The 68,807-nt window shown below is 49.1% G+C and overlaps 4 protein-coding genes across 27 annotated transcripts; 1 reads left to right on the top strand and 3 right to left on the bottom strand.

Annotated features, from left to right (window-relative positions):
• Positions 1-10,496: 10,496 nt before the first annotated feature.
• On the bottom strand, positions 10,497-21,573 carry TFE3 (transcription factor binding to IGHM enhancer 3). Of its 2 annotated transcripts, none has more exons than XM_072818041.1 (10): positions 21,213-21,573; positions 18,766-18,879; positions 17,385-17,623; positions 16,495-16,740; positions 16,308-16,412; positions 14,551-14,668; positions 14,165-14,221; positions 13,899-13,974; positions 12,794-12,941; positions 10,497-12,335 (listed from the first exon to the last, which is right to left on the bottom strand). In XM_072818041.1, exons 3-10 carry the CDS (start codon positions 17,601-17,603, stop codon positions 11,895-11,897), a joined length of 1,410 nt encoding a protein of 469 aa, XP_072674142.1. In that variant the 5' UTR covers positions 17,604-17,623; positions 18,766-18,879; positions 21,213-21,573; the 3' UTR covers positions 10,497-11,894. The 2 variants fall into 2 exon arrangements, with proteins under 2 accessions (XP_072674142.1, XP_072674141.1); XM_072818040.1 differs by having other exon boundaries at positions 17,385-17,679; positions 21,213-21,572.
• A 9,108-nt stretch (positions 21,574-30,681) lies between these two features.
• CCDC120 (coiled-coil domain containing 120) lies at positions 30,682-46,466 on the top strand. 15 transcript variants are annotated; one of them, XM_072817963.1, is made up of 13 exons: positions 30,682-31,011; positions 36,349-36,408; positions 39,120-39,189; positions 39,663-39,762; positions 39,935-40,025; positions 40,173-40,306; positions 40,984-41,124; positions 41,519-41,813; positions 42,170-42,232; positions 42,474-42,648; positions 42,796-42,894; positions 43,877-44,794; positions 45,299-46,466. In XM_072817963.1, exons 5-13 carry the CDS (start codon positions 39,977-39,979, stop codon positions 45,411-45,413), a joined length of 1,989 nt encoding a protein of 662 aa, XP_072674064.1. In that variant the 5' UTR covers positions 30,682-31,011; positions 36,349-36,408; positions 39,120-39,189; positions 39,663-39,762; positions 39,935-39,976; the 3' UTR covers positions 45,414-46,466. The 15 variants fall into 15 exon arrangements, with proteins under 15 accessions (XP_072674064.1, XP_072674069.1, XP_072674062.1 ...); XM_072817968.1 differs by having other exon boundaries at positions 36,244-36,408; positions 39,663-39,705; XM_072817961.1 differs by having other exon boundaries at positions 36,244-36,408.
• A 435-nt stretch (positions 46,467-46,901) lies between these two features.
• Positions 46,902-49,752, bottom strand: PRAF2 (PRA1 domain family member 2). The gene is made up of 3 exons (XM_072817277.1): positions 49,450-49,752; positions 48,129-48,346; positions 46,902-47,706 (listed from the first exon to the last, which is right to left on the bottom strand). Exons 1-3 carry the CDS (start codon positions 49,626-49,628, stop codon positions 47,567-47,569), a joined length of 537 nt encoding a protein of 178 aa, XP_072673378.1. The 5' UTR covers positions 49,629-49,752; the 3' UTR covers positions 46,902-47,566.
• Positions 49,753-50,078: 326 nt separating this feature from the next.
• Positions 50,079-55,334, bottom strand: WDR45 (WD repeat domain 45). 9 transcript variants are annotated; one of them, XM_072817270.1, is made up of 11 exons: positions 55,266-55,334; positions 53,694-53,765; positions 53,490-53,564; positions 53,296-53,400; positions 52,288-52,396; positions 52,070-52,164; positions 51,520-51,599; positions 51,196-51,404; positions 51,014-51,115; positions 50,785-50,930; positions 50,079-50,541 (listed from the first exon to the last, which is right to left on the bottom strand). In XM_072817270.1, the coding sequence occupies exons 2-11, from the start codon at positions 53,746-53,748 to the stop codon at positions 50,432-50,434; spliced, it is 1,086 nt and encodes a 361-aa protein (XP_072673371.1). In that variant the 5' UTR covers positions 53,749-53,765; positions 55,266-55,334; the 3' UTR covers positions 50,079-50,431. The 9 variants fall into 9 exon arrangements, with proteins under 9 accessions (XP_072673371.1, XP_072673374.1, XP_072673369.1 ...); XM_072817273.1 differs by having other exon boundaries at positions 52,288-52,393; positions 55,266-55,332; XM_072817268.1 differs by having other exon boundaries at positions 55,200-55,327.
• Between the last annotated feature and the right edge of the window lie 13,473 nt (positions 55,335-68,807).

The following is a 68,807-nucleotide window of genomic DNA, read 5'->3' as shown; positions in this document are numbered from 1 at the left end:
AAAAGGCCCCGAATAGACAAAGATCTTGAGAAAGAAGAACAAACTTGGAGGCATCACAATCCCAGATTTTAAGATATACTACATAGCTGTAGTCATCACAACAGTATTATACTGGCACAAAAATGGACACATAGGTCAATAGAACAGAATAGAGAGCTCTGAAATAAACCCACACTTATATGGTCAATTTATCTATGGCAAAAGAGATTAGAATATGTAATGGGGAAAGGACAGTCTCTTCAAGAAATGGTATTGGGGGTCCTGGTTGGCTCAGTCACTAGAGAGTGTGACTCTTGATCTTAGGGTTGTGAGTCTGAGCCCCATGTTGTATGTAGAGATTACTTAAAAATAGGTCTTTAAAAAAAGAAATGGTGCTGGGAAAACTGAACAGCTATATGCAAAAGAATGAAACTGGACCTTTTTCTTACACCATACATAAAAATAAACTCAAAATGGTTTAAAGACCTAAATGTGAGATCTGAAACCATAAAAATTCTAGAAGAAAACATAAGCTGTAATTTCTTTGACATCAGCCATAGAAACATTTTTCTAGATATGTGTCCTTTGGCAAAGGAAATAAAAGCAAAATAAACTATTGGGACCATACCAAAATAAAAAGGTTTTGAATTGTGAAGGAAACCATCAACAAAACAAAAAGGCAACCTACTGCAAGAGAGAAGACATTTGCAAATGATATACACAATAAGAGGTTAATAGTAAAGCTATGTAAAGAACTGGGACACCTGAGTGGTTCAGTGGTTGAGTGTCTCACTTGGGCTCAGGGCATGATCCCGGGTCCTGGGATCGAGTCCCGCATCGGGCTCCCCACAGGGAGCCTACTTCTCCCTTTGCCTATGTCTCTGCCTCTCTCTCTCTCTGTCTCTCATGAATAAATAAAATATTTTAAAAATACATGTAAAGAACTTATACAACTCAACCCCCAAAATAAATAATCCAATTAAAAACAGGAAGAAGACCTGAATAGAAATTTTTCCAAAGAAGATACACAGATGGCCAACAGAAACATGAAAAGATGCTCGGCACCACTAATCATTAGGGAAATGCAAATCAAAACCACAATGAGGGCAGCCCCGGTGGCACAGCGGTTTGGCCCTGCCTGCGGCCCAGGGCGTGATCCTGGGGACCCGGGATCAAGTCCCATGTCGGGCTCCCTGCGTGGAGCCTGCTTCTCCCTCTGCCTGTGTCTCTGTCTCTCTCTCTGTGTCTCTCATGAATAAATAAAATTAAAAAAAAAACACAATGAGATATTACCTACACCAGACAGAATAGCTATTATCAAAAAGACAAGAAATAACAAGTGTTGACAAGAATGTGGAGAAAAAAGGAACCCTTGTGCACTGTTGGTGGGAATGCAAAGTGGTGCAGCCACTATGGAAAACAGTATGGACGATCTTCAAAAAGTCAAAAATAGAATTACCATATGATTAAGTAATTCCACTACTATGTATTTACCCAATGGAAATGAAAACACTAATTCAAAAAAATATATGCACCTCTATGTTTATTGTAGCATTATTACAATAGCCAAGATATGAAAGCAACCCAAGTGTCCATTTATAGATGGATGGACAAAGAAGATGTGGAATATGGGGCACCTGGCTGGCTCAGTTGGTGCAGCATGTGACTCTTGATCTCAGGTTTGTGCCCCATATTGGGCACAGAGCTTACTTAACAAAAATGTTTTTAAAAAATAAAAAATAAGAGGTGATATAATAGAATATTACTCAGCCATTAAAAAAAAAAAGAATGAGATCTTGCCATTTGTAACAACATGGTTAGACCTAGAGGGTCTAAATGAAGTGCTAAATGAAATGAGTCAATCAGAGAAAGACAAATACCATGTGATTTCACTCATATGTAGAGTTTAAGAAACACAGAGACCAAAAAAACCCAAACAAACCCAAATCCAGACTCTTAAATATAGAGAACTGGTGGTTGTTAGAGGGGAGTTGGGTGGGAGCATGGGTGAAATAGATCAAGGAGATTAAGAGTACAAGTATCATCAGGAGCGCTGAGTAATGTATAGAATTGTTGAATCAGTATAGTGTACACCTGAAACTAATATAACACTGTATGTTAATTATACTTCAATAAAAAAACCAAAAGACCATTAGAACTAAAAAAAATTCTCAAGGCCATTTCCAAAACTGGATAAGATTGCACTATGTAAAATTGGTAAATCAATTTTGGGAGATCTAAACATAAGGCTGAATTTTTAAAAAAGATTTTATTTATTTCTTCATGAAAGACATAGAGGGAGGGGCAGAGACATAGGCAGAGGGAGAAGCAGACTTCTTCTAGGGAGCCCGATACGGGACTCGATCTCTAGACCCCGGGATCATGCCCTGAGTAGAAGGCACATGCTCAACTGCTGAGCCACCCAGGTGTCCCCCATAAGGCTGAATTTATATTACAAATTTTCATATTGTATGCTGCTTCAAACTATTTTGGATAAATTTCTGCAGGATTTACGTGAAAATATTAAGAGCTAAGTCAATGGCTGCCTTTTGTTAATCAGACGTGTTTGTAGGAAACAACTTATCTCTGGATAAAATCTAAAATCTAAAGCCACTAATTTTTCCTATAACAATTTGAAATGTGAAATCAGAGTATCTATGATCTTGTTAATTTCTGATATGCACTTTTCCCATAGTAAGTGATATTCTCACAGAGTGATTCATACATTTGCGATTTGCAGTTCTTTTTTACATTTTCAAATTGTTTCCTTTTTATTTTATTTTAAAGATTTTATTTATTCATGAGCGACAGAGAGAGAGAGAGAGAGAGAGAGAGGCAGAGACACAGGCAGAGGGAGAAGCAGGTTTCATGCAGGGGAGCCCGACGTAGGACTCGATCCCTGGTCTCTAGAATCACACCCCGGGCTGCAGGCAGTGCTAAACCGCTGCGCCACCAGGGCTGCCCCTATTTTAAAATTTGATAATTATAGGGGTGCCTAGCTGGCTCAGTTGATGGATTGTACAACTCTGGATCTTGGGGTTGTGAGTTCAAGCCCCACATTGGGTGTAGAGATTACTTTAAAAATAAATTTTTAAAAAATATTTTATTTATTTATTCATGAGAGACACACAGAGAGAGAGGCAGAGACATAGGCAGAGGGAGAAGTAGGCTCCATGCACGAAGCCTGATGTGGGAGTCAATCCCGGAACTCCGGGATCATGCACTGAGCGGGAGGCAGACACTCAACCACTGAGCCACCAGGTGGCCCTTAAAAAAATAAATTAAAAGAATTTTGATAAGCATATTGATATCTTATTCTACCATTGTACATTCAGCAAAATTTCTTTCAAAGTTACATTCTTTTATTTGTTGCAAGCAGATGAATAGGCCATCTATTATGCATGTAACTTTTTATATAGTCTTTTTTTTTTTATTACAGAGCTTTACTAACTTTTCCCACTTGGCTCAAAATATTACCCCATACAAATAAATCCCATACAAATTTGTAATCGATTTTCACCAAGATGCTTTCCTTTTAAGAATAACATGTTTTGTCATTTCATAGCACATATTTTAATACATGACAAACATTTTTGATTTGTGAGCAAATGCCTTGATTATATTCTATCTTGGTCCTTATCAAATATCTGTACATGTTTTTAATGTTGTTTTTAGGGCAGACATAAGAATATCCCAAATGCTAGTTGAATTCACAAATCATTTCACAATATATACACATAGGACATAATCATGTTGTATATCTTAACATACACAGTATTATATGTTAATTATACCTAAATAAAGCTGAAAGAATTAAAATTAAAAAGTCATTTTCATTAGATGGGAGGCTGGATTTTACAGTAAACATTATAATTGCTCTCTATAATTATTCATTTCTTAACACATTTTTGTTCTTCCTAAACATTGCACCACTTGGCTTTTTATTTTTTTTATTTTTAAAAATATTTTATTTATTAGTGAGAGACATACAGAGAGAGAGAGGCCGAGACACAGGCAGAGGGAGAAGCAGGCTCCATGCAGGGAGCCCGACGTGGGACTCGATCCTGGGAATCCAGGATCATGCCCTGGGCTGAAGGCAGTGCTAAACCGCTGAGCCACCCGGGCTGCCCCCACTTGACTTTTTAGATGCCATATTTGTCTAGAATATTTTTAGTATAAATTTAAAATGTATTTATTTTTACTAGCACAATAATTCAAGTAAATATACATAATAAATGCTTTATATTAAGATCCTATAAATTGTAATATTTAATAAAACAGATGTGCATAAAAATTTATATAAAAAATACAAATATCAATCATTACAAGCAGCAGAAAACTATGTACCTGATTTCCAGGCAAAATTATTGAAAAACAAGTATTGAAAAATAATTTTTTAATATTTATTTATTCACGAGAGACACACAGAGAGAGAAGCACAGACAGAGGCAGAGAGAGAAGCAGGCTCCATGCAGGGAGCCTGAGGTGGGACTCGATCCCGGGACTCCAGGATCACACCCTAGGCCGAAGGTGGCGCTAAACTGCTGAGCCACCCGGGATGCCCCAAATAATTTTTTTATAAAAGAATTTAATGATAGCAAACTATCACTATTTTAGGGGAATACATTATAAATTTTTCCTGGTCAATTTTTTTCCTGGTAAAAAACAATTTCTTGTTTGTCCAGAAAATGTTTATATTTGATCAGATTTAAATTATGAAAACTCACATATATCCATAAATCAAATTTGTATTACTTACCTAAGTGCTCTTAATATTTAAAAAATCACACATACATGTTTGTAATAAAGTAAAATTTTCCCTTTTACCTTGAAATACTGTAGATAGCAGCTATAAACAATGGAAAAAACTTGTCAACTTCCCTCAGGATGAACAATGACCTTCAAAAGAAATTGCAAGTAAGTGTTTTTTTTTAAATCAAAGTATGGTTGTTATATTTGTTTTGTGTATAATAGTGATTCGACAATCCTATACAAGTCTCATCATGATAAGCATAGTTATCATCTGTCACCATGTTATTATATTATTGATTATATACTCTATGCTATACTTTTCATCTCCGTGACTTATTTATTTTATAACTGGAAGTTTCTTTTTTTTTTTTAACTGGAAGTTTCTACTTCTTAATCCCCTTCATCTATTTTGTCCATCCCCCTCCAACCCATCTCCTCTGGCAACCACAGTTTGTGAGAGATTTTTTTTTTTGTATTTATGCCTGCCCACCCCCCGTAAGTTGTATGATTCTTGGGGTAGTACAAGTGCAGGGTAGAGTTCTGTCTTGATGCAAAATTTTGATATTTTGTGTATCATGGATTGCTTTGCATTAATTTTCACTTTTTTGCCCCAAATTGCAGTAAAATGTTAGTTATCGCTATGTTAACTATACTGGAATTAAAATAAAAAACCAAAATGTTATTCATCTTGGTTACTGACTTTTTTTAGTAGTTTCCTTTTTTTTTAAAGTAGGCTCCCTGCCCAGCATGGAGCCCCACACTGGACTTGAACTCACGATCCTGAGATCAAGATCTGAGCTGAGATGGATTTGGACACTTAACTGACTGAGCCACCCACGCATCCGTACTGACATTTTTTTGACATCCCTTTAAATTTTGCAAGTGAGACACTTGCCTTATCTGAATCCCAGCTCTGGTTGGATTTTGGTTTTTTGTTTTTCTGGTCTTAAAATCCTTGCCCTTAAAGAGGGTTTTTAATCCATTTACACTTTTTGGAGTTACTGATATGGTCAAATTAAGCTCTATCATATTATTATGTGTTTTCTATTTGTTCCTTCTGGTTTTTGATCCTTTGTTCCTCCTTTCTTCTGAGTTAACCAAATATATTTTAATATTCAATTGTTACTCTTCTATTGGCTTTTCACCTGCCCTGTTTTCATTTCTTTAGAGCTGGCCCTAAAAATTACAAAATGCATCCTTAACTTATCACAGTCAACTGAAAGTTAATGTTGTACCATTTCACATGAGATGCAAAAGCCTTGCAACAGCATAATTTCAGGGCAGCCCAGGTGGCTCAGTGGTATAGCACTGCCTTCAGCCCAGGCTGTGGTCCTGGAGACCCAGGATTGAGTCCCATGTCAGGCTCCCTGCATGGGGCCTCCTTCTCCCTCTGCCTGTGTCTGTGCCTCCTCTCTCTCTCTGTGTCTCTCATGAATAAATAAATAAAATCTTTAAAAAAACAGTATAATTTCATTTCCCAAATCCTGTTGTTTGTGTCATTGTTACGTATATCCACATACATTGTGAATTCCACTATTCAGCTTGATACTCTCTTTTTTTTAAGATTTTATTTATTTATGAGAGAGAGAGAGAGAGAGAGAGAGAGGCAGAGGCACAGGCGGAGAAGCAGGCTCCATGGAGGAAGCCCAACGTGGGACTCTATCCCAGGTCTCCAGGATCAGGCCCTGGGCTGAAGGCGGTGCTAAACCACTGAGGGACCTGGGCTGCCCTCTTTTTTTTTTTTTTTTTTACAGAGTAAATTCTATGCCCAACGTGGGGCTCTAACTCAGGATCCTTCAGGAGATCAAGAGTTGCATACTCTACTAACTGAGCCAGTCAGGTGCCCCCAGCTTGATCCACTTGAGACATGTTTTTTTTTTTTAAGATTTATTTATTTATTCATGAAAGACACAGAGAGAGAGGCAGAGACATGGGCAGAGGAAGAAGCAGGCTCCATGCAGGGAGCCCAATGTGGGGCTTGACCCCGGGGCTCCAGGATCACGTCCTGGGCCAAAGGCAGGCGCTAAACCGCTGAACCACCCAGGGATCCCCTTGAGACATGTTTTAATGATTTTTTAGAGAGGATCTACAGTAACCCTTATTCTAGTTAGGGCTGTAGTGGCCTACTTTTAAGGCATGGTCTTTCTGGGTGTTTGTTTCTCATTAGGGTATTGGATGAGGATTCTACTCAGGCTGGTCAAAAGATCTATGTCTCCCAGAATGTGCAAGCATCCACATAGCTCACAGAATCCTAGGATTGATCTCTTCTTGGCCTCCTAGTTCTTTATTGTAAGCCTGCACAGTGTAGTATTTGGCCAAAAACTATAGCCATACCTGTGGTGATTTCTGGAAGTCCACCTCTAAAAAAGATTCTTTTTTTTTTTTTCTCCAGTAGAATGAAATCTCAGCAGCCCCATAATCTGATCTCTCCCTCCCAGCTCAGCTATATTGCTGTCTTCTGCTTGGCTCTACCTCCCTACAGGGAGGTCCTGAAAATGACCCAGGTGGAAAGAAGGTACAGTCCAGGCTCACTGCGTGCTTCCCTTGTCTCAGCCATCACATTCCAACCAGTGGAGCATAGGACACCAGATAGCCTTGATAAACTTATCTGTAGAATGACACTAACTTTTGGGTCTCAGCCCCCTCACGCCAAAAAAGCCAGAACTGACAGATGGAGACAAAAGTGATTGTGTTTGAGTAAATATACAGACAGTCCTTCCTTGTCTCATGTAGTTTCACTTGAAGAATACAGGTAAAATATTTTGTAGGAGGTCCCTATCCCGATTTGGTTTTCTCTGCTATTTTCTCATGATTACACAAGGATTATGGGGTTTTAAGGAAGAATACTACAAAAGTGAAATTGTCAGGGTGCCTGGGTGGCTCTGTCAGTTAAGCATCTGCCTTCGGCTCAGGTCATGATCCCAGAGTCCTGGAATCGAACCCCACATTGGGCTCCCTGCTGGATGGGTAGCCTGCTTCTCCCTCTCCACCCTTGTGCTCTCTCTCTCTCAAACAAATAAATAAAATCTTAAAAAATAAAAGAAAGAGGGACACCTGAGTGGCTCTGTGGTTGAGCGTCTGCTTTTGGCTCAGGGAGTGATTCCAGTCCCAGGATCAAGTCCCACATTGGGCTCCTTGTGAGGAGCCTACCTCTCCCTCTCTCTGTGTCTCTGCCTCTGTGTGTGTGTCTCTTGTGAATAAATAAAATCTATTAAACTTGATGGGATGAGCACTGGGTGTTATTCTGTATGTTGGCAAATTGAACACCAATAAAAAATAAATTTATTATTTAAAAAAATAAATAAAACTTTTTAAAAAAAGAAAGTGAAATGTCCTCCTCATTGCATCACACTGAGGGGTACATGATAGCAATGTGTCTTAGAACTGGTGATGTTAACCCATTTCTTGGTTAAAGTGCTGTCAGCTTTTTCCACTGCAAAGTTACTGTTTTTCACTTTCCATGCTCTTGTCACTTGATGCAAGTGACTGATTCCAGCTCAGATTCAAGAGGAGAATTAAGCTCCAACTTTTTTGATGGGGGGGCAGAGGATCAACCATTTAATACAAATCTTGGAGGTGCTACTTTAAGGCCATGCAACTATCATGTTCACCTTAAAGTTTTGCCCACTAATTTTGGCATTTAGTGGATCAGGTCTGCAGCAATTATTACAGTGTTTTAACAATAATTTTCTGTTTCCCTCATTCCTTCTACATTTATCATTATTATTTGGAATTCTTATGTATGGAGCTGTCCAGTATCCAGCATTCATTTATTCAGTCATATAACTGATTTATGTAAGTATGGAAATTACAGGTATTTAATTGGGTGGGCTGTAAACCAATACTATCATTATTTTTTGTTGCTCAAGTTGTCCCAGCTTTGGCCATTGGGAGCTTTCAGGATGGCTCTACTATCCTTATGACATGTCCCTTTTCTTTTGTACTTCCTTACTCTCTGGGACTATAGGACACTCCAGGCCCATCTTATACTTCCCTACCCTGGCCTTACAACCAGCCATTTTTCCAAGGATCCCTGGTTTCTTTTACTGGAGAAATGTCATTTAGAAACCAAGATCTTGGTACTAAAGATGCTCATTGTTTTTTAGAAGAGCAGAGCCTACACCTCTTCAGTGGACAGATCAGGAAACTATCAGAGGAAACCCAGATAGGGCAGCTAAATGCAACGTGGCAGGGAGCTGCTAAGAGGTTCCCTCAGTGCTCCCTGCCTAAGGATAGGCATGGTCTTTTGTAATCACCTCCCCTCGAGTGAGTTGATTCTGAGAAAATACCTCGCCTTTGAGGAGATGTCACCTCCCAGGATTAGATTACAAGAGACTGTAACTTCCATTCTGGTAGTTGACTCTCTCTCTTGCTGGCTCTGACAAAGCTGAACTACCATGCTGTGAGCTGCTTCATGGAAGGAAAGGAACACATGTCAAGGACTGAAGGCCTCAGTTCAACAGGTTACAGAGAATCAAATCCTGCCCAACACCTTCCTTGATGGTAGCCTGGGGAGAGCCACTGGAGTAGAGGACCCAGCTCAGCTAGCCTGGATCCATGACCCACAAAAACTAGGGGAATGTGAATGTGTGTTGTTTTTCGTCACTGAGATTGTGGTAATTTGCTACACAGGAAGAGATAACAGATAGAGTTTCCTTACTTGGATCCTAGAACAGAAAAATAAAATCATGGAAAAAACAGTCAAATCCAAATAAAGTCTGAAAGTTGAGTTCTTGGTACTGTGCCAATGTTATTTTCTTAGCACTGATAAATATGCTATGGCTATGTGTTCATGTTATCAGGAGCTGGTGGACAGGTATGGGAACTTTACTGTCTCTGCAACTCTTCTGTAAAGCTAAAATTATTTCAGACCACAAACTTTGAGAAAAACACTTTTGGGTGTTGCATGTTATGTTTACAAAATTAAAAAGAGAATGGTGGCAGATTCAAAGAGAAAAAAGTTAAGAAGAGGTTATCAGGGAATCACCAGTCTGGCGGTAGAGACTTGACAGCCAGGCCTTATATGGGACAGTGTGATGGGACACAAAGGAGTAGCAAGTGTGGTGGTTCCCATCTGCTCGGGGAGACGCAGGCCTGGGCCTGATGCCCATTCTGAGAGTCAGAGTCTGGTAGAGGAATTCCAAAAATAATATTTTTCCCAGTCTTCAAGAAGACATTTGTGTTTGTTTATCTCCATTTAAGTCCTACCCCCCCCCCAAATGTCAACATTTGTCCCAAAATGGAACCACCTCCCTGTCCCTCCACCTTGATGGTTTTTGTTTTTGCCCTTTCAGCCATCTGGCACACCTCTATTGTCTGCCAGGAGACAGCCTCAGAGGTTTCATTATTAGTTTCCAAAGTGAGCGTGCAAGGAAATCTTTGCCCCCTCGGCCCTCAGTGACATTCTTCAAGCCAGATCTCTCACTCACCTAACTTTATCATTTAGCTCTTCATCCATTTACCAGCTGTGCATCTTCAGATAGTTAAATTCTAGTGCTCAGCTTCTTCCAACATGAAATGGGAATAATAATCAGCACTTTGAGAAATAGTCCATAGATTAAAAAATTAGGTGAAACATTTGTAACAGGAGGGTGCCTGGCAGATAGTAAAGGAATGACTGCCTTTGCTTACAGGTGTTTTCTTCCAGCCCCTCTAAATTCCTTTATCCATTCCCTCTTAAGTCCGTTTCTTCCAAGAACCTTTCTTCCTCCTGGCCAGCCATGGACCATGCTCACTGGACGGTCAAAAGCAAGGACAGGAGACTCTTTGCCAAAGTTAAAAGCGCATCAAACACGCCTAGCATTTATTGTTTTAATCACAAACCTACAGACCCCTTAGTACACCCTCCTTGGGGCTTGACCCCAAAGATCCAAAGCTGACAACCTTGGGTGTATGTGGTAAGAAGGATGGGGATGGGCAGGGAGTGTCTCTTAACAGCTCTGAAATGGGGGAGATTCCTCCAAATGAAGAACCAGGTAGAGGCCAGAGGTTGGAGGTGATCTAGCTTCTGAGAAGGGGAAGGGGGGGGCCAATAAAAAAATCAGATAAACAAAAGAGGGGTACATATGCTTTTGCAACCCTCCCTCCAAGCCTCTGCTTTGGTGGGGTAAGCTTCCACATCTTCCTGGGCTTGGAAACTCCCCCAGAAAGGCCCCTTCCTTCATCCTGTTCCTCTACAAACTCAAGAGTGCTGGTTCTGGGAACCTGGACTCAGTGCCCCCTAATCCCTATCACCTCCCCAAACTGCCCTTCATGGAGGCAGGACTCTGCCCAAGGGTAAGGGTCTGTCACTCACTCCTGATCTAGGTCCGGAATGTCGACCCACAAGATTTCAAGATCTGCCCCTTTCCCTAAGGGCAAGGTAGGCTCAGAGCCCTCCTAGGTTAAGCCCCGTTGGTCCCAGGTTAAGGCTGGGGAGCTTAAGTACCACTCCCCCCTGCAGTGTGGAATGCTTGGATGGGATGTTGCTAAGGGATAAGGTCTGTGATCTCCACATGGTGGCCAGATCTTTCTGAGTCCTCCATGCCAGAAATACCAGCGCTCCTGTGCCTATAAGGGAAGGGGCGGGGCCTGGCTCCTGGAGCGCTAGAAGGCCAGGACTGAGCTCCCAGGTAAAGGGGCTCTCATCTTCACTTCTGTTCCTAGGCTGGACAGGGCGAGGATCATGGGAAAGGGGCAGGGCTTAACCCCTCAGGGTGGGACCTCTACTATTTTGACTCCTCTTCCTTGCCAGGATGGAATAGACCAGCAGTTCCAAGAGAGGGGGTGGACCAGTATCTTGCTACTTCCTTATCCTAGGAGACCCAACTAGGGAAGTCCCTAAGTGACAGGAGCCTAGCTCATCCTGCCTCCTTCCCTCACCTCGGCAAGGGCAGGTCCCATGGAGCAGGGGCGAGGCTGTGATATCTAGGGGACAGGCCCCACCGTTACTGCCTTCTCCAAGGCTAAAATACCTCACCGGCTGGTATTGTGGGGGAGGGGGCGGGGCCTCATCTGACTCCTCCTCCTTGCCTGGTTACAGGGGTGGGACCTCATCACATCTGCTCTTTCCCCATAACACCTGGGCAGAGCAGTCTCACGGAAGGGTGGGGGAAAAGGCGGGGCCTCATCCTGACGTGTCCTCCTTTCCTGGGTGGGGAAGTCCCAGGGGAGGTGAGGCCTGATCAGGACTCCTCCTCCATGCTGAAGCTGCTGCGGCGACTGCTGGCCTTGGAGACAGCGGGAGATACCGATGAAAGCAGGGGGTCAGAGGCAGCCCGCAGTGGGGACAGGGCGCCCGACAGTCCCCCCACCACCCCTTCCTCCTCCTCCATCAGAATGTCCTCCAGCCCCAGATGGAAGGGGTCCCCCAGATCCCCCAGGTGGTCGCTGGGAAAGTGCAGGTCCAGAAGGGCATCCGAGGGTGGCGCTGGGGGATGCTGATGGGGAGCACTCTGGGCAGATCCCCCAGCTGCGTGAAATGTTGCTGTGCCTGGCCTGCTCTCCTCCTCAATGTCCAGCTGCTCTGGCTTGAGGCTGTCAGAGGCTGAAGTTGTGGCCAGGGAGAGCAGCCCTGGGGTGGGAGGTACTGGCAGACCATGGATCTGTGCCTGCAATTCTAGCTCCTGCAAAAAGTAGGGGGTGGGGGTGGGGGTATCAGATGGGGTTCATAGTTTCTCAGAGGCAGAGAAGTGTAATGGTTAGAAGGGCAGGCTGCCGGGGTGTGAAATCCACTTCTGCTACTCATTAGTTGTGTAACCTTTAGGCAAGTTGCTTAACCCTGCTGGGCCTCAGCATCCCACTCTGTAAAACGAGTATAATAATGGTCCCTGCCTCACAGGATCACCATGAGGGCTAACTTTAGCACGTGGAGATAAGGCTCCTGTCACAGCGTGTGGCTGGAGACAAACACCATATACTTTAGCTGCTGTTCATCACTAGTCTCCTTAAGGTTACGATTCCTACTTATCGTCACCATCCGTGAGTCAGGAAGCCCGGGGATCCCCCAGGTGTTCTGCCTCTGCCTCTGCCTGCAGGAAGCACCCTCCCCAGTCACCTTGGCCACTGCCTTTTCCTCCCAAACCTGAATTCGGAGCTGCAGGCTGCGGTTGGTTTGCTCCAGGGAACGCTGCCGGCTCTCCAGGTCTTTAGAGCGCTGCTGTTCCTTCTGCAACTTGCGGATATAATCCACGGAGGCTTTCAGGATGGTACCCTTGTTCCAGCGCATCTCTCTGTAGGGCCCGGAAGGAGGGAGTGTTGCGTCTGGGTTCTCTTGGGAGCTGAGGGGGGCAACTGCACCAGGCAGAGTGCCCACCACAGGCCTAGGCCCAGGATGGGGGGGGGGGTGGTACATGAAGGGTATGGAATGCCCTGCCTAGGTGTTCTGGGGGAAGAGCAAGTCAAGGCTCCTAGAACATGGAAAACTATTCCCACCTCAGGGCCTCCAGGCCAGCTGTGCCCTCACCTTGAACATTCTTTGCCAGACACCCACATGGCTCCTGCCTCACCTCCTTAGGCTCTTTATTCAAATGTTCTCTTGTCAGCCCAGGCCTGCCCTGAGCCCGCCCTCTTCACCCGGAGTTGTATCCCTCGTCAACCTTCCCCCATCTTCTTTATTCCCTTTTTCAAAATAAACTCTATGCCCAACGTGGAGCTTGAACTTACAACCCTGAGGTCAAGAGTCGCACACTCTACCGACTGAGCCAGTCAGGCACCCACCCCCCAATCTTCTCTTCTTTATTTTTCTTTGCAACACTCATCACAATCGCCCAGATTTTACTTATTTATCTTGTGTGCAGTCTGTCTGCCTCCACTAAAATATCAGTTCCAGGAGCTCAGGGACTTTTGTCTGTTTCGGCCCTCTGGTGTCCTCAGGGCCTAGTGCGGTCCCTGACACAAAGCAGCCCAATGCGACTATTGAACAAATAATTCAGAGGTACTAAATGGACAAAAAACTAAGTGCCTCTGTCATATGGGGACCAGATGAGGCGCACACACTGCAACATCATGCATCTAAAATTTTCGGTTAGGGACAGGTAAAGGCTGCACCCCTACTCATAATGATGAAACCTGGGTGGGCAAGGGCCCGGGGCAGGAATGCTGGGCAGTTCCTGCTCAGGAACAGCTTTAGAGGAATGGGGTCCTTGTCCCACCTTCTGTCAGCCCAAAGCTCCCAGGCCCAGACTCACGGGTCACTGGACTTGGGGATGAGGGTGCCCAGCTCCTTGATCCTGTCGTTAATATTGAATCGCCGGCGACGCTCAACTTTGGGGGTGGGGGTGGCAGGGAGGAGAGAAGAGTGGGAAAGTTGTCAGTAGGTTGGGGGGGGGAGAGCGGGAGCTGGGTCAGGGGGAGGTGTTGCGGGGACAGACTGCCACCTACCCCTCCCCAGGGAAGGCCAGGGTGTGGATCGAGGCAGGGCTGCATGCTGTCAAGGGCACATCAGCTCACTCACTTAGGTTGTGATTGTCTTTCTTCTGCCGTTCCTTCAAAAGGGCCTTGGCCTCCGTCTCTGGAAGAGAGTGGGGAACAGTCAGGGCTTCTGCACATGGGGAAGGCAGAGGGCAGCACATACAGCTGCCAGGGGTAGGGGTTGGTGGGTACGGGCAGGGAAGTGACTTTTGAAAAAAGTGCCACTTTCAGGAGTTTTTAAAGAAGCCCTGGTGACAGGTCATTTGTTAAAATCAGGAAGAGAGAGGAAGTGGGGTCAAAGCTGGCCAATGGGCCATGTGGAAGGAGAGGGCAAAGAGCCCCCTCCCCCAGTATCAGGCCCACCTGGTTGACAGGGGGCTCACCCTGGGGCACAAAATGGGCACATGAGGCCAAGACCCTGGCCCTTACCAGAGATCTCCCGTTTGATGTTGGGCAGCTCAGCTGGGCAGGAGTTGCTGACAGTGATGGCTGGCGTGGCCACACCCTGACCACTGTATACATCAAGCAGATTCCCTGATACAGGCAGCTGGGGGCAGGGAGGGCAGAGAAATGATGGCTAGGACCAGCCCTGGGCTTGGTCCCTTCTTGGAACCAGATCCCCAACCCTCTGCAAGCTTCACAGATAATCTCTTGTAAGGACAGGCCGATTTGGCATAGGCACCCTTCCTTCTCTTGCAGGGGAATCTCACATGGCAACTCTAGGAAGGACAGGATGCAGGGGACCTACCCTGCTTCACGAGGGTACCTGAGTCTGCCAGGGCTGTTCATCATGCCCTCAAATCCCTCAGCAACCTCTGAAGCCCCCCTCCCAAACTCTGGGATTGGCTCTGAGAAGAAAGGCTGGAAAACCACCCTTCTTAGATCTTTGTGAGCTACGACACAACATTCCAGCCCGTTAGCCCCTCCTAGCACAACATTCCAAGTCAGCATTCTTGGAACACTCCAACTCAATCTCAGACCTTGGGAAATTGTCATGGTAACATTCCATCTAAAGTCTGACCTTCTGGAGACTTCCAGCCCCATCTCTAGTCTTCACCGTGAGCATGTCGCATCAGCTCATGTACATGGTCACACACCGAGCTCCTGACGCTAGTATCTTCCTATGTGTTCTGCTCTCTCAGGATTTCTTGTCCAACTACTCAACAAGCACTGCTTTTATGCCAGCCTTGACTTTTTTCTCTCCTTCGCACTCTCCTGGCTATACTATAGGGCAACACACTCATCCTTAAGTAATTAGTCCCAACTCTTGATGAGTTATCATCTCTTGAAACCCCTGCCAGTCTACTGGATCCATGTAATATAAGGTCCCAACCTCGGGCACCTGGGTGGCTCAGTGGTTGAGCATCTGCCTTTGGCTCTGGTAGTGATCCTGGAGTCCTGGGATCAAGTTCCACATTGGGTTCCCCATGGGAGCCTGCTTCTCCCTCTGCCTATGTCTCTGCCTCTCTCTGCATGTCTCCCATGAACGAATAAATAAAAATCTTTTTAAAAATGTTCCAATCTATAGCTGTGTCCAAATCAATAACAAGTTCTGAGAAGCTAGTGCCACTTTTATACCTGCTTGTCCTTTTGGTAAGTTGGAAAGAAACAAAGCTATAGCCACTCGGTATGTCCCAAAGCAAGTTATGGGACTCCTGAATGTTCCAGGACCAGAATGGTATAACATATTAGTACATCCCTTGTTCTAGAGAGTTTTATCCACTCTTTGCAAGGACCCAGCCTCTTGGCATGGTTCACTGAAACAGATGTTGTACATTCCAATCACTCCCAAGGTTCAACCACACCGTGTTTTGAGACTTTTGACACATTCCAATCACTACATGGTCTGGGTATGTCTCAATGACCCAAATCTATTGGTACATTCAAATTGCTATAAGAGTCCCATTTCTTGGTCCCTCCCACACTGAAGCTTGAATGCTTTGGTAGGCCCTGATATTTTCATGAAGTCCCCACCCTTGTGTATATCAAAATCTCCAACATCAACCTTTCTATGCAGCCCAACACAAGGTATCAGGGCGCTAGTATGCTCTAATCTCCTCATGTGGCCTCCTTCTCTTAGTACAATCCAAAGTAAAAGTCTTATATACACAACCAGCCTGAGTGTTGTCTCAGTGACAGAGGGGTACAGCTAATTGTCAGACCAGCCTCCCATCTCAGGGTCTCACCGTGCTGGGGAGCTGCAGCCCTGCAGTGCCTCCGGGCAGGTAGCTAAGCATCTCATCATTGTAACTGGATTCCAGGCTGATGATCTCATCAATGACATCATCAATCTGGGGGAAGAAGTGAATACAGACGAGTGTTAGAACAAGCTAGAGGAGGGGGAGCACAGGAAGATTGTCTGCAGCCACTTACCTCCTTCTCTGAGCTGGACCCAATGGTGAGTAGCGCCATGGGGCTGTTGGGAGCGCTGCCTGTGGGGCCAGTAGCATGGGCAGCCTCAGGGGCAGGGAGTGGCTGGGCACTAGCAGCCCCTGGTGGTGGGGTGAGGGCCTGGGAAGCCAGCTTGGGGCCGAGTGTGGTGGACAGGTACTGTTTCACCTGCTGCCGGCGTGCCTGCTGTAGGTGGTAGCGTGTTGGGTTCTCTAAATGGGTCTGCACCTGTGGGATAAGGGTGAGGAGGGATGGAAGGGGACAAGGTAGGATGGGGTGACTTGGAGTCCCAGGCTGACCCTCAGAGGTTATCTGCTTCTAGGCTCAGGCCAGCAAACCAGGCCTAGAATCTGAGACATGCCCCCCTCCCCAAATACTGGTAAGTCTCCCTCAGGACCCAAACTCTCTTTCTCAGAAATCCCTCAGAGCCCCACAAGAGCTACCTAACACTGACAGTATCCTTCAGTTTCTGGAGCACCTTGTCACAGTTCCCAAGACTCCCCCAGCCCCTGTCTCTGACACTACCTAAGAGACCTGAGAACCACATGTAGCTTCCCAAGTCACCCCAATGGCCAAACTCCTAATGTATTACACATACAGGAAGCTCTTCCTACAGAGTTCTTCCTGGGGTTACTTCACAGGCCCCAGAGCCCACATGAGGCATTCATGAACTTCTGTGGTCCGCCAAGACTCCCCGTGGATCCCAAGAACCCCTTACCACTGTACAAGAACACCTTGCAACCCCTAAACACAGCCTATTTGAACAGTAACTGGAACCTTCCTTAGAGCCTCTAGGACCTTGGCCCAAAAGCCACCAGGACCACTCCTCAGTCACTGAGACCCTTCCCAGGGCCTCTGAATGTCACCCTTACCTTGAGCACCTCCCTGGGCACCTGAGCAGGGGGAGGACGGCCCAATGTGTGGCCCCCCGCAGAGACGCCAACGACAGAGATGGCAGGAGAGGCAGGGGCAGGGCTGGGGAAGGAAGAGGCTGCGGCCTGTTCCCGACGCTCACGCCTCTCCTGCTCCTGGGCCTGGGCCCGCATTAGCTGCTGCCGCAGCAAGACCCGCGATGAAGAAGAGGACGACATGGCAGGGGTCCTGGAGCCCCCTGCAGAAGATGATGTAGAGAGTGGAGCTGGGGTGGCTTGCAGTGATATTGGGAGGCTGTGGAATGGGAAATATGGGGCCACAGGTAAGCTAAAAGTCTCATCCCAAGCCTAAGGAGTCATCGTGGGATGGAGCAGATGCTGTAATTAGGTCCGCTCTCTGCCTTCAGGGGCCACAATGTGGAGCGGGACACCCAGGAACCAGGCCTGGTCACCGCTCCCAGGGGTCACAGTCTGATAGGAGAGACACTGTAACTGAGTCCAGGCCCAGCCCTCGAGGGTCACTGTCTGATGGGGTAGGCACTGGAACCAGGCTGAATCTCAGCCCTTAGCAGTCACAGTCTGGTGGGGGAGCTTTAGCCCTGGGTCCTTATGGTGAAGGATCTGGGCCCGTTCAAACACTGAGGAGAGATGCCATTGCTAGGCTCTGGAAGAGGGAGTCATCCTATTTACAAGAGAGCAGAAGGATGCCAAATTGGAGCTGTGGCAGCAGATTGGTATACAGAGGGCTCTCAAGCTCAGTTTGGGGCTGAAGATGCTCCCTGAGCTCCTGGTTGCAGTTGTCTGGCTACAGGGGCAACTGCAGGCCCTTTGTACCCGCCCCCCTCCCCAGGCCTCTAGTCCCAGGCTAGCCAGTCTTGAAAATCTCAGAGATTTCACAATCCTCTCTTCCAGGTCCCCTCCCCTCTCTTAGAGCCCAGGCCGATGACTCAGCACATTTAGACTTCCAAGCTTGGGGAAAAAAAAAAAGAGACCAGCAGGGGTTCCTCAAGGGTTGGGGGCGGGTAAGTCTGTTGAGTGGGGGAAGGGGTAAGCAAAGGTTATGGGTATGGCTCTCCCCACCTGGGGGCTGCACACTAGCAGGCCATCCTACTTCTCTGGGGCATTCTAGGCTCCCTGCAATATTTGTGGATGAATGGGTATGCAGGTTTTGGGTGGGGGAGGCAGGGGAGTTCTGGTTCAAGAGAATGGAATCCCAGCTTGGCCACCTGCTTTCTCGTTTGACATGTTCTTTCTGGCCCCTCACTTTACTATCTGGAAAATGTAGGCTGGCAGAAGAGTTGGCCTGTCACTGAGGGCCTCTGCCCGTCAGGAAGGAATGGAGGGGCCTGAGGAATTGGGAGTGGAGTCAGAAGAGACAGACCTTGAGCGTAGTGGTAGTGGTTGGCTTTTGAGCTCGTAGAAGCTGTCAGGATCAAGAACGCTTTCTAATTCGATGTCAGCAACGATCCCAGATTCCGGAAGCAAAGAGTTGAGGCTGAGGGTGGAAGGGAGGTAAGGGTGATGGTCAGTTAAGTATATGGAGACTGCACTCCCCTCTAAGAGAGAAAGAACAAGTGGGCAGTGGGAGGAGAGAGATACACACAGGGGTGGGAGGGGATAACACAGAGTGCATCCCTCCCAGGAGGTGACCCTGCTGGGTACCACCACCAGGACTTCCCAGATCTTCCCTGCCCATACTCCTCTTCCCTCCCCACTCTCTTTTGCTCTGTTATCCAAAGTCCCTTAGGATTCAAAATAGTAAGAGTGCCCAGATCCCAACTCCTCACTCTCACATAATCATGTTAACAACCTAGGTTTGAGGGAAAACAGAAATGAAGAATTCAGGAATGACAATTCACTTTGCAGGAGTCCTGACTTTGCATTCAGAGTTCTTCCAGCCCCCACACCCCCTACTGGGGTCCTGGCAGCTGAATGTGAGCCCCCATTTGTCTACACATAGCAGGGTAGGGGCAATCTTCAGCACAGCAGTCTATTGTAACACAAACTGAATGCATCACAAAGAACTGGGGTCGATGATTCACTTGACGGAAGGATCCACGACTTTGCAAATTAGCCCCCCCACCCTGCCCCCCACCTCGCCCCAGCCAGAGTTGAGGGTATGCCTGTACACACCCAAATACAAAATGGAAATATCAAGGGCTCCCCTTATTCCAGCAAATTGGATTTAAAAGAGGGAGAATTTGGGTGGATGATCCGCTTATACAAGCATTCTTTTCTTGGCGGGAGGAGCCTGTCCAGCATTCAGCTGTTTTTTTGGATGGAACAACACACACACACACACACACACACACCTCTAATACCAACACCCATTGACATGAAATAAGAACCCATGTACACCCCTCCCTTTCAACTATTTCCACTACTGTGATGAGCCAGGTTGTTATGAAGGCATCAGAAGATGGGGAAGCATTAGATGCAAAGGCTCCTGCTCAGCCCTCCAGGCTGGGGGCATTCACACACACGTGGATGGATATGCATCCTGAATTGAGTCAAAGACTGAATCCTGAGTGACTATGGGTCACTTGGCTTGACAAGAACTCTCTTCCCTCCCCAACGATCTGTGTCTTCCTTCCTTTCCTCACCCTCAGATGGGGACCTAAAACCACCCAGGAAGTAGGGAAGAGGAAGCTCAGGGAGCCGCTGAGCTCAGCACAACCCCAGGAAGAAAGCAGGCAAAGCCCCAGCTCATGCTTATGCACCCATTGCACAGAAGTTAGAAGAGATGGGCTCTGGGGTGGAAAGGGTGTGGAGAGAGGGCTGGGGCTTACAAGTCGGCTGATGGAAGTGAGGATGGAAAGAGGACCCAGAGGACCCACCCAGGCAGGGATGGTGCAATTGGTGCTCATTCCAGCTCCAGAGACAGCTTGGAGAGTATTTCCAGGGTCTGACAGACAGACTGGGAGGGGGAGAAAAAGAATACGCGTGCATACACGCGCGCACGGGTGTGCGTGTGCACGTGTGTGCATGCGCGCAGGGGTAGAACCTGGCTGGCTGAGAGGCTAGGATGGGTGGCAGCAGGAACAAGACCCTCCTCTGGGTTCCCAAATAAGGTCTGAGGCCTTCTCTGAGCTAAGAAGTAGCACCATCTCTTTTGCTTCTGTCTGCCTCACTGTCTCCCATTCAAGCCCCTATGGGGCTGTGGGAAGAGGACTTTTCCACTATCCCTGGGATCTGACCCAGCTGGGTGGGTGGGCAAGGATTAAGTGATTATTCTGGTCAGGTCTTGATGAATGTTGTTTCTCTTCCTCACTCACACACACAAAGCTGGTCCCATGTAACATATCTGAGATAGCCCCAAATACTTCCAGATTCCTGTTATCCCCAAACATAGCCTCAAGCAACCGGCCACTGGGAATCACCCAGCTTCCAAGACAGCACTTCTGTCTCCTAGGACCCCTTCTCTGACACTGAGGGGAAAAGTCCTTCTGATCAGTGCCTCACCTACATAGTACAACCTCAAATTCATCTCCCTCATGCCTGACTCAAGGACCCTAAATTCAGCCTCAGTGCCCCAAGTTCAGTTACCCTAGACTAGGCTCTGGATACAACAGAATCTTCCCCACAAACCCAGTCAAGAGACCCTCAGATCGGAGCCAGCCCTCCCTTAATGCACTTCCATGACTTCTTTAAGCCTCAGTCCAAGCAGGCCACCGCCGGATTCCTTAGGTTCCCCCCCAAGACCGGCGCCCCGACGTCCTCCAAGCCTAGGCCGAGGGCCTCCAATCCCAGTCCTGGGCTCCCGTTGTCCCCCCAGATCAGACCCCCAAGAACCCCAGTCAGCACTACCGGCCCCAGGCAGCCCCGCACCTGAGCAGCTGGGCCGAGTCGGCTGGCCTGCGCTCCTCCAACAGCACGAACACGGCTCGAGGGCCTTCCGCGCTGGCCTCTACGCCGTCCCGAGCTGGCTCGGCTGCATGAGACATGACGCCCGGCCCCGGGCGAGCCCTGCCAGGCCGGTCGGGCCTCGGCCCGGTCCCCCTAACAAAATAAGAGTCCCCCTCCCCCCGCTCGCCACCGCCTCCTCCGCTAAGCCATGGAGCGAGCTCTGCGCGGGCGGGCGGCGTCGGGGCGATGGGATGGGCCGTGAGTCATCCCCCGCCCTGAACAGACCAACACCCCCCAACCTAACCCCGGACGACCGCCCTCCTCCCCCTCGTCCTCTTCCCCCTCCTCCCTGAGCTGGGGAAACTCCACAGGAAGTGACCACACGGAGGACGGACGGCTCGCCGGGCCACCCCTCTGAGTGAGGCGGCCAATCATTGAGGGGTGGCTCGAGGGCCCGCCCTAAGCTACGCCTCCGACGCGGAGGGAAAACTAGATTCGGCCGGCCCTCGTTCCGAGAAGGACGCATTTAGGCCACGCCCCCAGAGCCAGAGGCAAATCAGCGAGAAGTGCTTTGATTAAGCCACGCCCCCTCCTCGCAAACGATCCCTCCGCAAGATTTTTAAGCCGCTCCTTGAGTCCTCTGCGCCTGCGCTCCGATGGCCCGTCAGCGCAGAGGGTCTCCAGGCCGCTCTTCTAGCAGCAGAACCGCGCCCCCTCTTGGCCAATGTTTATAATATCAGCTCCCTATGTTGCGCTGCAGCCTCCATCTAGCCCTGTCTCAGCCAAAATCAAAAGCAGGCCTAGGCAGCTAGGTTCCCTGGAGGTGCGCACCAAAAATCCCGCCCACAAACTAGCCGCCCAGCTGGTCTTCCCGGGAGCACTCCGCCTACTCTGTGTCACCCAGAGCACTTGTTGTACTAGGTCGTCCTGCTCACGTAGTAAGTGCTTAATAAATCCTTGACAGATAGATGAATGAGTGGAAGGATGGAAATTATATCTGGTACCTTCCGTGAATGATTTCTAGAATCATGAAGACCCGGTTTGGATTTGAGGAAGGGATTGCCCCTCTCAGAGCTTCAGCTTTCCTGGCCTGTCAAATGGTGGTGGTGGTGGTGGTGGGTGCCTCATAATACCTGTCTGACAGGGTTATTATGAGGATTAGAGATAATTTATGAAAAGTGCTAGCAGGTGGTTTGGCATACAGTAAGCTCTCCAAAACTTGATTCACACATTTGTGCACTGATTCAACAAATATTTATTGAACTCCTCTGTGTGCCAGATACATGCAAGCTAGCTTGCACACAGCAGAGGATCCCCCACACATACCTTCAGGTGCGTAGTCAGCTCACAGAAAACCTAGACCTACGACCTTACCTTCCTCCTTCTAACATCCCAAAACCCTGCCCAGCAGTTGGACCTCAGGGAACTTCAATGAGGTCTCATTTGTCTTGCACGGTCCTGTATTGACACAGGAAGTTGGCTTGGTAAACATGCACATCCCCACAGGCCCTTGCAGCCCCATTATCCACACAATAAAGAAGATAATTCTTGGGATCCCTGGGTGGGTCAGCGGTTTAGCGCCTGCCTTCGGCCCAGGGCATGATCCTGGAGTCTCAGGATCAAGTCCCACATTGGGCTCCCTGCATGGAGCCTGCATCTCCCTCTGTCTGTGTCTCTGCCTCTCTCTCTCTCTCTCTCTCTCTCTCTGTGTCTCTCATGAATGAATAAAATCTTTTAAAAAAGATGATAATTCTTTCCCAAATTAATCCCTTTTTAGATTTATTTATTTATTTCAGGGGGAGAGAGGAGAGAGAGAGAGAGAGAGAGAACGCACCAGGGAGGAGGGGCAGAGGGAGAGGGAGAAAGAGTCTCAGCTGGTCCTGGGCCTTGATCTCAGGACTCTGAGATCATGACCTGAGCCCAAACCAAGAGTCTGATGTTTAGCTGACTGCACCACCCAGGTGACTCCACCAAATTAATCTTTTTAAAAAAATCAACACTTTACCAATAAAAATTCCAAAATGGAACTCATAGACCTGATGTTAAAATTCCTATGGTGCCTTAAATATGTGAAAGTATCTAATTTTATAAAAGAGGAAGAAAGGGGGGAGCCATTAACTTACTAGATTCAAAATATATCACAAAGCACTAGTAATTAAAACACCATGATATGGGAGTAGGACTAGAAAATTAGATCTAGGGGATCCCTGGGTGGCTCAGCGGTTTGGCTCCTGCCTTCAGCCCAGGGCATGATCCTGGAGTTCTGGGTTTGAGTCCTGCATTGGGCTCCCTGCATGGAGCCTGCTTCTCCCTCTGCCTGTGTCTCTGCCTCTCTCTCTCTCTCTCTCTCTCTCTCTCTCTGTGTCTCTCATGAATAAATAGATAAAATCTTAAAAAAAAAAAGAAAATTAGATTGATGTTACAGGACAAGTCCAAAAATCTACTTAGGTACTTGGAAAAAAATTTTTTTTAAAGATTTTATTTATTTATTCATGAGAAACAAAGAGAGAGAGAGAGAGAGAGACATAGGCAGAGGGAGAAGCAGGCTCCATGCAGGGAGCTCAATGTGGGACTCGATCCCAGGACTCCAGGATCACACCCTGAGCCAAAGGCAGCCGCTCAACCTCTGAGCCACCCAGTTGTCGGTACTTGGAAGAATTAATAAGCAATATTTCAAGAATGATATTTCAAATAACTGGGAGGTAGATGGACTCATTTACTAAAATGGTTTGGAGAGAAATAACTATCTTTTGGGGGGAGGGATTAGACTCCTAATTTACACAATTCAGAAAAAAAAATAATTCCATGGGGCTTCACCTTGGTGGAGCATGCAACTTTTGACCTCGAGGATGTGAGTTCAAGCCCCACGCTGGGTGTAGAGATTACTTAAAACTAAAATCTTTTTTTTTAAAGGAAAAAGAAAAAGAATTTCAGATTAGTTAAAGACCTAAACATTTGAAAAGAAACTATAGGGCAGCCCAGGTGGCTCAGCGGTTTAGTGCCACCTTTAGCCCAGGGCGTGACCCTGGAAACCCGGGATCAGTCCCACATCCGGCTCCCTGCGAGGAGCCTGCTCACTCCCTCTGCCTATGTCTCTGCCTCTCTTCCTCTCTGTGTACACTCTCATGAATAAATAAATCTTTAAAAAATAAATAAATAAAAAGAAACTATAGAAAACATCAGAACAGGGGCGCCTGGGTGGTTCAGTTGGCTAAGCGTCTGCCTTCGACTCAGGTCATGGTCCCAGGGTCCTGGAATCCAACCCTGCATCGAGCTCCCTACTCAGTAGAGAGCCTGCTTCTCTCTCTCCCTCTGTCCACACCCCCTCCCACAAATTCTCTCTCAAATAAATAAATAAATCTTGTAAAAAAAACACATCAGAACCAAATAATTTTGGAGAATATATTAACAACTTCAGCGAAAATAAGGACTTCTTAAAACAAGATATGAAAGGCAAAAGAGCGACGCCTGGGTGGCTCAGTGGTTTAGTGTCTGCCTTTGACTCGGGTCATGATCCCGGGGTCCTGGAACCAAGTCCCGCATCAGGGTCCCTGCAGGGAGTCGGCTTCTCCCTCTGCCTATGTCGCTGCCTCTCTCTCTCTCTGTCTCTCATGAATAAATAAATAAAATATTTAAAGAAAGAGAGAATAAGAAAGGCAAAAGATATTTTAAAAGTGACAATAAGCAACATTGACCATCCAAGGATGGTCAAGTACTTTATCTGTATTAATTCATTTTAATCCTCACAACAGACCTCTGAGTAGGGTTCCATTTATTGTCCCAACTTTTCAGATCAGGAAACCAGGGTATACCTAGGTTAAGTCATTTGCCCTAGGTCACCCCAGTTTGTAAAACCTGAAAATAAAACCCAAGCATTCTTTACCACCCTGCTGCACTGTCTTTCCAATTTGATCACATGAAAATACAAAACTGTAGTCTGTTGAAAGATGCTACAAAGTTAAAAGACTTGCAGGGGACTGGGAGGGGAAAAAAAACTATAGCATTAGATCCACAGGTTCATTATCCTGTCACACATCCCAGTTCTACAAACACCAGCTTCACACACACATTCCATATATGTCCATGACAAGTGCTTCCTCACCACATACCCTGCACAATAAACCCATCCTTCACGTCTCAGTTTCTTTCTTAATCTCCTGCTCTCAACTTTACAACTTTTTCAACACTGTGCTCTCTCGCTCTCTCTCTCTCTCTCTCTCTCTCTCCCTTGCTCTCTCTTGTGCATCTGGGGTTTCATTGCAAGGCAACTGTGGAGTGCAATTAACAGGGAATATGCAGGGAGAAGAGAGGGCAATTGGATGGTGAAGTTGGGGATGTTTAGGGATAGATGTGAGTGAAGATCAAGGGTGGCTTGGGGTGAAGTTGGGATCTATTACAGGACAGTTGACACGTAACTAAAGGATCACGTGAAGGTCTTCAAAAGGATTGGAGCTGCTAGAAGGCAGCTTACGAGTGCATGTGGGATGGGACACCTGGGTTGCTCAGTGGTTAAGCACCTGCTTTCAGCTCAGGATGTGATCCTGGAGTCCTGGGATCGAGTCCCACATTGGGCTCCCTGCATGGAGCCTGCTTCTCCCTCTGCCTATGTCTCTGCCTCTCTCTCTCTCTCTCTCTCTCTCTCATGAATAAATAAATAAAATCTTTAAAAAAAAGAATGCAGGTGGGAGCCACAAGAGGGTAAATTAAGAATACCATTGGGGGGTTGGAAGATGGTCTGGGGTGCAGTCGAAGGGACTATGGGAAGATAGCGAGTGATTAGAGACAGAGTCTGGTCTTCTGTGAAGGTTGTTAAAGCAGTAGAGCTGTTCACTCTCATTGGATGTGTGGTCAGCTGTCTAATGACCCCCCACCAAAGAGGTCCATGTCTTAATCCCTCGTACCTGTGAATGTTACCTTATGTCACACAGTAGGGGTTGCAGATGTGACTTAATTAAGGATTTTGAGATGGGGGATTATCCTGGATTATCTCAATGGAATGTGATTATAATCACAAGCATCCTTATAAAATGAAGGCAGAGGCAGATTTGACAGAAAAGAAGGCAGTGCGACCACTGAGGCAGAGATTGTAGCGATGTGGCCACAAGCCAAGGGATGCAGGTAGCCACCAGAAGCTGGAAGAAGCAACAAGAAGATTCTCCTCTAGAGTCTGCAGAGAGTACAGCTCTTATGACACTTTGATTTTGGCCCATTGAAACTGATTTTGGACTATTGGCCCCCAGAACTGTGAAAGAATTTACTTCTTTTATTTTAAGCCATCAAGTGTGTGGTAGTTAGTTACAGCGGCCACAGGAAAGGAATACAGATTTTGGTACTTGGATGCAGGTTGTTGCTTTGTCCTCTGCTTGGGCTGTCATAACAGAATACCACAGACTGGGCACATTAAACAACAGAAATTTATTTTCTCACAGTTCCAGAGACCAGAAGTCCAAGACCAAGGTGTCATCTGGATTCGTTTCTGATGAGGACTGTCTGCCTCACTTGCACACAAACACACAGTGGAGAGGAAGGAGTAGAGGGAGAGAGAGAATCTCAAGCAGACTCCCCACTGAGCAGGGAGCCCACTCAATCCTACCACCCTGAGACCATGACCCAAGCTGAAACCAAGAGTTGGACTTACAACTGACTGTGTCATCCAGGCACCCCCTCTTCTTCTTCTTATAAGGACACCAATCCTATTGGATTAGGGCACCTCTTATGACCTCATTTAACTTTAATTACCTCCCCAAAGTCCCTATTTCCAAATATATTCATATTGGGAGTTATGGCTTCAACATATGAATGGGGGGGCACAACTCAGTCCATAACATGTTGTAATAAATCCTAAAAATGTTGAAATGGCTTTGGAACCAGATCATGTACAGAGGCTAGAAGACGTTTGAGGTACACAATAGAAAAATCCTAGATTGCCTTAAACAGACTGTTGTTAGAAATATGTATGTTAAAAGCACTATTGGTGTGGTGCCTTGGTGGCTCAGTCGGTTAAGCATCTGCCTTCAGCTCAGGTCATGATCCCAGGTTCCTGGGATTAAGCCCCGTATTGGGCTCTCTCCTCAGTGGGGAGTCTGCTTCTCCCTTTCCCTCTGTCCCTCCCCACTCTGCTCATGCTCTCTCTTAAATAAATAAAATCTTTTTTTAAAAAAGTACTGTTGTTGAGGGTTCAGAAGGAATTGAGGAGCACAGTAGAGAAATCCTACATTGTCCTAAGAATACATATATCATCATAAACTGTGTTGGTAGAAATATGTTAAAGGTGCTCTGATAAGGATAAGGATAAGGGCTCTGAGGGAAATGAACATGTTATTGGAAATTGAGGAAAAGACTATCCTTATCATTTTTTAAAGATTTTATTTATTTATTTTGAGAAGGAGAGGAGGGGGGTGGTAGGCAGAAGCAAAGGGAGAGAGAATCTCAAGCAGACTCCATGCTGAGCACAGAGCCTGATCTCATTACCCTGACATCATGACCTGCACCAAAATCAAGAGTTAGATGCTCAACCGGCTGAGCCACCCAGGCACCCCAATCCTAATCACAGAGAAGCATAAAACTTACTTGAATTGTGACCTACAGTTGTGTGAAAAGTAGAGCTTGTAAATGATGGACTTGGATATTTAGCTGAGGAGGTTTCCAAGGAATCTGTTGGACGTACTGCCTGGATTCTTTTTGCTGCTTTTAATAATATGTGAAAGGAAACAGATAAATTGAGAGAAGAACTGCTAAACAAAATGGATCCAGGATTTGACAAATTGGAAAATTCTCCAGCTGTCCAGATTGCAGAAGACACAAAATTTAGGAGATTTACTGTCAGGAAAGTATGCTCTGGAGAAAGAGCCAAAGGTGTGGCTGGATGGCCCTTTACTAGTACTAAAGAGATTAGATTTGTGACTCATGGATCTTCTCAACCATCTTAGCAGAAGTCGGGAACAGGGATGGAATTATCCATGAAAGATTTGTGGAGGACCCTCTCGTCTAATGATGTGAATCCCTGTGACTTCCATAGAAGACTCACAGAATTTTTGAGAATGAATGTTATACTGCCAGCAACACTGCCCAGTTGGCTTGCAAGAAACAGAGATAGGGTGAAATGAAGGAAGAATGTGGGACTCCCAAAATTCTACTGGAAGGACATGGCTAATACTACTGAGCAGCAAAAAATGCTACCCTTCAAAAGAAAGGATTAAATATTCTGAGGGCAGAGCGGTGAGCCCATTGGTGAGCCCTGAATCCACAGTGGGTTATTCCCAGGCCTTGAAACCTAATGGAACTTGCCCTGCTGGATTTCAAAATTACCTGGGACCGGGACACTTGGGTGGCTCAGCAGTTAAGCTCCGGCCTTCTGCTCAGGGTGTGATCCTGGAGTCCTGGGATCGAGTCCCACATCAGGCTCCCTGAATAGAGCCTGCTTCTCCTTCTGCCTATGTCTTGGCTTCTCTCTCTCTCTCTCTCTCTCTGTGACTCTCATGGATAAATAAATAAAGTCTTTTTAAAAATTACTTGGGACCAATGACACCTTTTTTCCTTCCATTTTTCCCCTTTGGAATGGGAATGTCTGTAAGTCTTATCCTATATCTGTCCCATCGCTGTATTTTGGGAAAAGATAATTTGTTTCCTAGTTTCACAGGTTGGGAGATGGAAAGGAATTTTGCCTCAGGTTGGATCATACTCAGAGTATCATTTATACCTGACTTAGATGATGAGATTTGGAACCTTTGAGCTGATGACACCAAAGTGAGATTTTGAAGTTGAGTTGATACTGTAATGGATGAAACTATTAGGGGTATTGGGATAAGGTACATGTATTTTGCATGTGGGATAGATGTGTATCTTTGAGGGTATACTGTTGTAGGGTGAATGATGCCCCCAAAAGATATGCACATCCTAATTCCTTGAACATGTGAGAGTACCTTAGATGGCAAAAAAGAAAAGAAAAAGAAAAAGGAAAAGGACTTTGCAGTTTGCAGATGTAATTAAGGTAAAGATTTTGAGATGGGAGATTATCCTACATTATCAAGGAGACCCTAATTGTACTAACAAGTGTCCTTAGAAGAGGAAAGCAGAGGCAGACTTCACAGACAGAATGCATGGCAATGCAACCAAAGAAACAGATTGTAGTGATGTGGCTACAAGCCATGGAATGCAGACAGTCACCAGAGTAGGGAGAGGTGACAGACAAATAGATTCTCCCCTAGAGCCTCTGGAGGGAGTATGGCCCTGCTGGCACCTTGATTTTAGTCTTCTGGCCCCCAGAGAGTGTGAGAGAACACATTTCTTAGATAGTTAGCCACCAAGTTTGTGAAAATTCATCACAGCAGCCACAGGAAGCTAACGTAGATGGCTTGGGATAGATTTGGTGGTTGTTGGAGGGATGATTGCTTGGGGGTTATCAAAGAGAGTGTGAGGGTATAATTAGGAGCCATTGGAAAGTGTTTGGGTACTGTTGGAACAATCAAAGGAAAGACCAAGGGGTTTGGTGGGTCACTGGAAGGTGGTTTGGAGGTGTCGTTGGGAGACTGGGAAGATAAAGGGGGAATGTCTACAGATAACATGGGGACTATTAAGACAGTTTAGGGTGTAGTTGGGAGTTTTTGGAGGGTGGTCTGGGAGGTATGGAAAAAATGGAAGATGTTTTGTGGGTATAGTTGCATGTAATTTAAGACAAAGTTCAGGGGGTGATCCTGGGGTCCTGGGATCAAGTCCCTCATTGGGCTCCCTGTGAGGAGCCTGCTTCTCCCTCTGCCTCTGTCTGTGCCTCTCTCTGTGTGTCTCTCATGAACAAATAAATAAAAATCTTAAAAAAAAAGACAAGGTTGGGTATAGTGGTCATTGAAGAGTGGTTTGGAGGTATAGTTTTGGGCTGCAGAGTATGGTTAGGAGGGGACATGGAGACTGATTCGGGGTCCATGGGGTTGTTTTCGGTGTGTACTGGGGATAGATGGAAGAGTGATTTGGAAGTGCTCTTTGGAGGTTGATGGTTTCAGGGCTGATTGCAGACAGTTTAGGGGAACGAGTTGGGGGTAGTGAAGGGTAGTTTATTCTCACAGTTTGGGAGTCCACGGAGGGTGGATTGGGGGCATTGCTTGGGATCAATAAACAATAGTTTGGGGATACAGTTGGGGGAATGATGGAGGGTGGTTTGGGGGACACAGAAGTTTAGAGGAGAGTTTAGAGACGTGGTGGTGGCCCAAAAAGGCAGTTTCGGGTACTGCTTGGGGGTTTGCGGGTGGGGGGGGTGGGAGGACGACTCCGGGTGAGGGGCAGCCGGCGGATCACTGGGGGGGCGTGGCCTCGGCGGGGGAGCGCTCCACCGCCCTCGAGGAAGCGTGTGCGCACGCGCTCCCAGCTGGTTCGCTCCTGGCGCTCCGAGGGCAGGAAAATCGAAGACCCAAACTGGCGCCTGCGCACTAGGTCTCCGCCGCTGCTGTGGTCTCGCGCCCCGCCCCCCGTCCCCCCACCTCTCCCCAGGCTCGCGCTCAGCCACGGCTGTGTCGGTGCAGCTGGGAGCAGACGCACCCGAGGTGAGGGTGGGGGGGGTCCGGGGTCCACCGACCGCGGCCGAGCCGGCGCGCCTCTCCCACCCTCCCCGCACCTCCAGTCTGGCCCCCACGGCTGACATTTGCGCGGCCAAAAGCGGCCCACGGGCAGGGCGCGGAAAGGGAGTAGGCGCGAGGCCGGGGACGAGCGGGCGGCGGCGAGGGAGGGGCGCAACCCAGCCCCCTTCCTGGCCCACAGCGACCCCGCCTACGTCGCGGGACGAGGACCCTCGGTGAGTAACGCCCGCCTGGAGAAGAAGGGAGGAGACAGGGCGGGGTGAGGGCCCGGAAACGCCAACAGAGAATGTACCTGCGCGCGCACCCGCGACCTCTGACCCTGTGGTCGCACTCCCGACCCCTACCTGACCTGACTACACCGTTTTTAACCCCGAGCTCTGGCCAGTCTTGGCCCCAGGACCTCCGATCTGACCCCCCACCTAACCATATTTTGGCCTGGCGTGATCCGCAATCCCTGTTTTGTTCCCCCAAACCCAGTCCTGACCCCAAACTCCACCCGGTTCTGTTCTCAGGATCCTTGGCCTGACCCTGTTCCATCTCTGAAGCCTATCTTGCCTTGTCCCGACCATCCCAGTTTCTGGCCTGTGCCCCAAACTCTTGTCCAGCCCCTGAACCCCTTCCAGTCATGTCCTGTCCCCCTAACCGCAGTCTGATCCAGGTCTGTCTGGATTCCTGACCTCTGATTTCTAAACTTTCTCCCTCCCCCCAGTACTATCCTCCTGGTCCCCTCCTGACTCCCCATCTCCAACCTGGCCCACCCCCTTTAGACCATCCCTCTGTTTCCTGCCCTGTCTCTGCCCCCAGCCCCGTGCTGTTTTCCCCTGACTTCTCTTGTCCCATCACTGTCCTCATTCCTATCCTTATTCTGTTCCAGTCTTTTCCTGTTCCTTACTTCCATCCTGAACCTGCCCTTTTCCCTATCCCCTTCCTTGAGCACTGTCTTGGCCAGTCATCATCATTTCTGAGAGCTATCCTATACTAACCCTGCCCTGCTCTTTTGTTCTTTGCTGCCCCCTACTTTTTCTCTGACCCTTGTCCTGAACCTCACTCCATCTCACCCCCTGGCCAGTGTCTTGGCTCCTTCTCTGTCCTGCCTCCTGACCTCCATCCTACAATGACTCCGATTCTCTCTTGCCCTCTGTGCTCCTTCCTGTTCTCTTTCTTCATCCTCTCCCAACCTGAAGCCCCCATCCTATCCCTTACCATGCCCCTCCACTCCAGTCAGATCTCCCTCTTCCTAACACCCATTTTCCATCTCATCTGAGCCCAGAAGAACTGAGTCCTGTTATACCCTGCCCCTGAACTCAGAGGTTCCAATGTTCCCATTATCTCGGGTTCATCCCAAATGCCTCTCAGCATGAACAAGAGCAAGAAGCCTTGTGGGCCCTGTGTGGCTTAAGGAGGTTTTCGTTTGTGATGTCCTTCACCCCCACCCAGTGATCTCACGCAGAGCTTGCATTTGTCTGCCTGCCCCAGGGGGGCATGGAACTGTTCCTACACCCCCCACCCTCCCCAAGTGTGAAAGAACACCCTAAATTATTCAGTGACTCTCTGGGAGTCTGAGATCTGGATCATGTTTCCAGCCTGGCTAGGTTGGGGGCTGCCCCATGTCAAGGTGGGGGGTGTGGTGAGCAAACATGCAGGAGTGGGGAACACAGGGGTATGTGGGAACCTTCCATGTCATGTTACCCCTATCTCCTAGTCCTGAACCTAGGTGTACATGATCTCTGCTTTCCTGGCCTGAAAAAGTCCATTCCAAGCCAGAGGCTTGGTAGGGGTGAGATGGGGATGGGGCGTTCTATCCCCCTTCTCTCAATTGTAAGCAATACAAATGGCAGTGCTAAGTCCATCCCACCTCTGTGGGGCAGGTGTGTGTGTGTGTGTGTGTGTTTGTGTCACTGAGTGTTAGATTCAGTCCTATCCAGTAGTGACAATAACAATAAAAGCAATACAAGATTCTCGATTCTCTCACTGAATCTTCTTGATTCTGAGGACAGGCAAGGAGAATTTGGATAGTGAGAAGGTAACATGTTATTCAGTTCTGTTTTGTTCCTGCATTTGTCATAGAGAGTAGTGAGAACTTGAATAACAAGATATTTGACCCATGTCATTTATCTAAAACATTTATCCAAACCTATTTTTTAAAAGATTTTATTCATGAGAGACACAGAAGCAGAGACATAGGCAGAGGGAGGAGCAGGTTCCCTGGAGGGGAGCCTGATGCGGGACTTGATCCCAGGACCCCGGGATCACAACCTGAACTGAAGGCAGATGCTCAACCACTGAGCCATTCAGGTGTCCCAAACCTAATTTTTTTTTAAGTAGGCTCCACACCCAGCATGGAGCCCAACATGGGGCTTGAACTCACAATCCTGAGAGATCAAGACCTGAGTTAAGATCAAGAGTCAGGGATCCCTGGGTGGTGCAGCGGTTTAGCGCCTGCCTTTGGCCCAGGGCGCGATCCTGGAGACCCGGCATCGAATCCCACGTCGGGCTCCCGGTGCATGGAGCCTGCTTCTCCCTCTGCCTATGTCTCTGCCTCTCTCTCTCTCTCTCTCTGTGACTATCATAAATAAATAAAAATTTAAAAAAACATTTAAAAATAAATAAAGGAGGGTCTGAGGGTCAGGGATGGGCTGAATTAAAAAAGATCAAGAGTCAGATGCTTAACTGTCTGAGCCACCCAGGTGCCTCTACCCGAACCTATTAATAACAACACAAGTGTCCTTCATTGTTCTGATGTTTGTTTGGCACCTGACTTCTGAGAGGGAGAGCTTGGATAATTCCAACAGTGAAAGATACCAAGTTACCTGGAGGTTTTTTGCTTTTGCATTTTACATAGTGAGTGGGGAGGGTTCAGATAATGAGGGATAACGACTCCAACTAAAAAATATATTCAAATTGATTCATCTCCCTGAGCTCCAGTGGCAAGAGTTGGGATAGTAAGAGTACTGTGTTGTGTGAATATATTTGGCTCCTGCATTTTGTCCGGTGAGGGAAAGCTCAGAGAGTGGGGGATAGCGGTTCTACCTCAGGTGTATCCAAATCCTTTCAGTTCCTGTATATGGATAGTAAGCATTTGGAGAATTTACCTGAATATGTTTGGTTCCTGAATTTTTTTAATGTTTTTTTAAAATTATTTATGATAGTCACACACACAGAGAAAGATAGAGAGAGGCAGAGACACAGGCAGAGGGAGAAGCAGGCTCCATGCACCGGGAGCCCGACGTGGGATTCGATCCCGGGTCTCCAGGATCGCACCCTGGGCCAAAGGCAGGCGCCAAACTGCTGCGCCACCCAGGGATCCCGGTTCCTGAATTTTTTTTAAAATTTTTTTTCATTTATTTATGATAGTCACACACAGAGAGAGAGGCAGAGACATAGGCAGAGGGAGAAGCAGGCTCCATGCACCGGGAGCCTGACGTGGGATTCGATCCCCGGTCTCCAGGATCGCGCCCTGGGCCAAAGGCAGGCGCTAAACCACTGCGCCACCCAGGGATCCCTGGTTCCTGAATTTTTGATGTTGAGTAGCAAGAGGTCTGATAATGATAGAAATCAGCTCTGTTTCAAATATGTCTGTTTTAATCATTGGGGAAGGTTCGGTATCTAGATAGCAAGTAGGGAGGGTTTGGAGGCTGAAGCATACCAGCTTGGTCTTAGCAGTACATCTGAATACATTGAGTTCTTTTCTTTGGATAGTGAGAGATTGGAAAAATTTATTTCAGAGAAAAACAACTCTGTTGCAAATTTATCAGGTGAAGCTGAGGGATACCAGCTCTTCAGCTCTGTCTCAAAAAAGAAAAAATATACACACACATTCCTGAGTTTGAATTGGGAGGGATAGTATAATTATGACAGCCAATACATATTGACCACTAACCAAAGGCGAATTATTGTCCTAAGCAAGATTTCAGTGCATTAATTCATGTCATGCTCACAACAGTCCTGTGAAGTACATGTTGTCACCCCCATTTTACAGATGAAGACATTGAGGCCTGGAGAGGTTAAGTGACTTGTCTAGGCAGTCAGTCACAGAGCTATAAGTGGCAGAGCAGGGTTGAATCTTATTTTTTTAAAAGATTTCATCCATCCATTCATGAGCGACACAGAGAGAGAGAGAGAGAGAGAGAGAGAGGCAGAGACACAGGCAGAGGGAGAAGCAGGCTCCATGCAGGGAGCCCGATATGGGACTCGATCCCGGGACTCCAGGATCATGCCCCGGGCTGCAGGCGGCGCTAAACTGTTGCGCCACCAGGGCTGCCCAGGGTTGAATCTTAGAGCCACTACTTGCTACCCCTACATGAGGCCACATGAAGCTCAGGTCCCGGCCAGGGTGGGGCATAGAGGTTGGCCATCTTACAGGCTGTTAAAAGTTGTGGACTGGAACAAATGATTCTGTCCCACCTGTCTGCCTGGCTCAAGAGGCCAGTTACCTGCCCTCCCCTCCTTACTCCTGCACCAGCCCACCTCTACACGGGTTTTTTTTTTAATTTATTCATGAGAAAAAAATTATTCATTAGAGACACAGAGAGAGGGGCAGAGACAAAGGCAGAGGGAGAAGCAGGCTCCCTGTGGGGAGCCCGATGTGGGACTTGATCCAAGGACTCTGGGATCATGATCTGAGCCGAAGGCAGATGCTCAAACACTGAGCCACCCAGGTGTCCCCAGGGTTATTATTGTTGTTATTAACAGTCATTAATGACATGGTGTGAGTTTCCTTGCGCTCTGAAATGCCTTCCAAAGTGACTCTGGCCTCTGTCGGCTCTGTAACAGCTGTTTACCCATTTTACAGATGAGGAAAGCTAAGCCAGGATATTCGGTCTGCATTGCTAGCCAGATACCCTAGTCCCTCTCAAGCTCTGGTTTCATAAGCATCCCTCTTCCCAGCATTCTTGGTGTCCTACAAGAGGCAGGAGAGGCCATGGCTAAGGGGATACACCCTATCAGCACCCAGCCACCCACCTCATGGTTGCTGCCTCCAGCAGCCCTAGGCAATGAAGGGGGGAGAAGGGGGCAGATGAAAGGACCCTTTGTGTCCCATACCAGAAATCTCACCTCCAGGAAGATAGGTGGGCAGGGTGGCAGGAGCCCTCCGTAGAATGTGTATATATACACTTATAGGAGGTGTAGGGCATTGCTGATAGAGCACTCCCCTCCAGGCTTGGCCCCCCTGCCAAGTGGCGGCGGGGGGAGCTTTCCTTACTCTACTCTTTCACATCACAGCATGGGCTGCTGCAGGGGCTGGGTTGGGCTTGGGCCCTGAGGTCACAGAGCAGATGGTCCCAAATGGAGCACAGGATGTGTGGTATGTGCCGGGGCAGGCCAGAGCCCTCAATTTCCTAGACTCTTGGCCAGAAATGCCCAAGGGGGAGGAGTGGTGGGGGGGCGGGGAGCCAGCCTGGCTTTAAAGAAGCATGAGCCCCCTCCCCACTCTTCCTCCCTTGCAGGAGGAGCCTCTGTCTGCCTCCAAGCCAGGACCCGGCCCCCCTAAGTTCTGAGTCCACCTGCTCTTATGCCTCTGTGATCAGAACCATGCCTCTTCACCTCTCCAGGCCCTAGCTTCCACATCTGCAAGCTGGCTATGAAGAGCTGGGTCTGCATCATCCTCCCAGGTTTGTAGGGACCAGGAGGGATGCACACATGCACGCTTTGTCAGTTTGCTGGGATGATTTCTTCTGGAGGCATGGAAGGTGGTCGGGTCTCAAAGCCCCAGTCTTTCCTTGGAAAAGCTGACCTCCCTGTCCCCAGCTTGGGAAACTGTTACCCCAGTGAGGATGGCAGTTGCACCAAACCTTCTCTCACCCATGCCTTGCCCTGGGAGGGAAGGGTAGGGACCCCAGGTATGTGATGCCTGCTGCCAAGAGACACACATCCGATTTATACCCAAGGCCTCCTATGTGCTCAACAAGTCCCAGGAATCCCATCCCCAGCTCCCAAGTGCTACTCTGGGGTAGGCAGGGTCTGATGTGGGCACCCGGTAGGACCAGAGGCAGCCCCACACACCCACGACCCTTTGCCCTTCTTCCTCAGTTCTCTACCAGGTTACTGGGGTAAGTGGGGATGTCTGGGCTATTTTCTTGGCCATGCTGGACACCCCAGAGGGACCGGGCCATGAGACTTGCCCCTAAGGGTGTCCTGAGCCCTGGTGACAGGCAAGCAAGGGTTAAGACATATGGGCTGGCCCAGTCCCTGGCCAGGTAGGCTGGGCTGTTGCCTAGTGGGAGGTGGCCTAGGCATCCGCCACTAAGCTCACTGCTCACCCACTCCTCACCCGCTCTGCTCACTGCCACTACCAGCTGGAACAGGGCCTGCTTGAGACAACTATTTTTTGAGGTACCTGAGGCTACCTCACAGCACCTGTCTGGCATTGGTGAGCACCTGGAAACAGGGGGCCCAGGGGCAGGGTCGGGGGAGAAGGGTATAGGGTATACAGAGGCTTCCTGTGGGAGAAAGCCAGGTCTGTGTGAGGGGTGCAGTGAAGAAGGAGGGCCTGAGTAGAGGAGCGAAGCCCAAAACATCCAATTTCCTCTCCTGGCGTGAAGCCGATTCCTTGCCGGAAATGAACGAGGGGAAGGAATGGGGGAGAAGAGAAGCCAGATTCCCCCCTTCTCCACTGTCCCCCCTACTTCCTCTCCCCCTTCCTCCCTTAGGGAGTAGCCTCTGCCTTCCTGCAACCTGGGACCTAGCCCCTCGGGAAAGCCCAGACTGGGCTATTGAGAAACTACTTCCCGACACCTGCCTGCCCCCCATCTGTTCACCCAGAGTTTTGGGAGGAGGGCTCTAGGTCAGTGAAGGGAGCAGTCCCAGACATTGGGAGTTTGTACTTGGCTTGATAGTGGCAAGATATGGAAATGGGGGGGGGGGTCCCACTGAGGGTGCTAGGGTGCCACCCAGGTGAGGTGTCTTGGTTGTAAACAGTCATTACAGCCAGGAATTTCTTTCTCGGCTGTGGTGTCAGAAGGACAGACCTGAAAAACCTGCTGGGCCCGCCTCTGGGTGTGTGTGTGGGGTACCCTCTGCAGCTCTCCTGCTGCAGCCTATCCTAAGACAGGACTTGGGGGCTGGGGTGGGGGAGTGTTATGGCAGGGGACCGCTGGGATCCCCCTTCTCACAGTCTCCAGGTGGGGATGAGGCAGTTCTCAACCCTGGGGCAAATATGCAGAGAGGGCAGGAGAGTCAAAGGCAGAGGTTTGGGAGCTGGGTGTGGGGGTGTGGGGTGTTGACCCTGTGTCTAGCCTACCCAGTGACCCCATGACTCAGGCCTAAGCTATGTCCCCGAGGTCAGGCTGACAGGGTGGAGTAGGGGTTCCTGTCTAGACCCCGTGTTGACTTCAGGGCCATGAGCTCTCAGGGAAGGAAGGCTCAAGGCAGCCCAGCGTCGGATGTGGGAGCAATCCTAATGAATGGGCCCACTGGGGAGGAGTTGAAGTTCCTGTCAGGGTGGAGGAAGGTTTAGGGGAACCCTGGGAGAGTTCCTCAGACTCAAAGGGGCTGGGGAAGAAGGAACTCCAGGAGCTTAGGGGCTGAAGAGGCTGAGCTGGGACCTCGAGGAAACCCTGCCACGCTGGGCAGTATCAGACCTTGGAGTGTGGGCATCTGCAAAGCGCACATTGCTGCCGGGAAGTGCAGGGATGTGCAGAAAGGCTCTAGGGACTGACCCCTGACCCTGAGGTTGAGTACAGGGAGCCACTGTTTTTTGGGAGGCATACAGACTCTGTGGAGTCAGTAGCAGGACTGGTGGCAGCATATTAGCAGCTTGGCCCCATCACCTGGTAGATAGATGGGGAAGGGGCTTGAACTTACACTTCTTTAGCTGCCTGGGTCTTCTCCACACCTGGTCCCCATGGCATGACAAGCTGGGGATTAGGAGGGGATGGGACCTCTGTGGCCTCATGAGGCCCTCCTAGTTGCCTGCCACCTAAGGTCACACCAGGTGGTGGGAGGTGATGTCAGCTGGGGACCGAGCAGGATGTGGGAGGGAAGGAGCAAACTCCAGAGGAGGGGACGAGGGCAGGGCTGGCAGCCAGCCAAGGGAGGCTCTATGGTCAGCCAGGGTGTCTGGGGGCAGAGAAGGAAGCAGGAGGCAGGAGGCTTGTTATCTGCAGCTGTGGACTTTGTTGCTCACAGTCCCAGCAGGGTGACTTCCCTGTGCTGGGTACAGGACGGATTGGGGTGGGGAGAGGGGCTGGAGGGGTCCTGGGACTAAGTGAACACTCCCCGTGCTGCATCGGGGCTGCAGGATGAAGTTGGGACAAGTAGAGATCCACACATCTCGCTAGATCCCCAGCTTGGCTACCTTAGCATTCTTTCATTTCTGTAACAGCCATTCATTGAGCACTTGCTGCTTGCTCAGAAGTGTTCTGAGTGCCAGAGATACCCTGAAAACAAAACAGGTATGTTTCTTGTCCTAGAGAACGTGCAAGGGAAGCACAGTCTCTTGCTGGACAGCCATTGTGAGGGGCCATATGTAGGGGCGCACCTCTGGAAGTGATATTTAAGCCCCAGAATCTAAGTGAGAACCAGGGGTTGGAGAGGCATGGTGTGGAAAAAGCACTCCAGATGGCAGCCATAGCCTGGGCAAGGGCCCTGGGGCATCGGTGGGGTTGGAACTGCTCCAGTGGAGGAGAATAAGGCTGGAGGGGTGGGCCTGGGCTACACCCTTAGCCATGGGCAGGGTATTCACCCTTCTGTGCCTTACTGCTCTCATCTCGAAAATGGGAGGCCGATAATGCCAGAGTTGCCATCAAAAGATGGTAGGAAGATTCAGCGTGGCATGGAAGGTGGCTGTTACATGATCGAGGTGCTTAATTGGTGCCTATCCTTGTTACAGTTGGTTGAATCCGTACCGTTAATTCTCCTTCCCTAGGCAAGACTCCTGACTGCGGCCCATGGGCCTCTGAGGAGGCGTTGTAAGTCCGCCCAGCTCCCCGTGTGCTGTGCTTCCATTCAATGGGAAGGGAACCAAGGTACCAGGACCCAGTGGGTCCAGGCGCTGATACAGATTCTGAGAGGGCAGGTCCATCAGGCGGGTGGGGTCAGGGTACACCTCATTCCCAGCTGGGGCGCGGGAAGTTCGGTAGGGGCAGGGGGGAGTGGATGCAGAATGCTCCCTTGATGGCTCCCATGCGTCACTGCCAGGCCTTGTCCAGCCATCAGCCACGGCCTCTCGACAGCACCAGGATGGAAGTCAAAGGTCAGCTGATCAGCTCTCCCACCTTCAATGCCTCAGGTAGGTGACCAGTTCTTCCTCTCTGCCTCTCCTCCCCTGCTCTGAGTCACCACCTGCCTACTTGGAAAGGGTTGGTCCCCAGCCCCACAGCTGCACCAGGATACCCTGGCCGATCTTTGCTCTGAACTTTGCTCCCTCTGTATCTAGCTGCCCTGTTCGGAGAAGCTGCCCCCCAGGTGAAGTCAGAGCGTTTGCGGGGGCTGCTCGACCGGCAGCGGGCCTTACAGGAGGCCCTGAGCCTGAAACTTCAGGAGCTCCGCAAAGTGTGTCTCCAGGAGGCGGTGAGGGCCCAACCCTAAGAGCGTTTGGTTGAGAGGGGGCGGTGAGGGGATGGGGCCCCCAAGTAGGCAGATTTGGGTGGCACCAATTGCTGAGCCACCTGTCTGGGCTGCAGATTCCCTGTCACCCTCTAGCTCCTCAAAGCCCAACTCAGATAGCTTAGAAATCACTAAAATGCGGCAGTACAGGCCTCCAATTCCCTATCAGCAATTTGGAACCCCCCAAACCCTCAAAAACAATACTTATTTCCAAAATCTGGCAGTAAAACCTGACCTGAAACTGCCAAGGGGTGGGTTACAGCTTTGATTTAGCCCTCTCAGTGTGAATGTCTACGCGGTTTGCCAGAAATAATGCAGTTCCGAGCCTGCAGCCCTAGGCTCTGAGGGGGGGTGTTACAGAATGTGTGGTGTATAGACTGGGTCGCCTTTACAAAGAATAAAGAATTCTGGATTCCAAAGCGGGTCTCCCTACCTCCCATGCCCACTGCCCCAGGGATTTGGGCCATCGAGGGCTGAGAGTCCACAGCATACCTGTTGGGTGGAGAATGGAGAGGAAGGAGGAGTAACAGGCATGGGCAGCTGAACATTGCTGAGCTCCTAGTAGGACTTCTGGAGTCATTACCGCTTTGCCCCATTCCCCCAACTAACCCTTGGTAGTCTCTGTCCCCTGCCCCCACCAGGAGCTGACTGGCCAGCTGCCCCCTGAGTGTCCACTAGAGCCTGGTGAACGGCCCCAGTTGGTCCGCCGGCGGCCCCCTGCAGCCCGAGGCTACCCTCCTTCGCACCCCAACCCTGCACACCACTCCTTATGCCCTGCTGAGGTGAACGGAGGGGCCTAGGGAGCATGATGGGGGTGGGCCAGGTACAGAGGAGGAGCCCAGAGGAAGTTGGGCAGCCTTGGAGTTGTGGCCAGGGGGGCGGAGAGGCTAAGGTGAGAAGAGAATGGCTTGAGGGATGTGGGTTCCAGCTCTGAAGGAAGATGCTGGGCCCCTGCATCATCGTCATTGTGATAAGCCTCTCACCTGGGGAAGATGAGTATGTTTAGTCCCTAACCAGGACAGGCACCACCTGCAGAAGAAATGAGCTCCGCCCCAGAATAGGCCCCTCTTCCAGCCCAGACAGCCTCTGCCCCCCCCCACCCCTCACCCCCCATGCCCCATGCTTGGCCATTTGGAACATTCGGTCCGATCCTGCCCTCTTGGGTGGGCCCCGCAGGAGCTGGCTCTTGAGGCCCTGGAGCGTGAAGTGTCAGTACAGCAGCAAATTGCGGCTGCGGCTCGCCGCCTAGCCTTGGCCCCCGAGCTGAGCCTTGAGCAGCGCCGGCGCCGGCGCCAGGTCCAGGCAGATGCGCTGCGGAGGCTGCACGAGCTGGAAGAACAGCTTGGGGACCTCCGGGCCCGGCTGGGCCTCCCGGTACTCCCACCGCCACAGCCTCTACCCCTGTCTACCGGGCCAGTCATCACTGCCCAAGGAATTTGCCTGGGCACACGCCTTGCTCAGCTCAGCCAAGGTGAGCCAGCCCTGTGTTCACACAGGTCAAAGCGGGAGAGTGGGCATGGGTGGAAGGACGTGATAGGGGTGGGGTAGGCAGCCAGCCAGTGAAAGGTGGGGAGCTGGGTGGGACTTGAGGGACCTGACCCGGGAGAGGAGTTGTGATAGACTGGCCCTGCAGTAAGGGTATGGCCACTGGGAACTTGGCCAGATGGCACCAGGAAAACCAGGAGCCAAGCCTCAGGTAGTCTTGGATTCAGGTAAAGATGGGTTCTTGGGAAGGAACAGGGCGGAGAGGAGACCATCCAGGGGTGCGAGGGAACGGCACCCAGGCCTTGCATTGATAGGCCCGGGTCTCCCCCTTCTCACTTACAGAAGACGTAGTTCTGCACTCAGAGAGCAGCTCCCTCTCAGAGTCTGGGGCCAGCCATGACAATGGTGAGGACCCCTGTGCCCCAAGCCCACCCATCCTTTGATGCTCAGCCCCTCCACTCCCTCTTTAACCCCTTCTTAGCCATACCCCATCCTCACACGGGGCCCCCCATCTTTCTTGCATCACCCTGACCCGCTCATCATCCCCATTTCCAGCCTCCTGCCTTAGTTCCTGCCCCACCCTCTGCCTGCAGCCCCCCAGGGTCTCTCTCATTGACTTCTCCCCTACTTGCTGCCTTCCTCCCAGAGGAGCCCCGTGGCTGCTTCCCTCTGGCCGAGCGCCCCTCGCCACCCAAGGCCTGGGACCAACTTCGGGCAGTGTCTGGGGGCAGCCCCGAGCGGCGAACCCCATGGAAACCACCGCCGTCAGATCTTTATGGGGATCTGAAGAACCGGCGGAACTCTGTGGCCAGCCCCACCAGGTGAGGGTGAGCCCCTTCCCTCCCCAGGGAGCTGGGAGTGGGCTCCTGAGCCTGAGCTGGGGCAGGAGGTGGGTATGGTCTGGGCTGCTCTGGTGGGTATGGTCTCTAACCCAGGCCCTCACCTGGGCCTGCCCGTCTTTTGTCTAGCCCCACGCGCTCGCTGCCTAGGAGTGCCTCCAGTTTTGAGGGACGAAGTGTGCCTGCCACCCCTGTCCTCACCCGGGGCACTGGCCCTCAGCTCTGCAAGTAAGGGGACTCTTGAGGGTGGGTTTGATGACCAGAGGAAGGAAGGGGTAGTTCTGATGAGAAGAGCATTAGCAAAGGGTGTGGGATGTGAGAGGCTGGGCTTTGAAAGGTATATTTTGAACAAGTCATCTCCCTTCTCTGAATCTTTGCTTCTCATCTATGAGATGGGTGTAGTATCCGCCTCTGAAGGACACTGTGCACATAATAAGTTCTGTTTACCTGTACTGAGTGCCTAACATCTGCTGGGAGTTGGTACTCTCCATGTGTCAACTCACGTAATTGTCCTTAGATCCCTGTGAGGTAGATGCTGTTGTTACTCCCATTTTATAAATTAGGAGCCAGAGGCACAGAGAGGTTAAGTGACTTGATACTAAACTGAAGACCTGGTGTTTGAACCCAGGCCACTTTGATTCTAGAGTCCATGCTTCTAATCACTGTATCCTTCTACTTGAAGAAATACTTGATAAGTGCCTGCTTTTCCCAGGCTGTGAACATAACAAAGCCCCTGTCTGTAGGGCACCTACATTCTGGGAATGGTGGCTGGCAGGATGATAGTTTGGGGTGGTTTATACACATGGTAGGGACAGAGAGTTCGGGAAGTTGAATTCCAGGCCCCAGGATTGGGACCCCATCGTGGAGGAGGCTGGGAGCAGGAAGGGCTGAGGATCCCATGTATTGGGGAAAGCCCTCTGCTGGCCCTCCCCTGTCCTTACTTCCTCTCCAGCCCTGCACGTGCTTCCATCTCCCTTGGCACTGATATACATCAGCATCCCATACATCTTCCGTCCCTCTGCCCCCCAGCATGGGACAGAACCTCCACCGCCTTTTACATGCCCCCGCTTAGCACCTGCATACATGCGGTTTTTAATCGGGTCTCCTTCGGAGATGCACCAGTGAAAGCTCAGGAAGAGGTGGGATCCGGCAGGCACTTGGCCTGCTATTTCTGATGCTACTCTCGTCACTCCCACCTCTGTGTCCCCAGACCCGAAGGCCTCCACTCTCGCCAGTGGTCTGGCAGCCAGGACTCCCAGATGGGCTTCCCCCGGGCAGATCCCGCCTCCGACCGTGCCTCCCTCTTCGCAGCCCGCACCCGTCGCAGCAACAGCTCTGAGGCCCTGCTTGTGGACCGGGCGGCCGGTGGGGGAGCTGGCTCCCCACCTGCGCCTCTGGCTCCCCCTGCCACCGGCCCCCCGGTCTGCAAGAGCAGCGAGGTGCTGTATGAGCGCCCACAACCCACCCCTGCCTTCTCCTCCCGCACGACTGGCCCCCCAGACCCTCCCCGGGCTTCCCGGCCTAGCTCAGCTGCCCCTGCCTCCCGTGGGGCGCCCCGGCTCCCACCTGCGTGCGGGGACTTCCTCTTGGACTATTCCCTGGACCGGGGCCTGCCCCGCAGTGGCGGGGCAGGCTGGGGGGAGCTGCTGCCAGCAGCGGAGGTCCCAGGACCCCTCTCCCGCCGGGATGGGCTCCTCACCGTGCTCCCAGGTCCACCACCCGTGTATGCAGCAGATGGCAGCAGCCCCCTCCTCCGCAGCAAGGATCCCCACGCCCGGGCCACCCGCACCAAGCCCTGTGGCCTGCCCCTGGAGGCCGCCGCCACCGAGGGTCCGGAGGGGCATCCAAACCCCCTGCTGTGGATGCCCCCACCCACCCGTATCCCCCAGGCTGGTGAACGCAGCGGCCATAAGAACCTTGCCCTGGAGGGGCTGCGGGACTGGTACATCCGCAACTCGGGACTGGCCGCCGGGCCCCAGCGCCGGCCCGTGCTCCCCCACATGGGTCCGCAACACCCGCCCTTCCTCCATGCCCGCTGCTATGAGGTGGGCCAGGCGCTGTATGGGGCCCCCAGCCAGGCGCCGCTCCCGCACTCGAGGAGTTTCACGGCACCCCCTGTCTCCGGCAGGTATGGGGGGTGCTTTTACTGATGGGTAGGGGTCTCTTGAGGCAGATGGCAAAGGTATCCAGGTTTCGGAGCAGCCAGTCATGGTAGCTAAGGACTCAGAGCACCAGAGAACTAGCCTCAGCCTCGGCCCAGGGTCCCGGGCCCTGCCTGACCTGCATGAATCCCTGGGGTCTCTCTCGGTGGAGGGGTGTCTTGGGCTCTGGCAGCAGCAGCAGCAGCAGTAGTCTTCTGCCAAATATTCCATTCTAATATTTGAACAAAACCGTGCATGTCAGCTGAAAATGAGCCTTGAAAGCAGGGTGCTGGGAGGAAGGGCCTCCTGGGCCCCTCGCCTTTCTCTTCTTCCTTTTGCTGCGCCCCTACGCTTGCAAGCCTAAAGGTGCTGTCCCGTGCCTGCCTCCACCTCTTTAACGAGCCTCTTTTCCTCTCTTTCTGTGTCTTGTCTGTCTCTTCCTCTCTCCTCTGTCTTGCCACCCTGTCTGGATTCTGCTACCCCTTCTAAAGATACTACGCGGACTTCCTGTATCCCCCGGAGCTGAGCGCTCGTTTAAGTGACCTGACGCTAGAGGGGGAGCAGTCCTCCAGTTCTGACCCCCAGACCCCGGGGACACTGGTCTGACCCCTTCTGATATGCCCTTTGTTGGCCTGGGCACGACTTTAATCTGGGGAGCACACAGCTGACCTCACCAAACCCTGGGGTGTGGTTGCTCTCAGTCCTGGGGCTTGGGGGGTGCCGACCTGCTCTTCCAAGGCCCCTGGCTCCTTGTAGATGCACGAAGGTGTCTGACACCCTGCTTCCCCTCTCACACTGTGCTGGGAACTGGGGCCCTCAGCCAGCTCAAAAGAGGGGGGATAGTGTAACGGGGACTCCGAGCCCCTTCCTCCATTTCTGTTTACAGTTGTGATTTAGGTATTCACTGTCTTCCCCCCCAACACTAGACGTTTTATAAAAGGGAAACTGTGATCTCGTCCTGGTTGGGTTCATTCCTGTCCCCATGCCCACCCTGTTCCATTCAGGAGCACATCCTCACCAATAAAATGGACCATAGAGGGTCTCAGGGCCCTGTTCGGGGCAGCCAGGAGACTCTGGTGTGAACAAAACTCCCTGCCACCCCCCACCAGGGCAGTTCTTGGGGAGGTAGGCTCTCTGCCCACATCTGGAAGGACTAAAGTCTGGGTAGAGGGCTTGGATTCATTTTCCTACCCCTGGGGGTGCCTGAGGGAGCCCCAGTCCTTGTCTGCCTGTCTGTGCCCGCTGCCTCTGCCCACAGGATGAGATGGCCCAGCCTCTGGTGGCACCGTCTGCCCTATTCTGTCCCAATCAGGAAGCCAGCCCTGCAGGAGGGCCAAAGGGCAGAGCTATCGGGTGTGTTGTGTCCTGGGATGCTGCGGTGGTGGAACCTGGTATCTAGTGGATGCCAGTAAAATCCTCAGGTGACGTCTGGCCACAGGCTACGTCACATCTTCCTTTGGCTTTCTTTCCATCCACCACTTTTTAAACAAATCTACACAAGCTGTGTTTTCTATGATACCTATCTGTGACTTTCTGGAGCTGGGGGTCCCCCTACCTCCTTTACCTGGTGTTAAAGTTTTCTTTTTTTACCAATGGATCTGGGCCCAAGACACTAACCCACACTGGAAGGGGATTTCTATAATAAATGTGTAAACTGAACTCAGTGTGTCACTCCTCTGTCTGCCTTGCCTGGGCCCCCCACACCTGTGGGTAAGACCAGGTAATATAGTTTTATGATGCCACATTACAAAAGATACACCACCAGAAATAGCCTGTGATAACGTCATCCACTCTGGACTTACTTGCTGTGATGTGGGGCAACATTTTTGCCTGTCTGTGCTCAGATTCCTCGCCAGCCCTGAACGAGAGCCCTCAGTGATACAAATGATAGGAAACACTCTGCCCTTAACTATCTTGTGCGTGAATGCCACTCTAGAGGTAACTGGTTCAAAAAAGGAGCTGAGAGCGAGCGGCCCCCCACCTTCAGTCCACATACTTGACAGAAAGAGATCCAGAGTCCAGCAGAACGGAAAAGCAGAAGGCCACTTCTGGTCATTGAAATGCACGGACTTTACCCCAAAAGCCCACATTGGCTTGAGCGATGCAACAGCCTTTATTGTTGCAGTAACACTGATACAGATGCCCCATGCCGGGTCAGGGCTTGGCTCACCTCACCCCACCCCACCGCACCCCATGGTCCTCATCACTGTAGAAATTTGGAAGCTGGAGGGAGGCAAGTGGGACTTGTGAGTGTTTGGGTCACCTGGAACCAAGGGTTCAACAGGGTCAGGATGCCTGAATCCTGTCCTGAAGGGGGCTGGGAACACTTGGGGCCAGGGTTCAAGATTTGGCAATGCCCTGACCTGGTTTCAAAGCTGGGGTAGGGTCAAGAGCCTTAATCCCGGGTTCAAGAGAATGCCTTGGTCCCAGATCCCAGCTTTGGGGATGAGCATGGTAGATGGGCAGGTCCCAGACTGGGGGTTGGAGTATCTCTGGGTCCAGAGTTTGAGGCTGGCCACGGATGCTCTGGTCTCCAAGCCCCAAGTTCAGGGCTGGGGAAGAGTGGTCCCCTAGGTAATGGGGGCTGGGTAGGAGAGAGATCCCAATTTTGGACCTGGGTGGGGGAGCGGTCTCACATGTCCTCTGCTCTTTGAACTAGATGGGCCCCTCAATTTTATGGGCTAGGAAAGGGCTCTGGGTCCCGGTACTGGTCAGGGTGGGGTGGCATTCTCCAGGTCTTGGGTACAGATCCTAGACTCCTAGGATCCAGCTTCCTGCTCTTGTCCCAGCGCCTCCAGTAGCAGCCCCATTGGCGTCCGCTTGAGACCAATACTCTCAATCTTGTTCTCGATCTTGTTCTTGAGGTTTCGCAGGCGCAGGGAGGCGTGCACCAGAATCACTGCGGGCAGTGCCGAGAGGAGTGGGGTCAGTGGGACGAGACCTCAGCTTCTAGCCAATGGGGGCCCAGAGTGGGGAACTGGAGCACAGGCAGGCCAATAGAGTGGCCAGTGGCCTGGATGCCTCTGATCTTAAAGTGTGGCCCAGGAAGGAGCCTCGCAACAGGGGCGTGGCTAGGGAGGGCATAGGGTAACAGGGACGTGGCGGGTGGAAGACACTTAATACCAAGAGTGAGGCCTGAAAGGGCAGTAATGAGAGGGGTGTTCCCAGAAGGAAGGCAAATCCAGGGAAAGCGCTTTGTCAAGGGGGTGTGGCCATGCCCGCCTGGCGTCCCAGCCCCCTCTTAGGGCAGGGCTGGCCTGCCACTGCGCGCAAGCGCTGCCGCTTATCGGGCCGGGCCGTCGCGGGGTAGCGGATACTCACGAAGCACGGGCCCTGCGATGCTGAGCAGGAAGGTGCAAGCGCCGCCCACGGCCCAGAGAACAAGGAGGCCGAAGGCAAGCACTGCAGCCAGGCAGGCGGCGGGGTGGCTGCGACGGCAGCGGCGCACAGCTGCTTGAGTCTCAGCCGCCCACACCAGCACACCAAGGGCCACCGTCACTACCAGCGCGCTTAGGAGGGTGTGCAGCGGGCGCATGTACCTGCAAGGACAATGGGACTAAGCTAGCCCAGCAGACGGGGGTTGGGGGGGAGGGCTGCCCAGCCTCCAAGCCTCTCGGACCACCATCCACTCAATCCCGCGCCCCAAGAGCTTTGGTTTCCCCTCCCCGCTTCAGGGTCCCCCAGCCCGGCAAATAACTCCTGCCAGCCCTGTTTCCCAACAGTTCCACCCTTCAGGGCTTCCGACTCCCAAGAGCCCTGTGGGCCCTCATTTCTTTCTTGTCAATCTTACAGTCCAACCTTCCTTAGCTCTCCCGTTTCAGGCCCTCTCATCCCGCTAGGCCTCCAGGCTCCCAACCCTACCCGCCCCCAACCCCCGCAGGGCCCCTCTCCAACCCCCTAGACCCCACCCCCAACTCCACCCTATGGGCCCAGCCCGGTAGATTCCCCTTCCAGGCATTCTGTCTCCAGACATTTCCCGCTCACCCGGAGTTCTTACAAGACCCCTTCCAGACTTCTCCACTTCAAATTCCCTATCCAAGTTCCCACTTCTTATAGATATCTCTCTCCATCGTTGCTAGAACCCCTTGAAAGGGTCTCTTTCAACCCTGCCCAAATCCCTCCAGGTTCTCCACCCTTCTCTGCTCTCAGGCCTTCCACCCCTGGTTCAAGTTCCCCAAGAGGTACTTGCTCCTGGAACGTTCCAATCACAGCCAGGCTCCCGTCCAAGCTCAGAGCCTCTACCAGCCCATCCTCCCAACCTTTCAACTTGACCACATCCCTGTCCCTGCCCGAAGTCCTCCAGGGCCACCTTAATCTGGCCCCATCACTCACATCTTCCCCCTCCACCCCCACTGTCACTTTCAAGCCCTCCTTATCTTCAGGTCCAGCTCCTTACCCAGTCTCTCCTCCAGTCCCACATTCTCCATCCTCCTGACCTTCTATCCTCGGGGCTCTAGCCCACCCAAGGCACTCCCTATAGCCACATTCGGACTTCCTTCAAGTTCCCCTCCCAGGCCCTGTAGGTTCTCCATCTCCAAGGAACTCGCCCTTCCAGCCTTGCCACCCCCCATCTCAAGATCCCGCGGGTGCACCCTCCCTGCCCCGCAGGCGTCCCAGGCCAACCTCTCCCTCCCTCCCTCACCCAGCCAGAGCGAGACTGAAGAGGAAGCACAGAAGGTAGTTAGTCTGGTAGTAGAGGAGGTTGTTGATGACGCGATGGCACCAACGCTGCGGGTCGCACGGATCCGGAGCCGCCAGGCGCGCCGACCCCAGAACGAAGTCGTCCAGGGCGCGTAACGGTGGCAGCCGCACCTCCGACATCCTGCCGGTCAATGTAGCTGGACCAGCCAGAAGAGCCGCCGGACTACAACCCCCGTTACACCCCACGCCACTGCGAGGGACACCGGGAAATGAAGTCTGGGCCGAGGGGCGGCTCTCTTAACCAGCTGGGCCAACTACGCAACCGTAGTACATGTGACCGGAAACACCGGCAAACACGCCTGAACTGTAAGGCTGCAGGGGCTGCCGGGAAATCAAGTCTCCACAGCTGGGAGAGACGATCCCATTCATCCCCAGGTGGGGGCGCCCAAGGGCGACTGTTCTGGGCGGTGCTGATGGCGCAAGTACGCAGCAGGCATTCTAGGACATGCAGATAGGAACTGTCAGAACCACGGGGCCCATCCTGCTCCCTTGTCGTCAGGGTCCAAGAGGGTCACACCTACTTGGAACTTCCTCCATGCCCCACCCACACCCCCCAGGTCCAGCCGTGAATACTATCAAGGGCCTTTTATTCACATTCACATCAGAGAGGTCTCTTTCTGGGAAGGTTTTTTAATCCCCACAGATTTAATCAGGGCACTCCCTCTGGGTCCCTAGCAGTCTTCTTCAGGCTGGGAGCCCCAGGAGGTCTGCTCCCTCCCTGGGTCCCTGGCCTGGCCCTGCAGGCACACAGTGACGAGAAGTGCTTGGGGGAAGTGAGCTGTTTAGGCATAGTGCTGCCAAATGGAAGGTGGGCACCTGCCCCATTAATGCTTGCAGGCTGGTAGCTTCCACAGCACTCCTGATCCCCTGAAGGCTTTGCAATCTGCTGCCACTGCAGGACCCTTGCACAACCCACAGTGTCCTTAAAAGTCATCATCATCACAGATGTCAAGGTACACATCAAAAGCCTCTCTGTTGCAGTTTCCATCAGGAGTGAAGACATATTTGTGGAAGGTCCCATCCACACAGATGGCTGGAAGAGGGGGGGAACGGGTTAAAGGTTAAAAGCTGCTGAAGCCACATGCTCCGATCCTCTCCAGCGACCCAGGACCCATGATCTACCTCCAGGCCTTTGTCCACATGCCATCCCTCTCATGGTGGCGTTGAGCTGCCCACTCTAGCTCTCTCAGGCTTTCCATGCCCTAAAATTCCTGCAGGTCCAAAATGCAGGACTTTCCCCATGCCATACCCCGAATCAAGAGCCATTCCCACTCACCGATGACAGAGTTGACGTTCTTGGAAGTATTGCGACCGAACGCGCAGATGCAGGCTGACTCAGCAGGCACCGTGAAGCTTGCCAGGCTCCACTGAGAGTCCACGTACTGCCCAATCATAGGCCCCACCTTGCCCACACGAGCCAGCCTGCAGGCAGCACTGGATAAGCCCAGGTGTGGTACATGGGCAGGGGGATGGGGACACAGCAGGGCAGGGCAGGGCGTACTCACGCAGAGCGACGGTTGAGGCGAGTATCCTTCAGAGCAAAGATATGGACTGTGCCCTTGTCACTGGAAGCGCAGAGGAAGGAGGAATCGTGGCTGAAGTTGATGCTGGAAGACACAACCAGCAGTGAGGCCCATGTGCCATGTGGCCTGGGGTCACCAGCCCACCACACATACCCTATGCTCACCAGTAGAGGGTGGCAGGGTCAGTGCCTCGGCGCAATTCCACCAGTTTCTCCTTGGACTGCGTGTCAAAAAGGCGAATGAGGGTGCCTTTCTGAGAGGCTGAGGCTACTACAGTGCCTGGCTGGTTCAGGGACACACAGGCCACGTCACTCTGATGGGCGTTGATGGTAAACGGAGCAGATGAAGTGCCAGGCTTTGTGCTCGCCAGGTCCTGTGGCAGAAGGAGCACTTTGGGCTTGGGGTAGTCCAGAAGGCAGAGGTCAACCATCCACACAGGAGCCAGCCCACCCACTTACCCACCTACCCTTGCCCACTAGGCAGCTCACCACAAGTTGCAGACTCCCACACTTGTGTCCTGGGAACACCAGCAGCTGTTTCTCCAGGCTGGGGCAGAGGTCACAAAGCCCTAGGGTGTGAGGACACAATGTTGGTGGGGCGGGCGCTGGTGAGGGGGAGCAGAGTCTCAAAATGGACAGAAGCTGCATAAGGGCCAGGCCTTGACCTTCTGTGATCTAGGTTACCCATGGAACCCCCCAAGTGGCCAGGCAGATTCCCCACCTCCCCATGCAGCTGTGGCGGCCCCAGGAGGGCCCAAGGATCCCTGGCACAGCCACCTGTGTCCTTACTGGGTGTTTCTGACCTGCTATCTGGGGCACCCGGGGGTAGAGGGGGAGAGAGAACTGGCTAAAAGGATGGAAAGATGGACAGACTGAGAATGTGAGCAGCTCTCAGTCCACCTGAGCATTTCTACACAAAGACTCTCTCTCTGCCCCCCCTTTCCTGGCTTCTCTGGTGCCTCTTCCATTCTCTCATTTCTGTCCCTCTGCCCCATCCACTGCCTCCTGCCCTCACACCTGCGTATCTGGGTCCTCTCACCCTTGGGGTTGTCCCGGGTGTCAAACTCGAACAGCTTTCGAGGACTGTCAGGGAAGGAGTACACATAGATGCGGTTCCTCAGCACGATCACAATTCTGTGGGCATCACACAATGCAGGATGTCCGTAAGGGGAGGGCAGGATGCCCATCCAGGACTAACCCTCTTGCCTGCTGTGGGGGACCTCCTACCTCCCCCACCCGGGTCCTCCTCAGGCTCACTTGTCATGGCGCATGCGCACAGCCAGCACTGGCTTGGTGAAGGTGAACTCCAGCACCAGCTTGTCCTTGGAGTCCTTGCCCTCCCGGGCATCGTCCCAGATCAGCACTGCTGGGCAGGTGGGTACGTTGTCGGGGCCAAGATTTAGGGCGAGGGGCAGCCCTGGTGACACAGGACCCACCCCTACTCCCCATGGGACCTCAACCCACTTGCTTGACCTTTTGCTAACACCAACGTGAGCCTCCTATGGCATGAGCGCCTGTGGATATGATGGCTGACAGAACAGGTTTCTCAAACCCTTATACTCATTTACAGATGAAGAAACAGAGGCTTGAGGGGGGTGAGTATCTGGCCAAGGACCTCGTTGCCCATCAGCAACCAAGCAGGGACTTATACCCAGGCCTGTAACTTCCCCCTCAGTAACTATTTCTGCCTCCAGCTCCCAATACATACACCTAGAGGACTTCTGCGATGGATCCTAGGGCTCTGTGACACGCCCAGGCCTCTCTTTCCACGTCCCAGTGGGATCAGCAAAAACCCTTAGAACAAATGGCTCCTGAGGCCCAAAGCCAGAAGGCACCAGGGAGGATGCTTCAAGATTTTTAGACCAATAGGCTGTGTGACTTTGGAAAAGTCATTTAACCTCTCTGGACCTCAGCCTCAATTTCTTTATCTGTAAACATGGGGTTAATAATACTTCCTGTCACAGAGAGTTACCATGAGACTTTAAGTGAGTTAATATGTGTTGAGTGCTTAGAACAGTCCCAGGCTCACAGCAAGTGCTCCACAGGTAAGGACATGGCAGACAGGAGGCATTCAGTAAGTGTTAAGTGAAGGCAAAACACCAAGCTTCTCAAGCGGTAAGATCCACGACTTCCCAGTGAGAGTCCCTCACTGCGGGACTCTGAGGTGCTCTACCATCTTCATCTGCCAGTGCCTCGGGGTGCCTGGGGAAGCCAGGATTCTGGGGAATCTGGGCTGAGGGCAGAGGATGGGATGACGGCACTTACCTGAGATCTCTGAGAACTTGGGGCTGCTACCACCACCCACCAGGGCCAGCAGGTTGCAACGGTGTAGCATTTCCACCAGACCCATGCTGCCCACCTGCTCGTGGTCTGGACAAGGACCAGGGTGTCAGTAGGGGTGGGAACCAAGGCCCAGCCCATCCCTTCTGCCCACTGCCCCACCCTCACCAACGGCTCACCCAGATGCCCCTTCTCCATCAATGGCTCCACGTTGTAGATGCGCACACCTGTCTCCATGGCGCAGCAAAAGCAGCCTGGGAGGATGAGGGAAATTTGAGCTGCCTGAAAGGATGCCCAGCTGGAAGCTAGGGGCTTAACACCCACCTCTGGCCATTCTTTCCCTCCCTCCCACCCACAATGGTGCAAGCACAAGCCTCTCTCACTTTGGTCTTGGTTGAAACGGAGGCTGGTCACTCCTCGAAGTGGCTGCTGAGTCATGGTCCAGGATTGCTTCCCTGGACACAAATGGGTATAGAGTTGGGAAGAGTCCTGGGGCTTGCCCTCCAAGTCCCAGAACTCCTGTCCTCAAATGACTTCTTCCTCCTCCTCTACTACCTACTGCTCCCAGCAGGGCTACAAAGAAAACAAAAAAGGGGGATAGTCCTGGGGTCACTAAGCTCCCACGACCCCAAAGAGCATGGCCAGAAACTTCTCCATCTTCTTCCACTTGGTTGACCCCAGCTCCAGGTCTCCCTTGACTTGGACTCCTCATCTCCTTCTTACTCCCTGGCCCTCACTGCTTGTCCAGAAATAATGGGGTAGAGGGTGCCCTTGCCCTAGTGATATCTCTTCCCCACCCCCAGCCAATCCTGGTCCATATGCCCCATGTGGCCTGGAACCACCCCCCTCCCACCCACTTCTCATCTTCACACCTGGGCTTAGCATCCCACTCCACCACCTGCCAATAAACAGGGAAAGAGGGCTAAGACATTCACTTCTTCCCACACCTCCCTGGCCCTGGCCCTGGTCCACCACCCACAGGACTTCCTCTCCTCCTGCCCTTCTGAGGCTCCCAACCTATTCCACCATGTCAGAGCCCTCGCACACCTTCCCTCTTCCCAGGCTTCTCCAAACCCCCTCAGGATCCCATGCCTAGCTCCAGATGACCCCTTCTCATGCCATGCTAACCTCTGTCCAACCAGGGCCAGCGTGGATGCACCCCAGGCCCCCTTATGCCCTAGATACCCTACAGATTCCCCTATGACTTCAAATCATCCAATCGTCCACTCCTGGGACATCCCCTTCCATGTGCTTTTGTCACTGACTCCAATGCAGACTGGCTTGAACCTACTCCCAGGAATCCCATCCCTCTTACATTCCTCCTCCAGATTCTCTATCCCCGCCCCAAACCCCCTGCCTCAGGGCAGCCTTCCTCACCAAGACTTGCCTAGGACACACCTCCCCAAACCCCCACCTGTAACAACTCAACCCCACCAAGACGCCTGCCCCAGGCCCCTCTAAGATTCCTGCCCTAGAGCACCCATACTCCCTTCAAACCCCCCATCTCCCCAAGACCTTTGCCCAAGTACACCCCTCCCCATTCTCCAAGAGCTCAAACCTACCTTCCCCCCCTTGTGCCACCTCCACTGGACCGTCTCACTCCCCAAAGACTAATTCTTAGTACAGCCCCACCTTCCATGACCCCTTTTTGGACCCAAATTCCAAAGTTCTTTGCCACCCAAGAACCCTGCCCCGGGATGCCTCCATTTCCTCATAACCAAGACCGCCCACATACTCCTTCCAACGCCCGCACCCACTTAGGCTGCCTGTCCGAGACTCCTCCCGACCACCAAGACCTCGCTCGGTTCAAGGGACCCACTACCCTAACCCTCTCCCAGACTCCAACCAATTCTGGGATCATGCCCCAGTTCTCCGCTGCCTGCACAAACCTGACCTCCACGCGTGCCCGATCCCAACCCCAGCTGTCGGTGCCGCCCGCGGCCCGGTTTTCTGACCTCCCGGGCCCAGACGCCCGGCTCCGGTGTTTACATTAGGTCTCACTTCCGGGGGAGGGAGTCTGTGACCGGAAGTGACTCATCCTGGCCGGAAAACGCGGCCGCAGCTCTCCTCACTGGGGTTCCAGGTCCTTGGAGCTATGTGAGCCATAGTGGCATCCTCCAGAGGCTGTGCAAGGGCCTGGCTGTCTGAGGGAGCCGAGGAGGGTGGACGAGAGACATTTTCCCTTGCTGAGCGGAAGAGGGCCGAGCACTCCCCAGTTCGGTCCTGCTCGGAGAGCGAGAGGCGTTAACTTTCTGGGCTAACGAGACTTGGGCCTCCGAGGTGGGCTAGAGCGGCCTTCCTGGCTGGAAATACTTGTCGTCCCAGATTTCCAGAGAGGCGGGTGGGGAGGCCGGGGCGGCCACAGACCTGGAGACCTTGGAAAGCTGAAACTCCCCTTGCCCAGGGGAAGCCAGCCACTCCCCGCCCTTGGTTTTGTTTAAAAAAACAAAAAAAAAAAAGGGTTTTTACTGGTAAGAGGTAAATGCTTACCGTGGGGAAAAAAAGACCAGTTATGTGTCTACTGGAAATACTTTTTTTTAAAGATTTTATTTTATTATTTATTCATGAGAGACAGAGACACAGGCAGAGGGAGAAGCAGGCTCCAAGCAGGGAGCCTGACGTGGGACTCGATCCAGGGTCTCCAGGATCAGGCCCTGAGCTGAAGGGGGTGCTAAACCACTGAGCCACCTGGGCTGCCCTGGAAATACTTTTTTTTTTTTTAAATATTTTTATTTATTTATGATAGTCACAGAGAGAGAGAGAGGGGCAGAGACACAGGCAGAGGGAGAAGCAGGCTCCATGCCAGGAGCCCGACGTGGGATTCGATCCCGGGTCTCCAGGATCGCGCCCCAGGCCAAAGGCAGGCTCCAAACCGCTGCGCCACCCAGGGATCCCTGGAAATACTTTTTTAATTCAGCTTTTAACTTTTGAGGTAACTGGATTCACGTGTAGTTTTGAGAAATAATACAAAGAAATCAGATGTACTTTTAATGGTTTCCCCCAAAGGTAACATATAAAATTAATAGTAAAACATTAAAATCAGGGCATTGACATTGATACCGTGTAGCCATGGTTTTTCTCAAGTGCTGTTTTGATGCTTTTTAAAAATTTTATTAACATATAATAGAAGTCTGTTTTAATTCCAACTTTGTAACTGATTGCTGGCATTCCATGGAATAAATGTAGCATTGCTCAACTGGGTTGTTTCATGTATGAGGCTGTCAACATATTGTGAATTTGGGCTCCATATACTGCCCTAGGTGTGACTCCATTGCTGTGATCCTTGGCAAGGCCAGTTTTGTGGCATTCTTCAGTCTCTACTGCCTCATGTCCCAGACCATATTTAACTCAATTCAGTTTGGGTTCTGCTACTCCCATGTCTCTGAGACTGCTCTTAACCAGATCACCTGTGAATAATCTTGCTAAACCAGCAGTCATTTCCCTACCCTCTCCTATGACTGCCCAATGCATTCCAGTTTCTTACTCTCACTCTCTTGGTTTTATCCTGTTTCTGTCTACTCTTCCACCTTTATCCAATTTCCAAATATTAGAGCATCCTTGGGTATGACTCTGGCCCCTTTGCTTTTGTAGTCAATATTCTCTCCCTAGGGGAGTTCAACTTCTCTTGTATCCTTAATTATTGCAAATATTTGGGAGATCCACTAATTTAGGCCTCTAGCCTAGACCTTTTTCCTGAACACCAGACTTAGATACGTATATACATAAATTATGGCCTGTATGACATCTTCTTGTGATGTCTCTTAAAGTAGCTCACACTTAATACATCCAAACAGATCTCAGATTTTTTTGGCTCAAATACCCTCTTGTCTCCCTCATCTCAACTAATGGAACAACAACACTCAGTTTGTCACTCAATTCAAACAGCAGATATATCATGCTTGATTCTTCTCTGTTGTTCCTGGCAAATTCTGTTTGTCTCCTTATCAAAAGGTGTCAGAAATAAACACCTCATTTACTTGCAATCAAGATGGAGGAACAGGGACTGAATTTGCTTTCTCACCTGAAACAACTCTCCCCCCTCAAAAAGAGCCAGACAAAATACATCAAACAATGGTTTTCAAGACATAGACATCAGGCAGTGAAAAATAGTGATCACTGAAAAATGAGAAACAAGATGAGCCTGACAATTGGCCCAGCATGCTGCTTGGAGAGTTTCCATCCTACAGCACAGGAAGGGGAGACTGAGTTAGAAAGCCCTGATGACCTCCCTAAATTGAGATAGTTCAGAGAGACAAGGGTACTTAGAATTCAAAGGACAGAATATCAAGAGAGAGCTGCACAGGGAGAGAATCAGAAATCTGCAGAGGGTTCCCTGTGAGCATTCAGTAGAGTAGCGATCAGTGCATGCACCGAAAAAACTACCCAAGGCTAGGGAAAGGACCATCCAAATGAATTAGAGGGAACAGGGCCTGGCACACTGGCAGGGAATAGTTCTTGCTCCTGTAAACTAGACTGGGAAAACTCACAATTTGCAGGGCGTAAAATACACAGGAAAGTCTTGCCTCAGTCATGGAAAAAAAACTAACTGTAGACTTAGTACTGCTCCAGACCCACTTAACAAATCATAAGACCCTGAAAAAGGAAACTGTCTCCAATTAACTATCTCAGTATAAAGGTCAGGAAGATTTATAAGAATAATAATCCAGCACCTAAAAAAGTAAAAGTGGGCAGCCCGGGTGGCTCAGCAGTTTAGCGCCTGCCTTCAGCCCAGGGCGTGATCCTGGAGACCTGGGATCCAGTCCCACGTCAGGCTCCCTGCATGGAGCCTGCTTCTCCCTCTGCCTGTGTCTCTGCCTCTCTCTCTGTGTCTCTCATAAATAAATAAATAAATAAATAAATAAATAAATAAATAAATAAATAAATAAATAAAATCTTTTTTAAAAAAGGAAATACAGTAACATGGAAGAACCTTAAAAATAAATGCTAAGTGAAAGAAGCCAGTCAACAAAGAACTGCATATTGTAAGATTCCACGTACAAGATGTCCAAAATAGGCAAGTCCATAGAGACAGAAAGTACATTAGTGGTTGCTTAGGGCTGACAGCAGCAGTGATGGCCCATGGGTGTGGGGGGTAGGGTGGTGATTGGGATTAAAGAGCACTGACTGCTAAGGGGTATGGGGTTTCTTTTTGGGGTAATGAAAACATTCTAAAACTGTGTGTTATAATAGTTGCACAAAAGTAAACTAAAAAAAAAAATCATACACTTTAAATGATGAATTGTAGGGCAGCCCCGGTGGCTCAGTGGTTTAGCGCTGCCTTCAGCCCGGGCATGATCCTGGAGTCCTGGGATCGAGTCCCACATCAGGCTCCCTGGATGGAGCCTGCTCCTCCCTCTGTCTGTGTCTCTGCCTCTCTCTCTCTCTCTGTATCTCTCATGAATAAATAAATAAAATATTTAAAATAAAATAAAATAAATGATGAATTATATAGTCCGTGAATTATAGAAAATTACATTGTAGAGGATTAATGACTAGACATCACAGAAGAAAACTGTTAGTGACTTGAAGTCATACCAATAGAAACTAAAGAAATGAAACAGAAAAATAAAGAATCCAAAAAATAAATAAAGAGAGCATAAATGAGCAATTGGACAATTTCAAATGGCCTTATATGCAGGGAAATAGAATCCCAAAAGGAGAAGAGGAGGGACAGGAAAAAGTATGTGAGGGAATAATATCCTAAAACTTTCCAAAATTAATGAAAAACATAAGCCCACAGATCCAAGAAATTTAATGAATTCCACTACAAAAAAAAACCATGAAAAATACTAAATGCAGGTACATTGTAATGAAATTACTCCAAACTGATGATAACAGAGAAAAATCCTAAAAGCAGCCAGAGAAATAAGACGTGTTACATAAATGGGAAAAAGAGAGAAAAATGACATCAGATTCTCATCAGCAATAATACAAACAAGAAGACAGTAGGGCAACATGTTTAAAAGAGGATGTCACTGGGGATCTCTGGGTAGCTCAGAGGTTTAGCGCCTGCCTTTGGCCCAGGACGTGATCCTGGAGTCCTGGGATCAAGTCCCAGGATCAAGTCCCGCATCGGGCTCCCTGCGTGGAGCCTGCTTCTCTCTCTGCCTGTATCTCTGCCTCTCTCTCTCTCTGTGTGTCTCTCATGAATGAATGAATGAATGAATAAATGAATAAATAAATAAATAAATAAATAAATAAATAAATAAATAATGTCACTTTCTGAATGGTAGAGTAAGGAACTCCCAAATCCATGCCTCCATAAAAGTAATGAAAACACTGGCCAACAACAATAGGAAAAAAAAAGGTCCCAATTAACCTTCTGGGAACTTTACATAAGCCAAAAGCTTGAAACAGTCTGAGGAGCATTAATTAAAGAAAACTACCTGAATCTTGATAAGGATGAGCTTTGTGCATTATTCCTTATGTGCCTTATTCCTGCCCCCCTCTACCCAGCTCCATCATACCAATGAAAACCAGCAGCCTAACAGGATGAAGGTAGGAAAATGGGCTTGGAGCTCTCCTGAAAGCTACATTCCTAAAAATTGTCATCCTCTTTAAAAATCACGTTAACATAAATAGCATTTTTTCCAAAACAAAAAACATTTGTGAGAAGAGTGGCATTGTTTTACATTTTTGTAAATCTCTTTAATGTTTGGTTTATTTTTTTAAAGATTTTTTAAAATGCAGTTTATTTTTTTAAAAGATTGTATTTATTTATTCATGAAAGAGAGGCAGAGACATAGACAGAGCGAGAAGCAGGCTCCCTGCAGGAAGCCGGATGTGGGACTCAATCCCAGGACTCCAGGATCACGCCCTGGACCGAAGGCAGATGCTCAACTGCTGAGCCACCCAGGAATCCCATAAAGATTTCTTATTTATTCACTTGAGAGAGAGAGAGCACAAGCAGGGGAAGAGACAGAGGCAGAAGGAGAAGCATACTCCCAACCAAACTGGGAGCCCAACATGGGGCTTGATCCCAGGACCCTGGCCTAAGGCAGAGCTCAATCATCTGAGCCATCCACGCACCCCTGATGTTGGTTCAATAGAAAATAGCTAGATTCTCATATGCTCCCGAGTTCAATCTCGAGATATCACATATTTGATGTCCTTTGGAAAACTCTTACTACACACTTGTGACAGAATGAATGTGAAAAAGGCAAATAATGTCTTAGTATCAGAAAAATACTTCTGACCTCGAGATGCCTTGAAAGATTCTTGAGGGGATGCCTGTGTGGCTCAGCAGTTGAACTTCTGCCTTTAGCTCTGGAAATGATTCCGGGATCTGGAATGGAGTCCTGCATCAGGCTCTCTGCGAGGAGCCTGCTTCTCCTTCTGCCTCTCTCTGTGTTTCTCATGAATAAATAAATAAAATCTTAAAAAAAATAAAGATTCTTGAGGACCTCCAGAGATCCCAGACCACACTGAGAACTACTAATCACAGCTGTTAGGGGGCACCTGAGTAGCTCAGTCAGTTAACTGTCTGACTTTGGCTCAGGGTATGATTCTGAAGTCCTGGGATCAAACCCGCATGGGGCTCCCTGCTAATCAGGGAGCCTGCTTCTCCCTCTGCCCCTCACCCTGCCCTCTGGCTCTCGCTCTTGCTCTCAAATACATAAATATTTTTTTTAAATTAAAGCTGTTAAAACTTCTGGTTATAGAGGTACCAACCAATCCTCACCTCCACAATGAATGTTTACCTCACCTTTATACTAGAGCCAATAGGGCTTAACATCTTATTTGAATGAAGATGGGTTCCTAAGTCAGAGATGGGCTCTGAAGTCAGAGAAGCTTTTGTGATAAGGTGACATTTGAGCAGAAACCTAAAGGAAGAGAGGGAATGAGTCATAGAAATTTAGGAGAAGAGCAGTGCAGGCAAAAGGATCAGCAAGGATATCAATACAGCTTGAGAGGTGAGGTCACTGAGTTATGGTGTCAGGAGCAGATCATGCAGGGCTTTGTAGGCCACTTTAAAGGCTTTGGCTCAAACATTTAAAAAAATAAAGGCTTTGGCCTCTGTTCTGAGTGAGATAGGGAGCCACCAGGGAGTTTGGAGGAGAGGATAGAGACATGACCAGATTTGCCTTTCCAAAAGAACACTGGCTGTTATGTGAAGACCAAGGGGGAGCAGGAAAAAGGGGAGCAAGGAGAGCAGTTAGGAGGCTATTACAGTAAATCAGACAATGGTTCTTGGTGGGTTGGACACTGGGCAAGTGGAAAGGATAAGACGCATTCTGGAATTATTTTGAAGGTAGAACTGAAGGGATATGTTCATGGATTGGATATAGGGTGTGAGAATGATTCAAAAGGTTTTAATTCACCTGGGAGTCAGCTGGCGAAGCAGATTGAGAAGAGAAATTGGAAATTTGGTTTTGTTTTTCTGGAGTATGAAATGCTTATGAGATATCATGTAGAGATGTTGTGTAGGTGACTGGGGATTACTGAAGACCAGGAGAGAGGTATAGGCTGGAGATATGCATTTAGGAGCTGTCAGAACATCAATGTTATTTAAAGCCATGAAACTAGAGAAGATATCCAAGGACATGAGTGTACATAAGGAAGTCAGAGTCCTAAGCCCTGGGGCATTCCCAAGGTATAGAGGTCAAGGGAATGAGGAGGAGCCCACAAAAGACTGAGTAGGAGCAGTCAGTGAGGCAGGAACAGAACCAAAAAGGGATTCCTGAAAGTCAAGTGAAAAAGCATTTCAAGGATGTTACGGAAAGATGAGGAGCACCCACTATTATGCAAGCACTAGGTATCCAAAGATGAACCAGAGTGCCAGGCACATAGTAGGTGTTCATGTGCTTTTAATTTTAAAATAAATATAATATAAATTTACTATCTTAAGCACTTTTAAGTGTACAGTTCAGTAGTATTTAGTATATTCTCATTGTTATGAAATAGATCTCCAGAACTTTTTCATTTTGCAAAACTGAAACTCTATACCCATTAAACAACAACTCCCCATTCCTCCTCCTCCCAGCCCCTGGAAACCACCATTTGACTTTATGTTTCTATGAATTTGACTGCTCTCATATAAGTGGAGTCATACAATATTTGTCTTTTCGTGATTGACATATTTCACTTAGCATCATGTCTTCAAGATTGATCCATGTTATAACATATGCTAGAATTTCCTTTCTTTTTAAGGCTAAATAAATATTTGTTTGTTTATTTTGCTTATCAATTTCATTAATCAGTGGACACTTGGATTGCTTCCACCTTTTGGCTAACATGAATAACACTGCAATAAACATGGCTGTGCAAAATCTCTTCAATACCATGCTTTCAAGTGCTTTTGGATATATATCTGGAAGTAGAATAGCTGGATCACATAGTAATCCTGCTTTTCATTATTTGGGGAGCTACCATACTATTTTCCATAGCAGCATACCACTTAATATTCCTACCAATAGTGCTCAAGTGTTTCAGTTTCTCCCCATCTGCACAAACACTTGTTATTCTTTCTTTTTTTTTTTTTAAGTAGTAGCCATTCTAATGGGTGTGAAGCCCAGAGAATTGTCATTTTTTACCTTTATGGCAGTTCCTTGGCAATTCCCACTTACAGGGCTTATCTTTATTTGATCTGACTCAGAACTTCCTCAGCTCAGATAACCTTTTAAAAAACAATTGGTGAAAAAATAAAAACAAAAAAATAAAAAAATAAAAAATAAAAAACAATTGGTGGTAATTGTTTAACAGCACAGATGCTTGAGGTGGTGAAAACAGTTGGAATGAAATCAAAGTTGACCAAAAAACATGAAAAGGAAAAGCTGGGTAATGAGATGTCCACAGGGGGCTTTGAAAGGCCCTGACATATTCCTGGGAATCTGGAAGGCCACATGCATGTGCATGCACAGGGCTGTGTATTCCCAAAAAAGAACTGAGAAGGCCCTAAGCTCTCAGCAATAGGTGACTCTGTGCAAGCACTTTATGCTCTGTGCAAGCTAAAGTGAAGGCCAAGGCAGAGTTGTAAACTACCTGCTGGTGTGTTCAAGACATGCTCCAACACACACACAAACCCTAGGCAAAGGTTGAAGACTTATTGGTTCAAGGAATTTAAGGAACTCTCTGTCTAGGCGCCACAACAAAACCTAGAGAGGAGAAAATCTGAATTCCAGAGTGCCACATTATTTTAAATGTCTAGATTGAAAAATTGCAAATAAACTAGAAAGTATGGACCATATATGGGGGGAAATCAGTAAATAGAAAGTGTCCCTAAGGAAGCCCAGATATTGGATTGTATTAGATGAAGATTTTTAATCACTAATATAAATATGCTCAAGGAACTAAAGGAAACCATGTCTAAAGAACAAAGGGAAGTTTAATAACATTAAACTAGTCTTACCAAATAAAGAATATTGCTAAAGAGATAGAAATTATTAAAAAGTTTTTAAAAAAAGAAATTATAAAAAAGTTTGAGACAGAAATTTAGGAGTTAAAATAAGTGTATATTAAAATAATATACACAAAAAGAAAATACAAAATAAAATTCACTTGAGGGGCTCAAGAGAAGATTTGAGCTGGCAGAAGAATAATTGAACTTGACATTGATTAATTTAAACTATACAGTCTGAGACACAGAAAGAAAAGAATGAAGAAAAATTAATAGTGCCTCAGAGGCTTGTGGGACACCATCAAATGTATGTCTGAATACATATTGGGAGTCCCAGAAGAAGAGAAGAGAGAAAGGGGCAGAAGAAATAATGGCCAAAAACTTCCAAATTGATGAAAACAATCTTTACATCCAAGAAACAAAATAACTCCAAGTAGGAAAAATTTAAAGAGATCCATACCCAGACACATCATAAGCAAACTTTCAAAACACAAAGGAAAAGGATCTTGAAAATATCAAGGAAGAGAATATTTTTTTAAAGATTATTTATTTATTTATTCGAGAAAGAGAGAGAGAGAGAGAGAGAGAGAGAGAGAGGCAGAGACATAGGCTGATGCGAGGCTCAATCCCAGGACCCCAGATCAGGCCCTGAGTCAAAGGCAGATGCTCAACCACTGAACTACCAAGGCATCTCCAAGGAAGAGAATCTTAAAAGCAGGACATAGAAGTGAACTTCAGTAAGATTTACTATTGGTTTCTCACCAGAAACCAGGGATGCCAGAAGAACATGGGATGACATAATAAAATACTGAAAAAGGAATTGTTGGGGCACTTGGATGGCTCAGTCAGTAAAGCATGTGATTCTTGATCTCAGGGTTGTGAGTTCAAGCTCTATGTTGGGTGTGGAGCCTATTTAAAGTAAAAAAAAAATCGTTAACCTAGAATTCCTTACCTAGGAGGAATGTCTTACAAAAAAACACGGGAAAAACAAAGACATTTTTAGCCATGAAAAAGCTGAAAGAATTCAACACCATTAGAACAGCAAAACAAAAGATGTAAAAGAACATCCTTCAGGCTGAAGGAAACTGATATTTGGTAGAAATCTGGATCTACACAATGAAATGAAGAGCACTGGGCATGATATCTACATAGATAAATATATAAGATATTTTTCTTATTATTTACATCTCTTTAAAAGATTAATTGTCCATTTAATCAAAAACAACAACGTTTTGTGGTGTTTTTAACATATGTAAAAGTAAAATGCATGAAGACAACAGCATAGGGGTGTCTGGGTGCCTCCATTAGTTGAGTGTCTGACTCTTGATTTCTGCTCAGGTCATGATCTCATAGGTTGTGGCATCAAGCCCAGGATAGGGCTCAGCTCTCAGCAGGGAGTCTGCAGTTCTGCTTCTCCCTCTCCCTCTGCCCCTCCCCAACTTTTGCTCTCTGTTTCTATCTCAAATAAGTGAATAGATAAATCTTTTTTTAAAAGGAAAACAACAGCTTAAAGGTTGGAAAGGAACACATGGAAACTTACTACTGTAAGATCCTTATATGATCCATGAAGTAGTATAGTATCAGTTAAAGAAGTAAATTATAAGTTAAAGATGTATCCTACAAATCCTAAATCAACCAATAAAATAACAAATCCAAGAGTTACAGATAAAAAGTAACACAGGAGAGAAAAAGAAACATTAAAAAATTGATTAATACCAAAAAGGCAGAAGAAGTAAGAAAAGGGAATAAAGGGACGCCTGGGTGGTTCAGTGGTTGAGCATCTGCCTTTGGCTCAGGGTATGATTCAGGGGTCCTGGCATCGAGTCCCTCATTGGGCTCCTCCCCACAGGGAGCCTGCTTCTCCATCTGCCTGTGTCTCTGCCTCTCTCTCTCTCTCTGTCTCTCATGAATAAAGTCTTTTTAAAAAAGGGAACAAAGAAGAGATAGACCAAATAGAAAATAGCAAGATGATACACTCAAATTTCATATCATATTATCCCATTAATCACATTAAGGTAAAAGACCTATATATTGCAGTTAAAAGACAAAGATTGTCAGATTGGATAAAAATCAACTAAATGCTGCCTATAAGAAACACACTTGAGGGCAGCCCGGGTGGCTCAGCAGTTTAGCACCACGTTCAGCCCAGGGCGTGATCCTGGAGACCCAGGATCGAGTCCCACATCAGGCTCCCTGCATGGAGCCTGCTTCTCCCTCTGCCTGTGTCTCTGACTCTCTCTCTCAAGAATAAATAAATAAAATCTTAAAAAAAAGAAACACACTTGAGATATAAAGGCATACATAGGTTTTTAAAAAGTATGGAAAAAGATATATCATTCTAACACTAGGGTTTTTTTTGAAGGTGGAATTGTTATACTGATATCAAACAAAGTAGATTTCAGAGCAAAGGTTATTACTAGGGATAAACATTTATCTTAAACATTTATACAGATACTAACAGAGCTTCAAAATACATGAAGCAATAATTGATAGAACTGCAAAGAGAAATGGACAAATTCCCAATTATAGTTGCAGATTTCCTTATCCCTGTCCACATTACTCATAGAAAAAGTAGGCAGGAGATCAGCAGGAATATAGTAGACTTGAAATAACAGTAGCCACCAAGTTGACCTGACTGATATTTATAAAACATTCTGCCCAACAACAGCAGAAAACACTCATCTCAAACGCATATAGAACATTGACAGGTCAAGCAAGGCTGAAATATTTGGCTAGTCAAGAAACATCAAACCTCCGCTAGATGCAGACAGTTTGTTACTTACATCAATAGCAAAAACAAGAGTAGCAAAGATTCTTTTTGCCCCACAGAAGGACACCAAAACAAAAGGGGCCAGATGATAGCAACACAAGTATTGGAACACCCTGTTCCTGAGGAGCTGATTTCATGCTGCAGCCAAGCATTTTTACAGCCAGCAGCACTACTCTAAGGGGTCAGGGTGAAACAGAAAACCTTCTACCTAACTGCTAACTTATAAGACAATGACAAACTCTCAAGACAGCCTCCCTCAAAGATAGCAAAGCCAGTGGGAAACGACCTTGTAGCAGCTCCTCCTTAGGTCCCCATGTTCTGACGTTCTGGAAATCACGTCTTCTACCAGGACCTAGACAGATCAGTTGTGGTTAAGCCTTGCCTACATGAACTATGGAGACTGTGTGCAAACTTGTCAGGGCACCAGCATAAAGCAGTTCCCCTCCATTACCAAGAAAGACTTTATTCTTTTTTTTTTTTTTTAGAAAGACTTTATTCTGGGCCAAAAAAAAAATAGTCGCAATAGATGCAAAAGGCTTCAGGTGATACAAAGTATTTTCTCTGACCACACTGGCACTAAATTAGAAATCCATAACAAGGCTGCCTGGGTAGCTCAGTGGTTGAACATCTGCTTTTGGCTCAGAAGGTGATCCCAGGGTCCTGGGATCGAACTCCGTATCAGGCTCCCCAAGGGGAATCTAATCTGCTTCTCCCTCTGCCTGTGTCTCTGCCTCTATGTGTCTCTCATGAATAAATGAATAAAATCTTTATTTTTAAAAAAGATTTTATTTATTTATTCATGACACACAGAGCGACAGAAACACAGGCAGAGGGAGAAGCAGGCTCCATGCAGGGAGCCCGACATGGGACTCGATCCCGAGACCCCGGGGTCACGCCCTGGGCCAAAGGCAGGGCTAAACCGCAGAGCCACCCGGGCTGCCCAAATAAAATCTTTTAAAAAAAGAAATCCATCAAAAAATAAAAAAATAAAAAAATAAAAATAAATAAAAAAAGAAATCCATAACAGGAAAATGTCCAGAAAATCACTAGATATTTGTAAATCAAATAACACACTTCAAAATAACTCATGGATCAAGGAAGAAATCAAAATTGAGGGCAGCCCCGGTGGCACAGCGGTTTAGTGCTGCCTGCAACCCAGGGCATGATCCTGGAGACCCTGGATCGAGTCCCACGTCAGGCTCTCTGCATGGAGCCTGCTTCTCCCTCTGCCTGTGTCTCTATGAATAAATAAATAAAATAAAAAAAAAGAAATCAAAATTGGTATCAGAAAACATTTTGAACTGGATAAACTGAAAAGTCAACATACTAGTATTTGTGGGAGACCACTAAAGCAGTACTTGTGGGTAAATTTATAGCATTAAATGCCAATATTAGAAAATAAGAGAGGACTAAGTGAGAAAGGTCTAAAGTCAACTACCTCAGCTTCCACCATAAGAAGCTAGGAAAAGAGGGACACCTGGGTGGTTCAGTGGTTGACTGCCTTCAGCTCAGGGCATGATCTCAGGGTCCTGCAGGGAGCCTGCTTCTCCCTCTGCCTGTGTCTCTGCCTCTCTCTGTGTGTCTCTCATGAATAAATAAATAAATCTTTAAAAAAAAAGATAATAGAAAAAAGGAAACAATGGAGAAAATTAATGAAAACAAAAGCTGGTTAATTGAGATCAATAAAATAGATAAATATGAAGGGTTATAAGGAAAAAAAGAGAAGACATACCTTACCAATATCAGGAATGAGAGGTGACATCACTACAAGTTCTAGAGAAACTGAAAAGGATTAATGAATATTTTTAGGGGCGCCTGAGTGACTCAGTCAGTTAAGCATTTGACTCTTGATCTCAGCTCAGGTCTTGATCTCAGGGTTGTGAGTTCAAGCCCTGTATTGGGCTCCCTACTGAAAAAAAATAGAATATTTTTTCAAACTTATGCCAATAAATCCCACAACTTGGGCAGCGCTGGTGGCTCAGTGGTTTAGCGCTGCCTTCAGCTCAGGGCATGATCCCGGAGACCCAGGATCGAGTCCCACATCGGGCTCCCTGCATGAAGCCTGCTTATCGTTCTGCCTGTGTCTCTGCCTCTCTCTCTCTGTGTCTCTATGAATAAATAAATAAAATATTTTAAAAATATCCCACAACTTAATCAAAATGTACAAATTCCTTGAAAGATACAAGTTACCAAAGCTCACTCAAGAAGACATAAATAGAGACGCCTGGGTGGCTCAGCAGTTGAGCATCTGCCTTCGGCTCAGGATGTGATCCTGGGTTCTGGGATTCTTGTCCACCATCAGGCTCCCAGCAGGGAGCCTGCTTCTCCCTCTGCCTGTGTCTCTGCCTCTGTCTCTGTGTCTCTCATGAACAAATAAATAAAATCTTTAAA

The sequence above is a fragment of the Canis lupus genome, chromosome X (assembly GCF_048164855.1).
Source record: "Canis lupus baileyi chromosome X, mCanLup2.hap1, whole genome shotgun sequence".
Taxonomy (NCBI): domain Eukaryota; kingdom Metazoa; phylum Chordata; class Mammalia; order Carnivora; family Canidae; genus Canis; species Canis lupus.
The sequence above is the reverse complement of the archived record's forward strand: the minus strand, read 5'-3'. Positions and strand labels throughout refer to the sequence as shown.

Bases quoted from the DNA above. Each gene is read 5' to 3' on its own strand.
- TFE3 (XM_072818040.1), bottom strand. From the start codon at position 21,328: ATGTCTCATGCAGCCGAGCCAGCTCGGGACGGCGTAGAGGCCAGCGCG. The intron at 16,413-16,494 runs GTAAGTGGCTGC...TTCTTCCCCCAG, and splicing joins GGTCCAGCTCAGAGAAGGAG to ATTGATGATGTCATTGATGA. The intron at 13,975-14,164 runs GTGAGTGAGCTG...CCACCCCCAAAG, and splicing joins GAAAGACAATCACAACCTAA to TTGAGCGTCGCCGGCGATTC.
- CCDC120 (XM_072817974.1), top strand. From the start codon at position 39,977: ATGGAAGTCAAAGGTCAGCTGATCAGCTCTCCCACCTTCAATGCCTCA. The intron at 41,125-41,518 runs GTGAACGGAGGG...TGGGCCCCGCAG, and splicing joins ACTCCTTATGCCCTGCTGAG to GAGCTGGCTCTTGAGGCCCT. The intron at 44,795-45,298 runs GTATGGGGGGTG...CCCCTTCTAAAG, and splicing joins GCACCCCCTGTCTCCGGCAG to ATACTACGCGGACTTCCTGT.
- PRAF2 (XM_072817277.1), bottom strand. From the start codon at position 49,628: ATGTCGGAGGTGCGGCTGCCACCGTTACGCGCCCTGGACGACTTCGTT. The intron at 48,347-49,449 runs GTGAGGGAGGGA...TTGTCCTTGCAG, and splicing joins TTCAGTCTCGCTCTGGCTGG to GTACATGCGCCCGCTGCACA. The intron at 47,707-48,128 runs GTGAGTATCCGC...CACTGCCCGCAG, and splicing joins CATCGCAGGGCCCGTGCTTC to TGATTCTGGTGCACGCCTCC.
- WDR45 (XM_072817270.1), bottom strand. From the start codon at position 53,748: ATGACTCAGCAGCCACTTCGAGGAGTGACCAGCCTCCGTTTCAACCAA. The intron at 52,397-53,295 runs GTAAGTGCCGTC...CCACCTGCCCAG, and splicing joins CAAGTTCTCAGAGATCTCAG to CAGTGCTGATCTGGGACGAT. The intron at 52,165-52,287 runs GTGAGCCTGAGG...TGATGCCCACAG, and splicing joins GTGCGCATGCGCCATGACAA to AATTGTGATCGTGCTGAGGA.